At 41.5% G+C, this 72,089-nt stretch overlaps 1 protein-coding gene across 1 annotated transcript; it reads right to left on the bottom strand.

The window, feature by feature from the left end:
• Positions 1 to 25,238: 25,238 nt before the first annotated feature.
• FBXO28 (F-box protein 28) lies at positions 25,239 to 51,786 on the bottom strand. The gene is made up of 5 exons (XM_080922886.1): positions 51,511 to 51,786; positions 40,441 to 40,550; positions 35,650 to 35,788; positions 29,892 to 30,087; positions 25,239 to 29,518 (listed from the first exon to the last, which is right to left on the bottom strand). The coding sequence occupies exons 1-5, from the start codon at positions 51,775 to 51,777 to the stop codon at positions 29,124 to 29,126; spliced, it is 1,107 nt and encodes a 368-aa protein (XP_080779012.1). The 5' UTR covers positions 51,778 to 51,786; the 3' UTR covers positions 25,239 to 29,123.
• Between the last annotated feature and the right edge of the window lie 20,303 nt (positions 51,787 to 72,089).

Raw genomic sequence — 72,089 nt, 5'->3', positions numbered from 1 at the left:
AAAGTCAAGATTTATACTGCAAAACCTGGTGAACTTTTGCTCTTCTTGGGACAACCAGATCTTGAGATACAGTATTTAGCATTTGAATACATAGCAGCAACAGACCAACCCCAACAGTTTTTAGCCAAGAACTCCAGTCTCCCTGGAAGGAGAGGCTGCCAGTGAATCTGACCCCTTTATGTGTGATCCATATTGCAGTGGCTAAATTCCAGGGAGGTAGAGCCAAGCAATCAAGTGCTCTGCCCATGTTCCCACTCCTGATTTAGTGGAGGCTCCACACCAGTAGTGGTGGACTAGAAACACTTAGATTCATCTTCCCACTCTGCTGACTTGGAGGAATCAAGTCCCACAATGAAAAAGGTAGATGAGCAGGCTAGAACAGGTAGCTCAGCCTTTCACAGTTTATAAAGTAGGATTGTCCTTCAGGAATGAAGTAAGAGCAAGGTGTCAGAGTTTTACCCATGTAAAGAGGAGGACCATACACCTAGAGGGGGCTCTGAAGCACAGCCTAAGAAACATTAATTTTCAGCTAGTAAGTAGGGAAATTCTAATATTCTAAGTCTATATGCAAAATAATTATACATTTCAATGGTTTTTCCCTAAGATATTGTGACAAAAGCTTCAAAGATAGTAATAGAACCAAGGAAAAGGGTCACTTGGGCTAAACATCTGTGATTACATATGGTCATTTGGAGCCTTTGTTGGAAATTGTTTACCTCTTGGCTACTCTCAAGCACATAGTGTATTTTCCTGGGTAGTTCTGTTTTGCTTTCCTTAAGCATGACCTCAGCTAGTTCTGAGGCTGAGGCAGGTTTATTTTTTATTTCTTTACTCTGTTTTTATACCATTTTAATTACATGCAAGTAATAAGGTCAGTTCTAGGTTAAGGGAACAAGGAAGGCAATCAACAAAGTCCCACAATCCCTGTTTCTAAGAGCTCATCAATATCTGAGCCTTCTCCCCTGTCCTAGCCCAAAGTCATATTGTTGCCTGAAGCCTACATCTTTGTTCTAGCCTAAAATCAGATTCCTGCCTGAACTTACTTCCTTGTCCTGGCCCAATGTCAAGTTCTTGCCAAGTGACCCCAAAAAGCTGGCCACAGTATAGGGCAATAGAGTCTTATCCTGTCTTGGGAATTATAAAGATACGAGTTTGGAGGCCCATCAGAAACAGTGAGCATTTCACCTCTAGATGTGGTACAGACCAGAGCTGAGCCTTCAGAAAGATTAAAGTTAACTGGGAGTTTTACAGGTTGAGAAGTCTCGGACTACACTAGCATTCTACCTTAGGAAATTATCTAAATCAGTTTAAATAATAAAACTTTAAAGTTCTAAATCTGAGCCAGCAGTGGCCTTTGTGTAGTGAGCCCAGACTTCCATTGGAAAGCGAAGTTGCAGGCTTCCCTTCTCTGACTTTGATCTTTTTCGAGTGTACCTGCAAACAGGCTTTTGGCATCTCTTTTGGCACGGAAAATTTGGAACCCATAGAAGGTATGGCACCCAGGCAAAAATTAGGATCAAATCTAGCCACTGAAGCTACCCCTCAATCCTTGGATTTGACTAAACAGGCCTGGAAAGTAGGGGTGGGGTGGGGCTTAATTTTTGGCTTTTACAAACTGTAGATCTTAAGATCTCAGGGTCAGGGGGACAAAGAGTGAAAGAAAAGGGTGTCTGACAGAAAGGGGTGGTTCTGCCAGGCCCTCTGGTCCCAGAGAAAAGGCTTGGAACTACTGGCTAGGGCCAGGGGCTCCAGATGTCAGCTCAGGTGTTGGGTATCTGTTTCTGCAAGGGCTTAAAGGAGGGGTGGAAAGGTAGAGAGGAGAGTCTGACCTTGGGCAGGGGCATGTTTATTGGCAGACATGACAAAGGACTATGATCTCACCAAGCCTTATGTCTCACTTCATCATGAGTGCAAAAGAGGAAATCCCACAGAAAGAAGGCTGAGACTGTTATAGAGGCTGAAATGACCACCACACATGTATATTATGTTCCTACCTGTACTTTATAGGAAGTTCCCTCACCTAGTGGCAAGGGAAGCTGGGAGCTGTAGTCTTTGAGAAGGAAAGTCTCAGTAACAGCCCGAGAAGCTGGGGAAGAAGTCAGTATTGATAGTTGCTTTGCTACAACCTCTAGTTCAGCTGTGTCCAGTCTTTTTTTTGTGCAGCATGGTGTCACTGTGTGGTTCTGGCTGTTCTGGAACTCACAGATGTGCACCTGCCTCTGCTTCCCAGGATTAAAGGCACACACCACTACTCTCTTTTGAAATCTCAACATAACATCATCATCTACAGAGTTTATGTTCCAAAGTTGTGCAATCATGTTACAAAATATCTTAAGTAAAATTATTATTTGTATTGATTTGCATTCATAGTTATCCTGAGATGTGTATGGCCACAGGTTGGACCCATCTGAAAATGACCATTAGAAAAGTGAAGACATTCAAGAAACCAGGGAAAGAGGAGGGTAGACCCTGTGACTGATGAAAAAAAAAAGAAAAAAAAAAAAAAAAAAACTATAAGTGAGGGGCCCTCATATTGGACTCCAGAAAGCATTTTTCTCATCAACCAGTTCAAAAAGTTTGAGGAAACCACAAAAGAAGGAACATACTGATGACACCGAGTCAGAGCGTATTCATAAAAAGACAGAAACTGTCAAAGACCCAGAGGGGATTTCCAGATCGTGCGTAGATGGGAAGACAGCCACCCATACATACATACATAAGTCAAGGAGAGAGATCTGGAGCATTCACCCCTCACAGCCTCTCAACCCCATCAACCCCGCTAACCCCTCAATTCCTCAGCTCCAACTTGGAGACAGTACACATTGTACAGGCCCCAGACCTTAGCCTCCAAAGTGGGAGCAAACCTCAGCACATAGACAATACTACCTGCCAAAAGTGGAAACAAAGACCTGATTCATCACCGTCTATACTACTGAGAAAGTCTCTAAGGAACTAACCTTGCTTTTTGGCTTCTGTAGTTGTTTTTATGAATAACTGTTCTTGCTAAATGAAGTATGTAAAGACTTCATAATTTGTGTGCTTAAATACCCTGAGAAAGGCTTGGGGCTAAATGGGATCCTGAATACCCAGTGTAGTCTAGCGCACTTAACCAAGATTTTCTATTGGTTTAAACCCACATCTGAGTGCTCGTCTCTGGTGGACATTCCACAGTGATATCTGATATTTAAACAGTGCAAGCTGTAGGTATGCCCTAGAAAAGCTAGCACACACACCCATCTGTCACCTCTTTCTAATACTTCCAAATGGTTTTATGAGCCTTGATTTAGCAGTAAACATGGCTTCTCAGCTGAGATAAATGTATAGTCAACCCATGAGTCTTTAAGAGAAGTCACAGTGGATAGGAAATGCTTCTCAGGATGGGTTTGTGCAGGAGATCTGTAGCCCATTTGTGAGCATCCTTTCTCACCGATGTCCAGCTGGAAAACAAGAGTTAGGTATCTTTAATAGAGAAGAAAGTATTTGTGTGGGAAATTACTGAGAGCAGAGTGTAGAAAAAGACCATTGTATTTTCCACATTCTTTCCTTCCTGTCAGTCCTGCAAGAATGGGACACGCATGTGCCTTTGCTTGCTTCAGTGGGTTAATCTTCTAAAAAGGTTCTAGAAGTACAATTTTACCTCCTACTCTAGTAGACAAGGTAGAGACTGTAGCCCAATACCTCTTCCAGCTGCTGTGCACACAAACCTCTCATGCATTTTTAGCATATGCTTGAAGCTGGACTTCTGTGGACCCTACCTTTCTCCTTTGCACACAGGGTAGGAGAGAAGGGTAAATCAGAGTTGCCGTGGAATGCATGTCACAAGTGTGTAAGTCCACATATATTGTATGATTGGATAGATCTTTGCAATTTCTTCCTTGTTTGCTTTTCGTCAGAGGCTTTCTCTGTCTGTGTGGGTGGTATCGAAAAATGCCATGAATGAAGTGGTGTGTCGGCAGTCAGCATTTATTTCTCATGGTTTTGGAGGCAGGAAGAGTAGATGGCAGCCAGAGCCTGGTGAAGTCTGCTTTCCATGACGTCTGGAGTCTATTTTGCCCTTTGTTTTTGTGTGGGCTTGAATTTTGCTGTTGCTTATGTTTTTTTGTTTTTTGTTTTTGTTTTTGTTTTGAGAAGGGCTATTACCATGCAGCATAGGTTGGTCTTCCTCTGCCTCAGCTTCCCAAGTGCAGGGATTGCAGGCATGTGGCACCATGCTGGGTCTGGGGACTCTTTCATAAGGTCATTAATGCCTTAAAGGAGAATGGGATAGCAGCAGTCCTCACATCCAGTGGTAACTTCCTTCCTTTCCCTGTTGTACCATTTTAAGTCAAAGAACTTTTACTTTGGCCTGTACAAACAAACAAACAAGGAAGAAATTGTAGTGATTCAAGTATAAAAATTGGCTGGATCTGGAGACAGAAAAATAAGAGAAAATAATTGGAACTAATCAGGAGCTGTGGGTTTTTGTTTTTTGTTTTAATAAGTACAGATTTTCTGTTCAGGATGATAAAATTGTATTGAAAATAAATAGTGGTTGGTGCACGAGGTTGTGAATCTCCTTAATAGCACCAAATAGTCTTTCCTTTTATTTTATTTTAGTTTTTCTGTTTTATTTTGAGGCAGGATCTATGTAAGCCTGGTTGTGCTGGAAATCATTATGTGCTTCAGACTGGCCTTGAACTTGCAGAGTTGCCTTCTGCCTGACTCTTCTTCCTGGGTGCTGAGATGAAAGGTGTGCATTAACACACCGAAATATAGTCTTAAAGATGATTAAAATGCTGGAGAGATGGCTCAGTGGTTAAGAGCACTGACTGCTCTTCTAGATGTTCTAAGTTCAAATCCCAGACACAACCATCTGTAATGAGATCTGATGTCCTCTTCTGGTATGTCTGAAGACAGCTACAGTGGACTTTATAATAAATAAATAAATAAATAAATAAATAAATAAATAAATAAATAAATTTAAAAATAATTAAAATGACAAAATAGGCAGTACCCCAAAATGAGCAAAAGATGTGTAGATAGTTGCTCCCTAAAGCAGATCTGCAGATGGCTCATCAGCATGTGCAAGGCTGTCTTCACTGTTTTAGTTAGAGTTTCTACTGCTATGATGAAACACCATGACCTACTGCAATTTGGCTTACATATCTCCTTTGCTGTCACTGAAGAAGGTCAGGGCAGAAACTTAAACAGGACAGGAACCTAGAGGCAGGAGCTGATGCAGAAGTCATGGAGGGGTGCTGCTTACTGGCTTGTTCCACATGGTCTGCTAAACCTGCTTTCTTATAGAACCCAGGACCACCCAGGAATGGCACCACCTAAAATGAGGTGAGCCCTCCTGATCAATTGTTAATTAATAAAACTACCTAGTTTTGTCTCATGGAAGCATTTTCTCAATTGAGGCTCCCTTCTTTCCTAAATCTCTAGCTTGTGTCAAGTTGACATAAAATTTGCTAGCATATCAGCTGTCTGAGAAATGCCAATTTCAAATACAGTGAAATATGTCACATAGCTATAGTGGGCTTAAAAACACAAGTCCAAAGGTGGGCAGTGGTGGCACACACACCTTTAATCCTAGCACTTGGTAGGCAGAGGCAGATGCAGGTAGATCTCTTTGAGTTCAAGGCCAGCCTGGTTTACAGAGTGACAACCAAGGCTACACAAGAAACCTTGTCTCAAAAACAAAACCAAACAAATAAAACAATCACCAACTCCACAAGTTCAAGATCCTGTGGTGGGTATCACTGTCAGAAACTTTCTGCCTGTGGTAAGGATTTCTAATGATGCACTACTTTCACAGTACCTGTGCCTCTGTGGCAACACTTGATTGGTTCCATAACATATAAGGGAGGTCAGAAAAACCACTGTGCCATATTCCCTGCAGGAGAGCCATGTGTGTGTCAGCAGGTGGCAGAGTTAACATTCTGCTACAGTAACCTGGACTATGAAATATTCTCATCAAGAATGCATGTCCATGTTAGAATCCAAATTATATTGGATAAAGGAGCTGTCCTGGTTAGTTTTGTTTTGTTTGTTAATCAACTTAACGTGGGTCAGGGTCATCTGGTAAGAGGGTATTGTTAATCCCCTTGAAAGACTACTGGCCCAAATCATCATGGCCAAATTAATCAAAGCAAGCTTTTTAATTAGCGAATATGTGTTGTCTTTCCCTAAGACAGAGTTCCAGAGGTCAGAGTTGGACATGAGGAAGACAAGGTTTATACAGCTCAGGGTAGGAGGTTCTAAGTCTGGGATTTGGTAGGGAAAATAGGCAGGTGTATCAGTCAGGGTTCTCTGGAGTCACAGAACTTATGGGTAGTCTCTATGTAGTAAGGGAATTTGTCAGTGACTTACAGTCTGTAATTCAACTCACTAACAATGGTCAGCAGCAACTGTGAATGGAAGTCCAAGGATCTGGCAGTTGCTCAGTCCCACAAGGCAAACAGGAATCTTCCTTTTCCAATGTCCTTATGTAGGTGTGTGTTGCAGTAAATATTATAAGGATGGCCCTTTATTGGGCCCCCTCAGTCTCACTTCTCAGACGCCGCTCTACTGTGGAGCCGAGCACACACATTCGGTCCCCACACCACTTGGCACTCCAGTCCACATCTAAGAACTCGGGCACGGTTCACTCCACTGCCCCTGTTGTTTCCATCCTGGGTGGATACAACTGCCCCCGGTGTGTTTCATTTCTTCATTACACTGCACAAACGTGACTCCAAAGCCTGGCAGATTATCAAACAGGTTTATATATTAAATTCTAAATCTACAAACCCTCTAGACAATAAACTTACATCCAAATGAATAAAGATGCAAACTGCCCTTCTATATGAGATAAAATGACCTACAGACACCCTTAAAATATTCGTATCTACCTATCACCAATTACAGCCACCTGGATCTAAATCCTTCTTTTCGAGCTCCATCTTCATTTCTCTCTCCTCCCCTCTCCACTTCTGCTCCTTGACCTTTCCCTGCTTATCTCTCTCATGTCCAATCATGTATCACCTTAACATAAATCTATGGTCATGTTCCAGATTAGAGGAGTGTACCACCACGTCTGGATCTGGGTTTTCTTTGTCCCAGATGGATGACCTTGAACTCAGAGATCTCCTTTCCTTAGTGTCCTGGGGTTCATGGCCACTATACCTCAAGATCTCCAAGCCAAGATCCAAGTCAGAAACTTGTATCTGCTAACTTCAAGATCAGGATCACAGGTCAGTCTTTCAATTCTGGATTGTGGTTCATTCCAGATATAGTCAAGTTGACAACCACTACAATTCACCTCTTGTCAACTTGACACAAATAATATCTCCTGCCCACATAAAACAATAACAAGGTCATGAATATGCCTAACATGATGTAACTATTCCCTGTAAAATCACAAACACACTTGTAAACCACAATGGGAGCAATGTCCCTTGGGAACACTCTTTTAGTGTCTCAACTTAAATACCAATCTATGTTAAAGAAATTAAAGAAATACAAATGTGTTCTTAACAAAATAAAACAGAAGCATTCATATTAGTTTACAATTCTCATTTCTGCATCTGGTTACTCGGCCTTAGCTGGTATTTATAATTACTTTCCTCTACTACCCATTCTGTATTTCCTCTACCCTCTGTAAGCACTTCAGCAGGCCTTGGCTCTTTTCCTGGACAATTGACCTATACCTTCATTCCTGATAGTTCTATGTCCTTTGTCATCCTGCTTGAATTAGGCAGTTGTAGTTTCACATTGACTTTAATCACAGGACTTGGTAGTACTAAGAAACACCCTAAGGGATCTCCTGCACTCAAACATAATCCTTCTTACCGCCATTGTGGAGAGGCAATCCAATTTTCCCATGGTAATCTGAATCTATCATCCCTCCTAACACTGTTATTCCTTTCTTAGCCTGTTGGTTCAAGGGCATTAGAAGCCCCAGATGACCAGGGGGAAGTCTGAGCTTCCAGTTCAATGGAATGTTTGTTGTGGCTCCTGGTAGGAGCACTTCCCCCTCTGGAACCAAAACTTCTAGGCCAGCAGAACCTAGAGTTGAGGGGACAGGAAGCAAAAATTTTCCTAGAGGGTCACTAGGAGTAATAGTGAGTGGAACTATTTCCTTTTACACCCCTTGATTCCTGGACTCATGGATCCTGGCTATGGGAGAAACTGTACTATATATCAGACACTGATTCAAAGCACATACTGCCTTCTGAAGAACTTTGCCCCAGCCCTCCATGCTGCTGCCACCTAATTGGCATTGTAATTGTGTCTTCAAAAGGCCATTCCACCTTTCTATCAGACCAGCTGTTTCAGGATGATGGGGAATATGGATTCCATGATTGTGGGCCTACTGTTGCACTTCTCTGGCTGTGAAATGAGTTCCTTGGTTAAAAGGAATACTGTGTGGAATACCATGATGATGTATAAGGTATTATGTAAGTCCATAGATGGTGGTTTTAGCAGAAGCATTATGTGCAGGAAAGGCAAATACATAACCAGAAGAAAAGTTGTCCTTTCCATGAAGGAAGTAGTCCAATGTAGTCAACCTGCCACCAGGTTACTGACTGGTCACATTGAGGGATGGTGTCATATCTGGGGCTCAGTGTTAGTCTTTGCTGTTGACAGACCTGGCATTCAGCAGTAGCTGTAGCCAGGTCAGCCTTGGTGAGTGGAAGTTTGTGTTGTCGAGCCCAAGCATAACCTCCATCTCAGCCACCATGACCACTTTGTTCATGTGCCCACTGAGCAATGACAGGGATGGCTGGGGAAAGAGACTGACTGTCAATAGAACAGGTCATTTTATCCACTTGATATGGAACTCCTCCTCAGCTGAAGTCACCTTTTGGTGAGCATTTACATGGGACACAAATATCTTCACATCCTTTTTCCATTTGAAGAAATCTATCCACACACTTCTTCCCCAGATGTCTTTCTCACTAATTTTCCAATTGTGATCTTTCCAAGTCCCTGGCCATCTAGCCAATCCATTGGCTACAGCCCATGAGTCAGTGAACAATCATACATCTGGCCATTTCTTCTTCCAAAAAAATTGTAATACCATATGTACTGCCCGAAGTTGTGCCTACTGTGAAGATTTTCCTTCAGCTGTATCTTTCAGGATTATCCCAGAAAGGGGTTGTGATGCTGCAGCCGTCTACTTCTGGATAGTGCCTTCATAACATGCAGGACTATCAGTAAACCAGGTCCTGGTCTTCTCTTCTTCAGTCAGCTGGCAGCAGATGGCATTGTAACAGGAGTAGAAGCCATAGGCATATGACAAACTTCTTCATGTAACTTACTTGTGCCTTCAGGACCTGCCCAGGCTGGATCATGTATGTACAACTTCCATTTGATAGTAGACTGCTGCTGTGCATGTCCTACTTTATGACTTGGAGGATCTGATAGCACCCAGCTCAAGATGGGCAGTCCAGGTCACATGGTAACTTGGTGCCCTATTGTCAAAGGTTCAGTTTCCACTAAGGTCCCATAGCAGGCCAAGAGCTATTTTTCAAAGGGAGAATAGTTGACTGCAGATAATGGAGCTTTGCTCCAAAACCACAAAGGTCTTTCCTGTGATTCACCTACAGGGACCTGCCAGAGGTTTCAAAAAGCATCTCTATCTGCCACCAAGACCTCACTTGGGTCTGCTGGATCATTCATATGGTCCAAGGGGTAGAGCAGCCTGCACAGTAGCCTGGACTTGTTGAAGAGCCTTCTCCTGTTCCAGGCCGCACACAAATCTAGCAGTTTTCTGAGTCATGTGATAAGTGGGCTTGAGTAACACACCCAAGTGAGGAGTGTGCTGTCTCCAGAATCTAAATAGAACCACTAAATAGACACTAACCTGTGCTTCTTTTTTGGTTGTGGGAGAGGCTAGGTGCAATAACTTATCTTTCATCTTAGAAGGAATATCTCTGTATGCTCCACCCATGCTTGACTCCTAAGAATTTCAGTGATGTAGATAGTCCTTGCATTTTGATTGGATTTATGTCCCATCTTCTGATATGAATATGTGTTACCAGTGAGTCCAAAGTGGTTGCTACTTCCTGATCACTTGGTCCAATCAGCATAATGTCATCAATATAGTGCAACAATGTGATATTTTGTGGGAGAGACAAACAATCAAGATTCCTTCTAACTAAGTTATGACACAGGGCAGGAGAGTTAATATAGCCTTGAGGCAAAACTGTTAAGGTATACTGCTGGCCTTGCCAACTGAAAGCAAATTGCTTGTGGTGGTCCTTATAGACAGGTACTGAGAAGGCATTTGCTAGATCAATAACTGCATACCAGGTACCACTAGATGTGTTAATTTGCTCAAGTAAGGAAACTACATCTGGTACAGCAGCTGCAATGGGAGTTACTACCTGATTTAGTTTTCGATAGTCAACTGTCATTCTCCATGATCCATCTGTTTTCTGTACTGGCCAGATAGGAGAGTTAAAGGGAGATGTGGTGGGAACCACCATCCCTGCATCTTTCAAGCCCTTGAGAGTGGCAGTAATTTCTGCAATTCCTCCAAGAATATGATACTGTTTTTGATTCACTATTTTCTTTGGCAGAGGCAACTCTAAAGGCTTCCATTTAGCTTTTCCAACCATAATAGCCCTCACGCCACAGATCAGGGAACCAAAGTGAGAATTCTGCCAATTTCTAAGTGTAACTATCCCAATCATACATTCTGTAACTGGGAAAATGACCACAGGATGTGTTTGGGAACCTACTGGACCTATTGGGAGTCTGACATCACTCAAAACTCCATTAATTACCTGTCCTCCATAAGCCCCTACTTTAACTGGAGGCCACATTGTTTCTTGGGATCTCCTGGGGTCAACATCAATTCAGAACCAGTATCCAATATGCCCTGGAATTTCTGATTATTTCCTTTTCCCCAGTGCACAGTTACCCTTGTAAAAGACCATAGGTCTCTCTGGGGAAGAACTGGAGAAAGACTAATAGCAAAATTTTTAGGTGCCTTATCAAGGTCCTTCCTCAGGGAAACCTGGCCACCCCTTCATTCAAGGAGCTCTGGGTCTGCAAACTGACTCCAGTCAGGAAATTGAAGCTCCTTTGTAGTTAGCGCATTTCCTCATGGACTATACTTTCTACCTCCCCTCTAGGGGCCTGTTTTGCTTTGAGTCTGGTTTGGGGTCTAGAAGAAACTATTGGTGGGGATTGAGAAACATCAATATTGTCTTGTCTGGAGTTTTCTTCAGTGAAAGTCACTGCTGGTTTATCATACTCTGAGGAATTTCCTCATGTGAAAAAGGCATTCTTTCAAGGAGTGGGGCAGAGGGTACTACTTCCTCAGGTCAGGTAAATCCTTGAGAATCTGAAGACTCAAAATTCTCAGTTTCAACAGGGTCTTCCCACACATCCCCATCCCAAGTTATAGGATCCCATTCTTTGCCAATTAATGCCCTTATTTTAAGTGCTGACACCCTCTGAGACTGAGATGTGAATTTTCACTGTAATTCAGCCAACCTTATAATGAGGGCTTCAGTTTGTTTTTCTGCAACTCCAGCCCTATGGCTGCTGGAGAGAAGATTCTCTTCAAGGACACACTTAGCAACCTTTAGATTGTTTATTTGCATCTGGAGCCGTTCAATTTTTACCATACAGCTCATCCTTTTCCTTCATCAATTTTTCAATAGATAATAAGAGCAATATGCCAGCAAAATCATTTCCCATTTTTTCCCAAACACATAGAAAGTTTTGCACACCAAATCACCTAGTTTATCAAGATAATCAAAAGCATTAGCTTCTTTAAGTTTGAAATATAGTTTCAACTGCAGGTCTTTAATATTCTCTGAGCTCCCAGGAGAAAGAGTATCTGGAGAGGTTTTAGTAGTTGAAGGTGCTGGTGAATTATTAAACCAACTCCAGATTTTGAAAAGATTTATCCTTGTACGTCTGCTTCTTTAGAACCACTCCAAGTACCAACTTCTGTATTAGTAGGGTTCTCTAGAGTCACAGAACTTATGGGTAGTCTTTATATAGTGAGGGAATTTGTTGGTGACTTACAGTCTGTAGTCCAACTCCCCAACAATGGTCAGCATCAGCTGTGAATGGAAGTTTAAGGACCTAGCAATTGCTCAGTCCTACAAGGCAAGCAGGTGAGAAGAGAACCTTCCTTCTTCCAATGTCCTTATGTAGGTCTCCAGCAGAAGGTGTGTCCCATATTAAAAGTGTGTACCACCATGCCTGGATCTGGGACTTGCTTTGTCCCAGATGGATGACCTTGAACTCAGATCTCCTTTCCTTAGTGTCCTGGGATTCATGGCCACTATGCCTCAAGATCTCCAAGCCAAGATCCAAATCAGAAACTTGTATCTCCCAGCCTCAAGATCAGGATCACAGGTGAGCCTTTCAATTCTGGATTGTGGTCCATTCCAGATGTAGTCAAGTTCATGACCAGAAATAGCCACTACAGCAGGGTTACAGGGTTACAGGGTTACAGGCTCTAGGGGTACAGAGTACAGAGTATAGAAAATAAGCATAGTTTATATAACATAAGGTTAGTCATAAAGAGCTCCTAAAACAGAGACAGGGTCGCAAGGTGGGCAGCACAAAGCTAGTAATAACACCAGACAGTCATTAACAAGGTGGTCATGAGTAGTCAACTGTTTTAAATGAAGGTTGGATTTCAAGATGATTATTATACATTTTGAAACCAAGGCATGGTTGCTGTTTTCTGGAACAGGCAGTGCAGAACCATAGTAGTTCTGGTTACAGGTGGGGCATAGCCCAATTCTTGAGAAATAGTTTTCATCATAAACAGGAATGAGCTTAGTTGGTCTTGCCTAGAACAGAGCTTTTAAGTCTAAGATGGAGACTGGCTAGTTCATCAGACATCTCAACTGAGAAAATGCCTTCATCTGATCAGCCTGTAGGCAAGAGTCTCTGAGGCATTATCTTGAATAGTGGTTGTGCTAGCTACATTTCGATGTCAAATTGATACAGACTGGGGTCATTTGGGAAGAGGGACTTAAAATGTACCCAACAGATTGGCCTGTGGTGTATTCTCTTGACTGATGATGGGTGTCAGAGTGCCCAGCTCACTGTGTGTGGTGCTATCCACAGAGTAGGTGGTCCTAGATAGCATAAGAAAGTAGACTGAGCAATCCATGGGGAACTAGCCAGGAAGCAGCATGCCTCCCAGGCCCCTGCATCAGCTAGAAATTCTAAGACAGTGACTGATGTGGGAGGGTCCTGCAGGTGGACTTGGGTTGGGTATGAAAGAGACTGAGTCTGACATGGAAAATAAACCAGTAGCAGTGTTCTACATGGCCTCTGCTTCAGCTTTTCCCTCCAGGTTCTTGCTTTGAGTTCCTGTCTTAGCTTCTCTCCATAATGAACTATGGCCTGAAAGCCAATAAACCTTTTCCTCCTGTACTGGCTGATTTTGTGTCAACTTGACACAAGCTGGAGTTATCACAAGAGAACTCCATTGAGGAAATGCCTCCATGAGATCCAGCTGTAAGGCATTTTCTCAACTAGTGATCAAGGGGGGAGGGTCCAGCCCATTGTGGGTGGTGCCATCCCTGGGCTGGTAGTTCTGGGTCCTATAAGAAAGTAAGTTGAAGCAAGCCAGTAAGTAAGATCTCTCCATGGCCTCTTCATCAGCTCCTGCTTCCTGACCTGCCTGAGTTTCAGTCCTGACTTCCTTTGGTGATGAACATCAGTGTGGAAGTGTAAGCTGAGTAAACCCTTTCCTCTCCAACTTGCTTCTTGGTCATGATGTTTGTGCAGGAATAGAAACCCTGACTATGAAACCTTCAAAGTTGTTTCTGGTCTTTGTGTTAATCCCAGTAACAGAAAGAAATCTAAGTCAAACAGGAACCTTACTCCAAGGAGTACATGATCTCCACCTCCACACACGAAGATGCTGAAGGGCAAGTGCAATTCATGGGGCTCACAGAGAAGTTGAGCAGTTATCAGAGGCTGAAGTAGGTCTGGGAATCAGTGAGAATGTGGAGGGAATTATGAGAAGTTTTATAGAAGCACAACAAAGAAAGTCACAAATAAAGATACATTTTGAGTATGTTGGTTGGGTACATTGAGTAGGCAAATGGCAACAGAGTGGGGAACGTCTGCCGGAGGCCATTGCTACCTGATGACTTTCTTAGCTTTTGGGTGGGTGGAAGCTGGGGACTGGTTCATACATCTCGAAGGAACCTAGCAGTTACAGGGTGTTAGATCATAGTCGGAGTAGGCAGTAAATTGCTCTTCGGGCCTAACGATAGCCCAAAATAAATTGTAATTAGGCTCCTGCTTGTAATTAGAACTTGAAATGTTTAACCTCTTCACAATCATTGAAATTCTAATCTGTTAATCAGCCTTTATAGCAGGTTCAATAGTGGGTACGGTTTTGATTTGGAAACTTTTGTTCACAGTACATAAAGAATGCTCTCATTTTATAGCTGACTAATCTCTTGTCATAAGGACAGACCGCAGTTTATTAAACCAGCTCACCATTGATGGACAGTGTGATCTTTTAAAAAAACAGTTTCTTTATTTTCAGTATTTGTTTAAAACAGTTTCTTTATTCTCAACACCTGTTTAAAACAGTTTCTTTATTCTCAATATTTGTTTTTAGATTTATTTACTTTTTTAACCTTATGTTTATTCATGTTTTGCCTGCAAGCATGTCTGTGCTCCATATGCATGACTGGTACCCTCAGAGGCTGGATGAGGATATCAGATCACCTGAGACGGCAGTAGCAGTTGGTTACGAGACATCATAGGGGGATGCTGGGAATTTAACCTGGGCCCTCTGCAAAAGCAATACATTCTCTTGACCACTGAACCATCTCTTCAGCCCCTGATGGTAGACATTTTAATGGAAATTTATTTTTAAGACATTGAAGGGGATGGAAGACTTCCTTGTTTGGTTGGCTAACAGCTCTGAATAAATGTTTCTTCTGGCCTATAGTTATTTGTTGTTCAAAACTATCCCAGGCTGGCCTTGAACTCACTGTTGTGCAGAGGATGACTTTGAGCATTTCAGGCATCCCCTAAAGGGATGGTGGGAATCAAATCCAGAGCCTCAGGCAAGCCAGGCAACTTAACCAACTGAACTGTAGCTCCAGTCTTCTATGTCTTCCCTCCACTCTCCCCATTTTTTCTGTTGCTACAGTAACACAAAATAGTTCTTGGAGTCACTGTGCTGGCTGGCTTTGTGTCAAATTTGTCACTGGTATAGGAGGGAGCCTCAGCTGAAAAAATGCCTTGGTAAGGTCAGGCAAGACTCTAGGGCTTTTTCTTATTTAGTGATTGACGGGGGAGGGTTCAGCCCATTGTGCTGGCTCATCCCTGGGCTGGTGGTCCTGAGTCTATCATAAAGCAGGCTGAGCCAGTCATGAGAAACACTTCCTTCCATGCACCACCTCCTGCCTCTTGGTTGCTGCCCTGTTTCTGTCCTGACTTCCTTCAGTGATGAACAGGGATGTGGAAGCCTGAGCCACTTCCCCAGTTTGCATTTGGTCAAGTTGTTTCATCACAGCAACCCTAACTCAGACAGTCGAAAAGGTACCCTTCGCTATTGCTCTCAGCCAGTGTTCACCCGGAAATCTTGTTGGAATGATCTCCACCCAGAATGTGGTCTGAGATTCGAGGTTGTGGAGATGTTCCTCGGTAACTGAAGGTTGCTGGTGCGTAACCATGACTTGCTTTTGATCTGCATGCTTTCTTCTTTTTTGATTTTGTTTTTTTTTCAAAGAAGGAAACATCCACATGACTCACCAGGCTGCTTTGTGCAAGCTGAGAGCAGTTGTCATTGTCCCTGATGAGAACAACTTGTAAGAACATAAAAAAAAAAAAAAAAAGCAAAGTCAGTAAACCAGTTTATTAAACTACTGAGTTAGTCACCTCTGGTGATGACTTTATTCTTAGTCCCTGACTCAAAACTGGGGGGAGTAATTTGTTTAGTAACCTTGAATGTCAAATGTCTGTCAGGCATTAATGTCAGGAGTCTCTGTGTAATCAACACAGAGGCTCCAAACCTTCACCACAGTTTCTTTTTTTCTCTCTCTCTCTCCTTTTTCTTTTTCTTGAAGATGTCTCCAGATCTTAGAGTACGTGGTGACTCCTCCCATGTTCTAAATGTCTTTCCATCCTTCAAAGCCATTGCTACAGGGCAGTTCCCTGATTATCTTGTTCCTCATGGGAGAGAACAAACAGCTGTGAGTCAGGAGGAGTGGAAAAAGTTCACCCGAGCTGTACTCACAAGTTGACTGAGAAATCACCCCAGAACAGTCCCAAAGCATATGCCAGGTGCCTGGGCTGCCGGGTTTGAGAAATTTTAAAATGACTTTTGCTTATTCTTTGACAATTTTATACACAAATACATAGTGTATCCTGGTCACACTGTTGTCTTTTAGATGTTTATTTATTTGTTTTTATGAGTATGGGTGTTTTGTTTGAATGTATACGTATATATCATGTGTTTCCATGCCTAGTACCCACAGAGTCCAGAAGATCCCATGAGACTAGAGTTAGAGATGGTAACAAGCTGCCCTGTGGATCCTGGGAATTGGACTCTGGCTCCCTAGAAGAACAGCCAGTGCTTGTAACAACCAAGCCATCTCTGGCCCCTTGAATTCTTTTTCACAAATCAAAGTGTCCTCAAGGGCAGCAACATTCTCAGGTGTACACGTTCCTGTGCACATCACCGATACCCCAGGAATGAAAAGGGGTATAGAAGGAATCTGAATCATTTCCCACATCCTTTGTGGTTCTAGGATTCTGAGAGATAACAAAACTAAGATGGAATGAAAGCAAATTTCTCAGGAGTCTAAGAAAATCTTTAAGAGTAGTTAAGTGTGTGTGTGTGTGTGTTTGTTTGTGTGTGTGTGTGTGTGTGTGTGTGTAAATACACTTAGGTAAAGACTAGAGTCAACTCACGTAGCATTTGGAGACTACTATCAAATACCTGCCCCTGCTCCTGGAATTGAAATGGGCTTGTATTACTATGCAACCTTCATTCTGCTCTATCATCCATCCATCCATCCATCCATCCATCCATCTATCTATCTATCTATCTATCTATCTATCTATCTATCTATCCATCTTCATGTCCCATGTTCTGAGTGGTATAACTGCCTGATAGTCACCCCTTTATTGTCCTCTGGCAAAATCAAGGTAAGCTTCACTTTCCAGGTAATTTTTAGATAGAGGACAGATGTGATCCTAGTGCCTAGGGTCATGGAACCTAGTCCTTTGAGGAGCAAGTGCTACTCTGTTCCCCAGACCCAATTCTCAGGGTTACCCTTAGAGCTGCAACAGATCATTCTCCCCATGGCTTTCCTTTCCTTCAACCTCCAACACCAACAAGCATTCCATGTGAACATGCCAGTGGAGCAAGTCAATAAGACACAAAACACACAGTCAACACACTCTCCAAATATCTGGAGAAAAAAACAGAAGTCAAGGAACAATGGGCAGCGCTGAATGAGAAGTCTAATAATCTACTAGTTTTTCAGTCCCACGAGGCTAGGTATTTCAGCTGGTCTTCTGCACAAGCTGGAATCCTGAAGAAGTAGGCTCCAGCAGATGTGCTGGCAAGTAAATGCAAGCAGGTAGAGAAGTAGGAAGTCTTTCCTCTTCCATTGTCCTTATTCAGGCCTCCAGGAGAAATCATGGCCCAGGTTAATGGTGTGTACCAACACACTTGGACCTAAGCTGTTCTTTACTTGGAACTTGCTCTGTCCCAACCTGGCTTTGAACTCAGAAATCTGCTTTCCTTTGTCTGCTGGAATTAAAGGTATGTTCCATTTTGCCTGGGCCTAATCTTTTCATGGCCATTAAGCCTCAAGAACCACATCAAATCCTGTGTCTTCCAGTCTCAAGATCCAGATCACAGGCATGCCCTCAATTTGTGGATTGTAGTTAATTCCAGATATATTCAAGTTGACAACCAGGAATAGCTAAGAACCTGGGCCTGTAATCACCCCAAATCTAGATGTCTAGACATCAGCGTAAGAACACAGTAACAGTCAAGACAATAGGTCTTTACTAGAGTTCAGATATCCCACCACAGCAGGCCTTTAATATTCCAACAAAGCTGAAACAAAAGAAAAAGACCATAAAATGAACTATGAGAAGTTGATAGAGGTCCTTAAAGAGGAAATGGATAAGCCCTTTTAAAAAATTCAGGAAAACACAAACAATTGGAGGAAATAAGTAAATCCCTCAAAGCCAAGAAAAACAAAAACAGTTGATGGAAATGAATAAAACCATTCAATACTCAAAAATGGGAATAGAAGTAATGTGAAAATACAATCTGTGAGAATCCCAGGAATGAAAAATTCAGGAATGCAAACAAGGAATTATAAAGGCAAGCTTCACTAATAGAATACAAGAGATGGAAAAGAGACCCTCAGGTACTGAAGATATGACAGAAGACATGGAAATATTGGTCAAAGAAAATATTAAATCTAAAAAAAACTCCTGACACAAAACATCCAGAAAATCTGGGACACGTGTGAAAAGGCCAAACTTAAAAAATAGAAATAGAAGAAGAAAAAGAATAATCCCATTTCAGTGGCTCAGAAATATTTTCAATAATATCATACAAGACAATTTTTCTAACAAAAGAAGGAGATATTTATAGGTACAAGAAACACCTAACACCAAATAGGTTAGGTGAGAAAATAAAGTCCTCTCACCACACTCAAAACACTAAGCATACAGAATAAAGAAAGAATATTAAAGGCTGCAAGGAAAAAAAAACCCCAAGTCACACACAAATTCAGACCTATTAGGATTATACTTTATTTCCCAGACTCTAAGAGATCACAGATTACTTCATTACTATATCCAGCAAAACTTTCAATCACCATAGATGGAGGAAATAAGATGTTCTATGATGAAGTCAAATTTAAACAATATCTATTTACAAATCTAGCACCTCCCTACAGAAGGTGCTAGAAGTTAAATTCCAAACCAAGGAAGTTAACTACACCCATGAAAACACAGAAAATAAATGATCTCATATCCGCAAAACCCAAAGAAGGGAAGGGAAGGAATATGCATGCTTGTATGTGCAAGCTCCTAAGTGCCACCAGCACTACCAAAAAAAAAAAAAAAAAAAAAAAAAAAAACAACCCAGAATGATATCTCCCAATACCAATGGTCTCAATTCCCCAATAAAAAGACACAGAATAACAGAATTTATATGAAAACAGATTCCATCCTTCTGCTGCATATAAGATACGCACCTCAACATCAAGGATAGACATTACCTTAGGGTAAAAGGTTGGAAAAAGATATTCCAAGTAAATGGATCTAAGAGGCAAGCTGGCATAGTCATTTTAATACTTAACACAACAAACTTTAAGCCAAAATTAATCAAAAGAGATGGAGAAGGATGTTACATACTCATCAAGGAAAAATCCACCAAGATGACATTTCAATTCTTTTTTTTAAAGATGTTATATATATAATATATATAACTTATTATATATATATATGTACAGTGTAGATGTCTTCAGACACACCAAAAGAGGGCATTGGATTCCATTGCAGATGGTTGTGAGCCACCATGTGGTGGCTTGGATTTGAACTAAGGACATCTGGAAGAGCAGTCAGTGCTCTTAACTGCTGAGCCACCTCTCCAGTCCCAAGATTTTAATTATTAGTCATTATGACAATTCATTAAAAAGTGGGCATTATTCTACCTCAAGATCCAGCTATATTACTCTTAGGCATATACCCTAGGGATGACAACAAGAACACTTGCTCAACTATGTTCATTGTGGTTTTATTCATCATAGCCAGAAACTAGAAACAACCTAGGTGTTCCTCAACCAAAGAATGATATATGCATGACCATCTCATTAGATGCTGAGAAAGCATTTGACAAAACTGAACACTCCTTCGTGTTAAAAGTTTTGGAAAGTCAGGAAGTCAAGGCTCATACATAGTAAAAGCAATCTACAGCAAACTGGTAGCCAACATTAAACTAAATGGTGATAAACTTGAAGCAATCCCACTAAAATCAGGGACTAGACAAGGATGCCCACTCTCCCTCTACCTATTCAACATAGTACTGAGAGTTCTAGGCAAAGCAATCAGACAGCAAAAGGAAGTCAAAGGGATATAAATTGAAAAGGAAAAAGTAAAAATATCACTATTTGCAGATGATATGATAGTATACTTAAGTGACTCAAAAAATTCCACCAGAGAACTACAGCTGATAAACAACTTAAGCAAAGTGGCTGGATTAACTCAAACAAATCAATAGCCTTCCTCTATTCAAAGGATAAACAAGCTGAGAAAGAAATTAGGGAATCAACACCCTTCACCAATAATATAAATTAATTAAAATAAAATAAAATTTATATTACAAATAATATAAAATACCTTGGTATGACCCTAACCAAGCAAGTGAAGGATCTGTATGACAAGAAGTTCAAGTCTCTGAAGAAGGAAATTGAGGAAGATCTCAGAAGGTGGAAAGATCTCTCATGTTCATGGATTAGAAGGATCAATATAGTAAAAATGGCCATCTTGCCAAAAGCAATCTACAGATTCAATGCAATCCCCATCAAAATTCCAACTCAATTCTTTATAGAGTTGGAAAGAGTAATTTTCAAATTCAGTTGGAATAACAAAAGACCCAGGATACTGAAAACTATTGCCAACAATGAAAGAACTTTCAGGGGAACCACTATCCCTGACCTCAAGCTGTATTACAGATCAATCATGATAAAAACCACATGATATTGGTATAGAGACAGGCAGATAGATCAATAGAATAGAACTGAAGATCCAGAAATGAACCCACACACCTATGGTCACTTCATCTTTGACAAAGAAGATAAAAACATTTAACGGGAAAAAGGACAGCCTCTTCAACAAATGGTGCTGGTTCAACTGGCAGTCAGCATGCAGAAGAATGCAAATTGACCCATTCTTATCTCCTTGTACAAAGCTTAAGTCCAAGTGGATCAAATATCTACACATAAAACCAGGTACACTGAAACTAATAGAAGAGAAAGTGGGGAAGAACTTAGAACACATAGGCACAGGGGGAAACTTCTCAAACAGAACTCCAGTGGCATTTCCTCTAAGACCAAGAATCGAGAAATGGGTCCTCATAAAATTGCAAAGCTTCTATAAGGCAAAGGACACTGTCAAAAGAACAAAACAACAACCAACAAATTGGGAAAAGATCTTTACCAAATCCTACATCTGATAGAGGGCTAATATCCAATGTATACAAAGAACTCAAGAAATTAGACTCCAGAGACTCAAACAATCCTATTAAAAAATGGAGCACAGAGTCAAACAAAGAATTCTCAACTGAGGAATACTGCATGGCTGAGAAGCACCTGAAAACATCCTCAGTCATCAGAGAAATGAAAATCAAAACAACCCTGAGATTCCACCTCAAACCAGTCAGAATGGCTAAGATCAAAAACTCAGGTGACAGCAGATGTTGGCAAGGATGTGGAGAAAGAGAAACACTCCACCACTGTGGGATTGCAAACTGATACAACTACTCTGGAAATCAGTCTGACAGTTCCTCAGAAAATTGGACATCATACTTACTACCTGAGGAACCAGCTATACCACTCCTGGGCATATACCCAAAAGACGCTCCAACATATAATAAGAACACATGCGCCACCATGTTCATAGCAGTCTTATTTATAATATCCAGAAGCTGGAAAGAACCCAGATGTTCTTCAATAGAGGAATGAATGCAGAAATTGTGGTACATTTACAGAATGGAGTACTACTCAGCTATTAAAAACAATGAGTTCATGAAATTCCTAAGTAATATCATATATGATAGTAGAAGCTATTATCCTGAGTAAGGTAACCCAGTCACAAAAGAACACTCATGGTATCTCTGAGAAGTGGATACTAGCACAAAAAGCTTGGAATACCCATGAAACAATTCACAGACCTTATGAAGCTCAAAAAGAAGGAAGGCCAGAATGTGGACGCCTCAGTTCTTCTTGGAAGGAAAAGAAAAACACTCATGGGAGGAAATAAAAGGACAAATAGAGGAGCAGGTATTGAAGAAAAAATCATCTAGAGACCACCTCACCTAGGGATCCACCCCATATGCAGCCACTAAACCTACACACTATTGCTGGTGCCAAGAAGTGCTTACTGGCAGGAACCTGATATGGATGCCTTCTCAGAGGCTCTGCCAGAGCCATACTGATACAGATGAGGATGCTTGCAGCTAACTGAACATGGGAACCTCAATGGTGGAGCTAGAGAAAAAGTTCTAAAGGAGCTGGAAGGGTTTGCAACCCTATTGGAAGAATAACATTATCAACCAACCAAACTTTCCACAGCTCCCAGGGACTAAAACACCAACCAATGAGACACATGTAGAGATCCATAGCTCCAGTTACATATGTAGCAGAGGATAGCATTCTATGTTATCAATGGGAAGTGAGACCTTTGGTCCAGTGAAGGCTTGTTTTCCCAGTGTAGGGGAATGCCAAGGCACTGAAGTGGGAAAGAGTGGTTGGGAGAGAGAGCACCTTCATGGAGGCAAAGGGAGGGGGAGGGGAAGGGGGATGGAAGTGGGGGGAAGAGGGATAACATTTGAAATGTAAATACAGAGAATATCCAATTTAAAAAAGGGGGGGGAGTAAATGTGGTATATTTATACAATGGAGTATTACTCACCTATTAAAAAATGACATGAAATTTGCTGGCAAATTATGCAACTAGAAAAAAATTATTCTGAGGTAACCCGGAAGACAAATATGGTATATATTCACTCATAATTGGATATTAGCTGTTAAGTAAATGATAACCAAGCTACAATCTACAGACCTGGAGAGGTTAGGTAAAGAGGAGGGTTCTGGAGGGGAAGCATTGATCTCCCCAGGAAGAAGAAATAAATTATACCCATGAACTGGGGGCAGGTGGGGACAGGTCCAGGAGGGGGAAGGGAGGGGATGGAGGGAGAAAGTATAGGGGGGTTAGTTGGAATTGAGGGCCTTTGGGGTGTGGGAACCTAGTGCAATGAATAAGTTCCTGGAATCTATGAGGGTGACTCTAGCCAGGTCTCCTAACAATGGAGAATACAGAGTCTGAACTGGCCATCTCTTAGAGCCTGACAAAGCTTTAAGTGACAGGTTGGGGTTGCATTTGTTGAGGTTGTTGGTCAAGGGGGTGTGTGTTTCCAGTGGAGATCCTTAAATATCCCAGGCTAATGCTGGGACAGTGTTGGTTGCTCTTCTCAAACCAACAGCAGGCCTCCACTGCTGAAGGCAAACTCTGCAGTTTATTGAAGTGTAGAGAGGTCTACTTCATCCCTATCTACTATTCTCTTTGGTACAGGAAGGTACTCTTCAGGCTATGGAAGGAGAAACCTGGACACCAACTCAGCCCCCAAAACTTCCACTTACAATCTGCCCTGCCCACAAGGTGTGCTGGAGCAAGGATGGTGCTGTTGGAACTAGTGTCTAACCTAACTGAGGCACACTGCCCAAGAGGGGACCCAGACTCCAGTACCTGGATGACCAGAAACTGGAGACTGGGTAGCCTATAGACCTAGGATAGAACCAAACATGACTGGCAAAACCAAATCCAAAACAAAAAGCAAAACCAGCCAACCCCCTACCCTCCCCAGAAGCAAAACAGAACAAAAAGCAAAACAATGAAATGACTTTTAGTGATATTCTGCTATACGTACGTATCAGTATCTTGTCTGGTGTCATCAGGGAGGCTTCCTCCAGCAGCAGATGGGAGCAGGTGGATTGTTGTGAGCCCAGGGTTAGCCTGGGTTTCTAGGTAATGTGAGCTACAGAGATGCTCAAAATAAACAAATGTGGCCAAAATAAAACACTTGAGATTCTTCCATCTTACCCACCAGAATGGTATCAAGAGAAAATGACAAATGTTAGCAATAATGTGGGGAGAAAGAAACATAACTGTTGGTGGGGAAGTAATTAGCCAAGCCCCCGTGGAAGCCAGCAGGGAGTGTCTAGAGAAATGGCTCCATGATTAAGAGCACTGTGTGTGGTTGGAAAGGACCTGAGTTGGATTTTCAGCTCTCAAATGGAGGTGCACAACTTTTGCCTTTCATTTCAGAGGAACTGCTGCCCTCTTCTGGCTGCCATGGGCACAGACATACATGCAGGCAAAATACCTATACATAAAAAAAAAAAAAAAACCTCAAAATATTTAAATTGAAAATACAACTACTATACAGTCTAGCAACACTACATTTAGGCACATACCTGAGTCGGATCACTATAGACACACCCACGTTTATCTCACTTCCACAACAGCCAATAAATGGAATGAGCCCGGTGTCTTTCAATGGGCAAATAAAAAAACAGTACATACACATGAAGGAGCTCTACTCAACAATAAAGGATGCAAGTATGTCCTTTGCAGGACAATGCACAGAACTGGTAACCATGCTAAATGAAATAAGCCAACCTCACAATCAGGAAAACAAAGGAGAGAATTAAAAAGGGATGCTAAGCACGTGGAAGGGAAGAAGTAAAGGTGGAGGAGAAGATTAATATTGATTACATCAATGTGTCTTATAAGTATGGAAACATCAATATGAAACCTCTGGATAATTTATACTAAAAGTGATCTGTGTGGTTGTAGTTCATCAAAAAGACTATTTGTGTTGGAAGCAGAAAGAATTATGAAGTCTCGGGTAGAGCCTAAGAACTGACACATATACAGCAACATATACAATTGTGACCTGTTAGTAGTCTTGGACCTAGAAGTCAGCATGTCTTTTACTTTACACACCTTGGGGAAACTACTGTCTAAACACTGTTACAAGCTGCCTCCAAGCCTAGCTCTCTCCCAAGCGCTGGGGATTGTACCCAGAATTTAGTAAATACATGCTAATAAGCAAGCCTCTTCAATGGCAGGAGCCTCTTCCCCAACAATCCCGCAACCAGTGGGTTTACATGGCTTGCTTTTGAGTATCTAGAGCAACCACCCCACTGGCATCTTCATGCTTCTTGCCTTTTTAGAAATGGAGTATATCCCTGCCTGAAGTACAAAGCTCCAGGCAGGTGGGTCCAGTTCAAATCCCACCAAGGTCTCTTCCTGGCCTAACACTGTGGGCATGTGGCTTACCTGGGTTCAATACCCCCCTTCAGGTCAACCCTGCTTTTTGTAGTGACTCTGGATAGTAGCTACAGAGATGGTGACTGTGGCGGCTCCAAACCCTGGTGCATGAAATAAAGAAACGAGTAGGTCTGGTGACAACACGTTTATTTCCGTGCCCTGTTGTGTGACTGGGAGGTGCTTTTTTTCACCTTCCAATAATTAATTAGGTCAAAACAATGAAAACTCCAGAAGGTAAACTAGTGGTTTATTGTTGCTCATGAGCATAAGTAAACAGACATATGGTACTACATAAAGGAGTTTTAAACATGTCCTACCTTTTGGCAGCATGAACCACTAGACTTTGGCAATAGCCTGATCAGATTCCTAGGCTTCTAAAGCTTGTGGCTATCTTCAGACACAATGGGAAGAAGGTGAATTTAATGCTTGAGCTTTAAAAGTTCAACAGTGATTCTTAGGAAATTGGGAAAGGCCGACATCACTCAAGGCTGCCTTAGTTTCCATCTGTGTGACTGGTGCTCAGAGTGAGCAGCCGGTGGCCACACTGCACCAGCAGCAGTTACTGGCTTTTATTTGTAGACTTAGCATTTTGTTGAGGATAACTTCCCACAGACGGGGCTCTACATTTAAGAAGTTTAAACGGAACCTTTTCTGCCCTATAGGACCTCATGAAGATCCCAAGCCAAAGCATTCAACGGTAAATTCAGCTTCCTGTTAGACTCCGCCATTTTCCAGCAGCTTTGTCATTTTGTGTGCTCCTTTATGGGCCTTCTATTCCCACCTTCAAATCTTAGTGTCTGCTTTCTGAGGGTTCAGTACACGTAACGAAAAGTATTCACCACTAGAAGAAAGAATCTATGACTGTGTGGGTCACCAAGGATGAGATTTACATTACATCAGGATTCTGTGCTGTTAGAAACATACGGGACAGGAGTTCTCAGATCCTAGAAAGTAGTATGGCTAAGGAAGCAGAGAACTCAAGGATGCCAGCTCCAGGAGACCGACTCAGCACAGTGACAGGAACGGAGCGGGCACCACACAGCATTTCTTTGGAGGTTAAAGTGCAGGCTATGAAATGGCATATAAAATAGTGCATGAAGTAGTGCAATCCCAAGGTGCCATAGTTTTTGTTCATGACTCATAGCCTATTTTTTAATGTCCATTTTCTCTAAAAAACCCAGCTGTTGTGACACCTTTTAGCTTATTTATTTAGGCATTAAACTCTGTTTTACCCACTCTTAGGGCTACATAGAATATTTTTACCATTTTAACACATAGAATATAAGCGCATACATCTTGAAACTACTGAATTAAGGCAAGCCCCTGTGAGTTCAGTATTCCAAAAACTATCTTTTACCAACAAATGTTGACACAAACCAGTGGCTTTAAATACGGGGCACCCAAACAGTCTTCACAACAGGATTACTGTTAATTGCCCAGATTACCTCCCGGCTCTCTATACATCAGAAGGGAAGTTGTTAGTTTCTGTAACTCAAGATGGGTAGGAAACATGTGAGCATGTGGGGGAGGGGAGCAGGGCTGTCAGACAGGGCCTGTCCTCACCTCCCACTCATGTCTTTTCATGTGCGGATGCTTGCATATAGTGTGTACTATGAGTAAACTTATGCACGGGAGTGGCCCAAAGAGAAGAATCTCTTCTGGGTGGGAATACTTTATAAAACCACTTACAGCACGTTAAGATTCTGGCAGGAAATGCAAGCGGTCTCTCCGAGGAGGCTAGCTAAGTTTTCCCATGGCAAGCCAGTTTTAGCTATTAAAATAGTTCATGATTTGGAGACTAAGTACCACTATGCTCTCCCAAAGTGAGTATTACAGCTCCTCAATAGCTGTCTTAATAAATGGTGAAGACAACCTCTTAATGTGTCAGCTACTCTGAGTAAAGCTTAAGACAAGCAAGCCGTAGAGTTTTGTTCTCAAAGTTCCTGACACTCATGAACAAGGGCAGCTCCATCTGATGGGCTGGAGATGACAGGCTCATGCTGTGGACCTCTTCCTGCTTCCTGTGTAAGTGCCCATGAAAGCCATTTACTCAGACTAATGGAAGACTAGAGGTTACACTTAGGCTAGTTAGATGTAGTTTGAGAAATGTATGATAATTACTGAAGAAATGATTTGAGGCTTATTTTCTTTGATGCATAAGGATTATACTTGGAAACCTGTAAGCTGATGCTTCAAAGTCTTCCTCTACCAGAACAGCAGCCTGGCAAAGTCAAGCTCTGAGTGCTCAGTGGGCCTTCAAGGCTATGGTGATATGGCTACATCCTAGGATTGCAAAGTGAGGCCTGCTGGGAAAGAGCTCTAGACAGGGACCTTTACGGATGACCTTGGCTGACAAATCTTTTTAGGAAACTCTTTATTTTAAAATTACCTTCCCAACAAACCATGAAACACTCGGATACCATGTTACGGTTTCTCATTGAAGACACTACATTGTAGAGGGACTTTCAAAGTCAGACAGAGACTTGAGCAAAACCCCAGGGCAGGGTCATGAAGGGGCAATACTAAGAATGGATAGGAGAGTGTCACTTGGTAAAAGTAATGTCATGGCGGACGGATGACAACCTTGTGCTTTTCTCCCACTGTGGGATTTACCAAAACCTTACTTTTACACGGGTGTCAACTTTCACCTGGAAAGGGATAGTTTTTACTATCTCACACCTACATTTCTATAAATAAACAAAGTCCAAAGCAACAGATGTTTAAAAGAACAAAACTACATAATTTAGTACATAATTAGAATAAAAATAGGACAGTGATAGTTGAATGTTTCAAAATATACAACCGGGAGAAAAAACCATTTTATACAATTTGGAGGGTGTTAAAGTGACCACTCAGAAGGTTGAACAGTGCAAGACACGCTTTTCCAGTTACAAGCTCAAGACAGGAGTGCAAACAAGACTAAAGCTTCTGCTCAGAGTTATGAGAGCTTGAAAGTGTGTTGAAAAGCTTCACTTGGGTCATGCCCCAGAAATGAAATGTTTTCTCATGGTATAATTCTCTTCCTTCAATAAACTTTCCCTCAATTGGGTCCCTATTAAGTAAGTCATGGTTGACTCAGGAGCACAGAGATGAGTCAGATCATGACTAGTTCTCAGAGGTGTGATGTCTGCCTACAGATAGAGCCTTGGATTTGAGGTTCTGTCTTAGCCAGTGTACCTGAACCCAGAAGTGATACATCAATGGACTTTAACAGTCTCCTGTGCCTGTAAAACTGGAGGACAAATGGACTGACAGCTCTCCCCCGACAGGCAAGCTGCTGAGGAGGAGGATGCCGAGTGCTTAAATCAATGAAGGCGCAGCTCTAACATGTGAAGTATAGAGGTTCAAGATGAACACCAGTGCAAGAGCTGTATGAAGTGTGCTGACTAGGCAATGCATGCATCCATCCATGCAAACGGAGGACATGGCCCCAAAGAAACCGAAAGCACGGATCTAACGCCTGGAACACCCCTTGCCAGTAGTTTATAAAAAGAGTCACTACTGTAGAGCCCTCTCTACAGCCAATACTCAGCCCTCTCCGTTTACCTACCCATCACTTCAATACCGAAGTACTAACCACTTCCCAGACATTCCAGACAAAGGTCACTTATAACAAACAAAAAGTCAACTTAAAAAAAAAAAAAAAACCAAGATAGTGTCCATTTAAAAAGTAGATTTTTTTCTTTCAAGTGAACAGGACATTTTATGAATTAAACTTAACTTTTAGTCTGTCAAGAATGGGTTTGTTTAAAATTTGCATGTAATGTGCATATATGCAGAAACAAATAAACTTAACACATCACCTGCACAGGAACAAGGTTAGCCCCCAAACATGATAGGATGGGTATGGTTAGTACAAATCTATTGCAAGGTAAGAAGGTTCTGTGCATCAGCTCCACCAGAGAAGCGCGAAGGATGCCAACCACAAGAGCCAAGTGTAAGTTGCGTCTGATCGCCTGGAAGCCTAAGGGACACCATGTTGCTCCAATATCCTGACAGGAGTAACTGCTTAAACTCTCAGCCATGGACGTCTTCTTTTGGAGCTAGAGCCATATTCCAATTTACTTTCTATTCCGAAGTCGTTTGGATTTTCTAAGAGAGTCTATGGCTTCTGTTGCCTTCCTTCGTTTCCGAGGAGACTCCTCACTCTGCCCAGACCCTGAGGATGTTCCTACTGCACTTTCCATGACTTCTCGGAGCTTCCGTTCCAGCTCTGCCAACCGTGCGTTTTGTTCACCTATGATCTGGGTCTGCTCTAGCAGTTTCTGGTCTTGGTCTTGAAGCTGTTTCTGCTGTTCTTGCACTTTGGTGCGAAGCTCAGAAATCTCACGCCTGAGGACAGTCACACCAGCACCGTTGGTTTTGACCTGCTGCTGCAGTTTGGTAACCTCCTGTCTGGACGGGTTTTGCTTGGAGAAGAGCTGCATTGTTGTCAGGGCTGCAGACGGGCCGGGAACTGTGGAGAAAGAATTTCAAAGGGCAATCATTCCTGCTTCCTACCGGAAACAGTTCAGCTTACTTTTTAGGTTCTTGGGTTTATTACAATAGAAAATTTACTTTAAGTTAGCAGTCGTGGTCACATGTAAAAAGTGAGTCTGAAATGGATCTAGAGAGTGTAATTTAACCAAAGCCCAAGAAACAGGGAACTGGGGACATAGCCTCACAGCAAGACACGTACAAAGCAGCCTCAGCAGATGTATCCAGAGGAGAGCTGATGATCACTCTACGTTTGAGGCCAACACAGGCTACACAGGGAGTTTGAGGCCAGCCTGGGCTACAGGTACACACTGGAACCCTGTCTGAAAAAGCAAAAACAAACAAACCCATACCTGGAGGAGAGCCCATGAGTCTTCCAGACACATCTGATCCTGGCAATTTCCTCTTTAGGATTGGAACAATCTTCTCATCAAAGTACTCCATTGCCATGGAAGAGATGTCGCGCAACTCCTGCAGCACTTCATGAGCTCGCTGAGGGGCTCTGGTAGAATTGACATACCTCAGTACACGGTAAATTTCATCAATCACCTACAATATGAATTCTCATTAGTACTTTTTGAAATAAAAAAAGAGAGATTAGCTACATAGTAAGGTTTCTATCTTATGGTTGCTGTGGAGACTATAGGGCATTTTAACTCCTAATCTCATCATGGAGAATCCATGGCACGGGCTTTTGGACTTAACAATACCTTATGCTTAGACTTAGTAAGTAAAGATGCGCCAGGGTACTGTGCTAAAGCTAGAGTTAAAACAAGAAGAACCACATGAAGTGCTAAAGAAACCAGAGAATTAAATACACATTCAGTTCTGCCTGGAGAGGTAGGGTAAAGGATCACCTAAGCCTGCACTCCGAACCCAATTCTGTCCCCAAGTCCCACAAACTCAGTCTGATCCTGTTCTCTTGGGCACTGCCATCACATACTTCATCCTTCAAACTTTGTTTCTCTAAGAGCTGACACAGCATGGAATGAGTTTCAGACCACACTTTCTCAATACGACCAGAGGGCAGCAGAATGTGCTTTTCTAGTTTAGTAACAACTGCAATGGGGAAGCTGAAGGCCATTCATGGAGAAGAAACATGTGCTTACTGCTTGGGTTCCTAATTCCCTCCTCTCCAATTTGAACAGTAACGGCCTTAGCCAAGTGTGCTCTCAGCTTTACTCCCTGTGAGGGTACTATTCACACTTCAATGGCTTCAACGCAGACCCAGAAACAGTGATTCACATCTTTGAAGACCACAGTCCAGATAATGTTTATTGCAATAGGACTTCATCTCATGAGACCTGGGGCTCTAAGCCAAACCATTCTGCCATCAGTCTCAAACCTCCCTGAATCATACATAGTCCTCTCTTTCAACTCTGGGTCAGTCTTGTAATCTGCCTTCTCTTCTTGACAAGAACAAACATATAATATTTACTACTTAAAAGGAAATACAAAATTTAGCATAATAGTGTAATAGCATCTGGACAAATCCTAGCCTGTTTTCTAGATTAAGTTCAAGGTGATGATCTTTTGTATAAAGTGGTCAGTGTTGTGGGCAAGGACTGAAAGAAACTGAATAAAGTGAAGTAGAATATTAGGCAGACTTAACGGTAAGTGAGACATACAGTGGTGAATTCAATCAGCAGCTAGAGCTAGGTCTTGAGTACAGGAGACAAGCTGCAGATATGGGTGGGTTCTAGCAGGGAACACACAAAAGGGTCTGAGCCCACAAAAGGAGAACATAAGGACCTGGGAGTCAAGGGTGCAACCAAGGACCCAACAGCTAGCACTGTGCTTCTCTACCATTACTATTCCACATAGGGCTCACGTTAGAAGAAAATTAACTTTTTCAGTAGGTTATCCAAGTGTCATGCTAGAAAGGCAGTACATAGTAAAATGGAGTTCCTTTTCTTAGACTAATTATGTAAGCATAGTTTAAAATAAACACAAATATCTCTACAGTGTAAAAACCAGTGAACAGGGATGATAAGATTCTTATTTTTTGCTAGGCATAGGGCGCATACCATTAGCCTCAGCTCTCAAGAGGCATTTGCAGGTGAATCTCTGAGGTGGAGGCCAGTCTGGCCTCTGCATTCAAGTTTCAGGTTAGTGAGGGCTATGTAGTAAGATTCTGTCTCAATAACAAGATTCTTATTCTTATGAGGTTTGGGAAAAGAAAAACAAACAAGCATCCCCCTCCCAAGGTTAAACAGTAACACAAAGGAAAGAGAGGGCAAGAGGAGGAAGGAACACAGAGAAACATTAGAGAAGGGCCAGGAAGCTTTGAGAACAAGTGAGGAGACAGGACTGAAGTCTGAGAGGGAAACACGATGGCCATCCTTACAAGGTCAGTTGGCTCGTCCAGGTGTTCAAAGTCTACATATGGAGTACTTCATACGACATCTACAGAAAATGCTAGGTGTAACTAGGATCCAACACACGTCTGCAACAGTTACACACATGGACCCTGCATATTTCCAACACATTCAAATAGTATATATAGAAAAAGGAATCCAAGGCAGGAGTCCACCATTGTAAAAGACTGTTCATGTTGACTAATGTTTCACATACTTGGCTGGCCTGAAACTAGGTTGACCTTTAACACATAGAAATCTCGCCTTTGCCTCCCACCTGCTGTGATTTAAATGTGTGAGTCCCACTCTTGGTCTTAAATAAAAAACAAAACAAAAAACAAAACAAAAAAACCAACCAAAACAAAAACAAACAAAAAAGCTTTCAGAAACTTAGTTCATTTTTGAGCACATCTGATCACCTCTCATAAACTGCTTTGGAGTCTGGTGGGCACATCTGTGACTGTAGTGCTCCAAGGCTAAAGCAAAGGAACCATGAGTAGAGTCAACCTGGAGATCTACATCAGAACAGACACCAAACATTAACTAAAACAACAAAACAAAACAAAAATTTCCCTTGAAATGTAGCAGAAAGACAGTAGACCGCAAGCAAGTTATCTTAACAGTCTGTATGACTTCTGAGTAACACGCCCCATACCAAATCCTACCTAGGCCTTCAGCTAAGTTATCAGAAATACCTGTGTTTAAAACATGAATTACCATCCCATGTTCAAACTGTACACTGACCGCTCGTGCCTTCAGGCATCTGTGAGCTTGTCTGCTTATCTGATAGAAGGTGGGCGAGCCACCATCAGAATCCTTGTTCCCATCTTCCTGTTGTCCACCTCTGTCTTTTCACTCGGAATTCCTTTAGAACAACTTCACCCTTCCAGCTCTTTTAATTTTAAAAATGTCACCCACAGTCAAAATGGTTCGGAATATCCCTTATAAAACATGTGTTTGAATAACTTTTCTTATTTCACATTTTTAATCCTGGCATAAGTTCCTTAGTGGTGAAGCCCCAATATGTGGCAACCTAGTTTAAATTACACTGTTCTTCTCTTATTTAAGCAACATAATAAAGTGCTGACTGGACAGCTCACCCTTAGTGAAATGGATATATTCTAATAATGTAAAGAAATGTAATCTTGAGGGCAGGAAATCATATATTAAGCCAAGATTACATGTTAAGGAGAGAATGTGTTACAATGTTTATTAATGCTTCCATCTAGCATGACTTCCAAGGCCCTCTTGTGAAAGGCTTGGTCCTCAAGTGTTACAAATAGGTGAAGCCTGGTAGAAGGGACTCAGTCATTCATTAGGGGTGTATCCTCAAAGGGGCTACTGTGACCCCCCTCTTCCAAGATGGTCTCCACTTTCCTTCCTGCACACAATGGCTCCACTGGCCATGCTCCACAGTTCTGTCCTACACAGCAGAGCCAAGCATCTACAGACAGAAAACTGAGATAGATATATGGGTTAGAATGCATTCTTTCTCTTTAAGTTTATTTATCCCCAGGACTGGGTGCAGTAGAGAATGCAAAGTTCTGAGTTTAGCATCTGGACATTAAACGCTATATTCTGTCATTCTGAAGAGAGAATGCAGCTATGTTTAAGGATAAAAAAATCCCTAAAAAGAGAATGGTTATGAAACAACCTAAATACTACTAAGCTTGTTAAGTTAGTTTTCTTTGATTGCTTTTTGTTTATTTTGGTTTTTTGAGGCAGTTTTTCTGACTAGCCATGGCTGTCCTTGAACTCAGAGATCTGCCTGTCTTTCCATCTCAACTGATGGATTAAGAGTGTAAATAATCATGCCTGGCTTAAATTAGCTATTTTAGTAAAAAAAAAAATAGAAAAAGTAACAGTAACATATTTAAAAAAAAAACAATTATCGAGTATTCATGCTGTTATATTTATAGATATAAGCTATTAAAGAAGGTCATTTTATGAAACAAACAAAAATCCAAGTATGATAAAACATGTATCTGAATAAAATAAATTTTTTTTGTTTCTTTCCAGTCAAGTACTTAAAAACCCCTTGTGCAGCAATGGGCCTGTAGTGAAGAGGGCTGGAAGCAAGCAGTGAGTAGGTGAGAGACCATACTCTGGAGTCAGCTCTGCACCAACCAATCCCTTAGGACTCAGGTTTCTCACCCATGAGTCAGAACAGTAAATTTATCCCATCTTCCATTCGTGGCTGTGGGAATGCAAGGAAGGAAAAGCATATAAGGGCTGGAGAGATGGCTCAGTGGTTAAGAGCCCTGACTGCTCTTCCAGAGGTCCTGAGTTCAAATTCCAGCAACCACATGGTAGCTAACAACCATCTGTAATGAGGTCTGATGCCCTCTTCTGGTGTGTCTAAAGACAGCTACAGTGTACTCATATATAAATCTTAAAAAAAAAAAAAAAAAAGAATATGAAAGTGCTATGACAATGAACGTGAGCTTTCTAAACGCACAGCACAGCAACGGCAAGAAAGGGGACAGGAGAAAACTCATATTCCAAGGAGAAGGTCATAGAAAGTTCCTCTCTGGTGAGCTCTACTGTGGCCAAATAAAGGCCAAGTCAAGGGGCTGCCTAGCAATGCTGAGGACCCACAGTATCTGTAAACCTGAAGATGTGTTCACTAGTGCCTGCTGGTTTGGGACTGTGATTCCAACAAGTCGTTTCCAAAAGGAGTGAAACTCAACTGGACTTCACTGCAGTTGCTCAGGCTGACACATCTGTTTCAGCCACGTGAACCCACACCAAACTGGCAACTGTAAAGGCCAGATCTACAAGACTCATCTTTGCAGGCCTCTAGTCCAGCCACAAACCTCTGTTACAGCTGGCAACGTGTTCTCTCATGGGAGAAAACTGTGTCTTAGATGCTTCTATTACTAAGAATGAGACTTACAGTGACAACTGTCTACTAGAGAGGACAAAACATATAGGCTCAAAGGACTTCTCAGCTGCACAGAGAGTTAAGAACTATAAACAAATAGGATCCAGTATATTAATCTGAACCTGAAGCTGTTAGGTAGTCATGCTTTTATAGTATCTTATAAAAGCATCTGTGGGTCATATAAGGTAGATTCGAAATAAAATTATAAGTTACCAAGATAGATGTTATTGCAAACTGAGAATGCAAACACTATCAACATATGACACTGTTTCTGTAAACTGTTTATGAAAATAATCTCATTAGGTATTAAGAAGTTCTAAGAACTGAAAGGACGCTTTTCCATTTCCACTTTAAATCCATTTCCACTGCTTCTACACTTAATTCATCAATGAGGACACTTCCAGAAGTTTCGGGTCATGTAGTATGGTGGGGGGAGGGGAAATCACTTAGTAACTAAATGTCATACTTAGTGTAATAAAGAGGCCTAATCCCTAGCTATGGTGTATTGCCAAAAAACAAATACTTCTGGTCAAATTTGAAAATGTCTAAGTTCACCATTACAAAAAACACTTCTCAAACAAAATCAAAACCAGCATATCCTCCACCAGACTGGAACAATCTTGAAGGCAGCATAGTCTCTGTCTTGTTCAATGCAGCAATTCTGGTATTTTGACTGTTAAGGTCCAAATGTTTTCTTAACTATGAACCTTTACCAAGCCTTTCACTTCTTTTTTGCATTCTATAATTAGAATTTTAAATGTTGGGGTCACATGAACGGTACATATTAGAAACTCCTTCAGGTTAAGTAATTCTGACATCACAAACACTGCTTTGGGCAGCGTTGCTTTCTGGGTGTGCAGCAATGGTTACCTTTCCTGGGATGAAGCAACAGAGGTTAGAATCCACATACTTCATGAAGGTCATATTTAGCAGTGACAGCCTTGTTTCCACAGCAGCAAGGATATCTGCATGACGAGCTAAAGAATGGTTTCTTCTTTCTGACTCTCTCCTACAATAACAAAAAAGCCAGTGGCAGCTATTAAAGCAGCAGATAGAATAAAATGTTAGCTATCAAGAGCATCTGAAACAGATGAACTTCAACATGCTAATTTAGACATCTGGAACTGGCTCATAACAATAATGCTCAGGTATCTTTAACAAGAACCACTGCTTAACAAGACATTGTTTTAAAAAAATCACTTTGAAGACACAGTGACAGCTGGCAGTGTAGCTCATTGGTAGATCACTTGGCCAGTGTCTGTGAGGCCCTGGGTTTGAACACACTCGTGCATACACACGCGTGCACAAACACACACACACACACTCACACACACACACAGAGAGAGAGAGAGAGAGAGAAACATTAGATTTCTTTTGTTGGCTATATTAAGTCCAATAATTATTAGAATCAGAGAGAAAAAAGTTAAGTGACGGAATTGAATGCATACACATGTATAAGACTGGTTTTCTTAGAAGACTTGGTTCGACTCCTTCGATGTATTTCTTAACAGTTTATTCAGTAGTGACTCATGTAGAATTCAGTATCTTTTTCACACTGTAGCAATGTCACACCCTCTTTGGTATGTAGTTACTCAGAGCAGACTGTGTATTTAGAAGGGCAGAGCCATCCCCATTCTCTAAGCTTGGCACAGCCTGGACCCCATGAGGTGCACCTGTCTGCCTACTCCTTACATTCTTCTGTCTATAGTGTGGCTACTCTGAGCACTGGAGTGAGTGAGCCGTGCGGGGCAGCCCTTTGTACCTGGCTTTTCACACTCGCTGCAGGTGACAGGTCACTGCTACTCTAGCACAGACCTTTTTGCTGCTGAGTAACATTCCCTTCTACACAGACACCATTCCTTTACACATCTGGGTTGTTTCTACATTTGACTATGAATAAAGATCCCAAGAACAACTGTGTGCAGCATGTTTAGGCTGTGCTGAAAACCACATCAGGTGTACATGCTAGTCAAGTGTTCCACTGAGGTAGAAACAGTTCTTGCTTTTCAAGTTTTTGTATGAATACACATTTTACTTTCTTTTGAATACACACTTGAGGTAAACTGCTTTAACATGGTGTCTGTTTAACTTTTAATTTACCTATCTCCTTTGTTCATTTTGTCTTTTACAAAAGCATTTATTTCATTTTCTGTATATGAATGTTTTGTATGTATGCATTTATATGCACCATGTGGGTGCCTGATACTCACAGAGGTCAGAAGAAGTGCTGTGTCTCCTTCTGAACTAGAGTTTCAGAAGGCTGTGAGCTATCATGTGGCTGCTAGAAACTGAACCTGGGTTCTCTGCAAGGGCAACAAGTGCTCTAAGCTGCGGAGCCACCTTTCCAGGCTCCAGTCTATCTTCTTGAGACAGGACGCAGCACACGCTCCAGCTGGCTTCAGACTTGCTTTGTAGCACAGGCAGGCCTCAAGTGTCGATTCTCCTGCCTCAGTTTCTTAAGTACTGAAATTAGAGGTGTGTACCATGCTACCTAGCTGCCCAAGCCATGCTTGTAATATCACGTTCCCTATGGGTTCTCAAACAAGTACAGTCAGCTACAGTCTTCTCTACATAGAGTTTGGTACTGGCCAGCTTTATATGCACACGTTTTTTGTTCTAGCTATTTAAAAAAAAAAAACATTTAGTGTGTGTCTGTGTGTGCGCGCATATGAAGATCATAGGACAACCTGTGGAAATCAGTTCTTTGCATTCATTATGTGAGATTTAGGGACAGAACTCAGGTCATCAGTGCCCTTACCTGTGAGCAACCTTGGTAGCCCCAAAGTCTCTCTATCGTTCTATTTATCTATCTCTTCTTCTTACTGCTATTTGAGGCAGGGTCTCTCTGTGTATCTTGGATGTTCCAGAGCTTACTATGTAGACCAGGTTGGCTTTGACCTCATGAGAGCTTCTCCTGCCTCTGCCTTCCCCAATGCTGAGACTGAAATCATATATGACCATGCCTGGCCAATTTTTAAAAAACACCAGTCTTTCCCCAACTGAACTGTCTGGTCACCCTTACTAAAAACTGAAAAACAAATAAATATAGAAGGGTTTATTCTCCAGACTCTACTTTACCCCACTGATCTATCATTATATCTTGGACCCTACTGTTTTGACCACTGCACCTTAGTACTGTATTTTAAAATCCAGAAGCATTATTGTCTTCCAACACTAGTACTCAAAATTGTGTTAGTTATTTTGGGTCTCTTATATTTCTACAATAATTTTAAGTTTAGCTGTCCAAATTCTAAAATATATGGATATATAGAGATGAGACTTGCTCAGGACTGTAAAGTATTACAGACAGACCTGAGGAGCACTGTCACATTAACAATATAAAATCTTCCAGTTCACAAACATACATGCCTATTTGTTTGTTTACTTACTCTTCCCTATTTTTTAAAAAAAATTTTGTTTGAGACTATTTTCTTTTTCTCTAAAGTATTTGTTTATGTTATGTGCACTGGTGCTCTGCCTGCACATGTCTATGAGGACAGCAGATCCCCTGGAACTGGAATTAGAGATAGCTGTGAGCTGTCTGGGGGAGCTAAACATTGAAATTGAGCCCGGATCCTTTGGAAGAGCAGTCAATGTTCTTAATTACTGAGCCATCTCTCCAGCCCCCTTATTCTTTCTTTTTTAGAGACAGGGTTTCATGCAGCCCAGGCTGGCCTCAAATTTGCCTAGTTAAGGCTAGCCCTGAATTCCTGATCCTTTTGCTTCTACCACATATTAACACCAAGTTATAAATGTGAACTTTTTTTTTTTTAAAGACAGAATCCTGACTATCCTTGAACTCACTAACTACATAGGCCAGGCTGGCCTCAAACTCACAGAGATTCATCTGCCTCTACCTCCCAAGTGCTGGGATTAAAAGTGTACACCACCGCCACCACCATTGCCTATGATTCTTGTTTTCTTTTTTCTTTTGTAAAGATCTATGTTTGTGGGTGTTTTGTTTACATGTGTGTCTGAGGTCAGGGGAATGGTGGAATTCCTACAGCTGAGGTTACAGACAATGATGAGCTGCTTTGGGATACTAGAAATCCAATTCAGGTTGGACAAGTTAAGAACAAGTGCTCTTAACTGCTGAGCCATCTATCTCTCCAACTTTTTTTTTTTTTTTTTAATTTGAGACAGGGTTTCTCTGTGTGGCCCTGGCTGCCCTGGAACTTGCTCTGTAGACCAGACTGGTCTCAAATTCAAGAATTTACCTGGCTCAGCCGCCTCAGTATGTGGGTCACTACTGCCCAAGATTATTCATTTCTAGCTGATCTTTGTGCATTATAACCTATTAACCTTGCTGAACTTACTGCCTGTAACAATACATTATCAGTGTGTTCCTCACTGCCTGTAACAATGCATTATCAGTGTGTTCCTCACTGCCTGTAACAATGCATTATCAGTGTATTCCTCACTGCCTGTAACAATGCATTATCAGTGTGTTCCTCACTTCCTGTAACAATGCATTATCAGTGTGCTCCTCACTTCCTGTAACAATGCATTATCAGTGTGCTCCTCACTTCCTGTAACAATGCATTATCAGTGTATTCCTCACTGCCTGTAACAATACATTATCAGTGTGCTCCTCACTGCCTGTAACAATGCATTATCAGTGTATTCCTCACTGCCTGTAACAATGCATTATCAGTGTATTCCTCACTTCCTGTAACAATGCATTATCAGTGTGTTCCTCACTGCCTGTAACAATACATTATCAGTGTGTTCCTCACTGCCTGTAACAATACATTATCAGTGTGCTCCTCACTTCCTGTAACAATGCATTATCAGTGTGCTCCTCACTGCCTGTAACAATGCATTATCAGTGTGCTCCTCACTGCCTGTAACAATGCATTATCAGTGTATTCCTCACTGCCTGTAACAATACATTATCAGTGTGCTCCTCACTGCCTGTAACAATGCATTATCAGTGTATTCCTCACTGCCTGTAACAATACATTATCAGTGTGTTCCTCACTGCCTGTAACAATACATTATCAGTGTGTTCCTCACTGCCTGTAACAATACATTATCAGTGTGCTCCTCACTGTCTGTAACAATACATTATCAGTGTGTTCCTCACTGCCTGTAATAATACATTATCAGTGTGCTCCACACTGTCTGTAACAATACATTATCAGTGTGCTCCTCACTGCCTGTAACAATACATTATCAGTGTGCTCCTCACTTCCTGTAACAATACATTATCAGTGTGCTCCTCACTTCCTGTAACAATGCATTATCAGTGTACTCCTCACTTCCTGTAACAATGCATTATCAGTGTGCTCCTCACTTCCTGTAACAATTATTATCAGTGTACTCCTCACTGCCTGTAACAATGCGTTATCAGTGTACTCTTTGTATCCAAGAACAAGTCAGGCTGGCACTAAGGGACACTTAGGTCCTCTCAGTTTTTTCCTCTTGCCTTGGCTACAACAACTAATAAAATGTTGAACAAAATGGCAATAAGAACAGATGACAAGAGATAGCATTTATGGTGATGAAATGTCCTTTGCTATAAAAAGTTGAAACTTATATATGAAAAATCTGTGCTTAAAAAACAAACAAGCAAACAAACAACAACAGCAAAAACCAAAGCTCACCGAGCAAGCCCACCCTGCGCAGTGTGGATCAAGGCCGATGCTACCTAGAACATACCTCGGTAGTTGTGCTTTAACTTGCTTCTGACATAGGTTATGGTACCTCTCCACTTTCAGAAACCCCTGATTCAACATTCTCTGACAGACCAAGTCCATTCTTTTACAAACCTATAAGCAGAGAGGAGACAGAATTTAAAAGATAAATAAAACCAATAACCAAATCATCAATGATGAACTTGGGTGGGAAGGTCTCTGTGCTGGTACTGTTACTAGAGCTGTCTAAGCCGTACAAATACTGTGGTGTCTCACTAAGAAACATTAATGTTTGGGACAAGCAGTACCACTTACTTAGGTGTAAAGTGAATATCCTGTCTACAGGATGGAAGATCAGTAAAATGATGTACCTGAAAGTTTTAAGTTTGAAACATTCCATTTTATCAAAAATGAATAAACCCCAGGTAAATTCAAGCTTTAACCTCAAAAATCTAAGCAGGATGAGAATTTTTATTTCTTCAAGTGATTTGGCTTATGATGTCCAAGGCTTCCACACTAACACAGTTATGTTCTCCAAACCATTTTAGTGTACTTTGGAAAGGCTACCGCTAGAAGCAGTGTGGCACTGGAAAGCCAGAGAGCCTACTCTGCATGATGGGTGGTATATGTAGACGACGCCTACCATGGCCATGTGGATTAGCAGAGGCTGTCTCATGCTTCTCTGTATCAGTGCACTATACCATCTATGCACAAAGACTTGCTGTGTACTTGTTAAGATGAAATCCCTGTGATGTACACAGATATACATGCAGACCAAACACCCATACACATAAAAACAAAACCAAAGCCACAACAATTAGTTACCTGCAATCTTACAGAGCCCATTTTGGGAATTTATGTGGGCTTTCTAGAACACACTTTAGACATTCAGTATCCTAGTTTGCAATAAACATATCAGTACAACATGAGTACTGAATATTTTTGTGAAATGTGAGGAAGAAAAAGTATATTTATGTATGAAATGGAAACAGAGGACTAAATTCTCATCTTTCATGGCAGAAAGTCAAGAGTACATGTGAAATAGAGTAGTCAAAAATTTCAAAGTGCTACATCTGGAATAGGAACTGAGTTCAACAGAAGCAAAGATAATTATTAAAAATCCTCTACTATAAAGTTGTAGGATATTTCTTGTCTCTGTAGACTTTGCAACATTGCCAAGTTCTGAGATTGAATAATTTTTTTTGAACAACCACATATTCACACTCCCAAGGTCGGCTGATTACTACTGTAACAACCTGAAAGTATTGTTGAAATTATTTGTTACAAGTGTTGTTCCACTGGATTTAGCTAGTTCTAAAGGTTCCATGGTCTTTCCTTAATCATACAGAATTCAATAATGAGTGCTTTACTAATTTGAGTAGATAAGAATCACTAATGAGAACCTGAGAAGAACAAAAGTCAACCAAAGGAAAAGGCTCATGACCGAAGATTTGAATTAGACTCTGAAGGAACAAAATGCAAGACTGCACACAGCAATATAGGCTATGGTGTCTGCAAAGGGATAAACTTTAGAATGAGCAAAGGTGAGAAGAAATTTCCCAAGTCTTGAGCTTGGAAATCAGAAAATGAGAAATCATTCTAAAAAGACGACCCTCAATCTTTTAAAAGATGCTGAGACAGTTGTTGGCTGGTTATTCCTGTAGGTACTGCAATACCAAGGCTAAAAATGTTCTTCTGGAAACTCACTGGAGACAGCTGAAATCAATATGGATGAATGTCAGAGGAAACAGTAAAAAAAAAAAAAAAAAAAAAAAAAAGCTAATACTCATAAATGACACCTCCATTGACATCTATAGACCGACACTAAGAGAAAGGACAAAAACAGGAGAGCAAAAAAAAAAAAAAAAAAAAAAAAAAAAAAAAAAAAAAAAAAAAAAAACCCACGTCACAAAGACAAATTAGAACAGTGCCACAGAAGCCAACATCAAAACCACGTGGAGCATTAGTCAACAGCGTCTGACACAGTTTTATTAGTCTTTCTCCTTTCATGAATGCTCAATAAACACAGTGCAGACAAAAAAAAAAAAAAAAAAAAAAAAAGACACGTATCCTTTGTTTAGGATTCAAAACGGGACAAAGTCATCTTTAAAAAACTGAACAATACTGGATTTCCCCATGGCAAACAATTTGATGATCACTGCTGCCAATGTATGCTAACTTGCAACTCTAAATTACCTCACTTAGGGTAAGGAGGTAGACAGCACCAGAGATGCTGGGTTCAGTACAGCACAGCACACAGAACAGGACACAGAACACAGCACAGGACATAGAACACAGCACAGCACACAGAACATACAGCACACAGCACAGCACACAGAACACAGCACAGCACACAGAACACAGCACAGCACACAGAACACACAGCACAGCACACAGAACACAGCACAGCACACAGAACACAGCACACAGCATACAGCACAGGACACAGAACACAGAACACAGCATACAGCACACAGCACAGGACACAGCACACAGCACACAGCATACAGCACAGGACACAGAACACAGCACACAGCACAAACAATTCCCAAACTGCCTCATCTGAAGTGTAGTTTTAAATTTAGGGGTATGTTAATAATTTTCCAAGGCTCAGGGGGAAAATATTGTCTCTCTAGTTATTAACATCATAATGTTAATCCTAGAAAATTGGTAGTTTCCCTAAGACACAAATTAAAATACAGTGCATAATAAACATAGATGATGCCTATGTTAGAAACTATCACAGGAACTGCTTGAATGGTGGAAAGGAGAGGCTGAGAAGGGTTGGGTGGAGGGAAAGGCTCATCTCATCAATGGTCCTGAGCTCCATTTTGAGGTACAGAAGTCCTGGACTTCAAGATAGCTATGGACAAACATCATGTACGGTGCACTTACAAAATGCCATGGAAAGATTCTTCCACTATTAAAAAAAAAAACTACAAAAGGTTTGAGGTCCATGTTTATCCTAATTTGGACATTACACAACATGTTTGCCCAAATCAGCTCCAAGCATGACGGTACATGCCTGTAATCTCAGCATTTGGAAGGAAGAGCCAGTGTAGAATTCATGGCCAGCCTGGGCTACATGTCAAGTCCAGGCCAGCTTGGACTGCACAGTGAGACTCTGCCTCAATAAACAAATTAATAGTTTTCATATATGTACAAGATTTAAGCATCAACTTAAAAAAGAATTAAGACTAAAAACACAACACCAGTGATGTAGGTGACAGTTTTTGGTAGTGCTCAGGTTTTTTAAAGTCACAGTCAATGTAAAGTGCCAGGTGTAAAATCAAGTATACATAACTACATCTGCTAATCAGCAGCTTCTAAAGCTTAAGAATTATTTTATATGTACAGGTTTTTGCATGCATGTATGTCTGTGTACTATGTTTAGGCCTGATGCCTACAGAGGCCAGACTATCCACTGGAATTGAAGTTATGGATTGTGAGCTGCCACATGAGAGCTGGGTGTAGAGCCCAGGTCTCCTGGAAGAACATCAAGAGACCTTAACTGCTGTCTCTCTAGTCCCAGTTTTTCTAGTTTTATTGAGGAGGAAAAATTACCCCCCCCCCAAATAAAAACTCAAAGGAGTTAATGAGACTGACTATGTGGTGACTCTCTACACTCATGGGCTCTTTGATTCTTGCTGTCTTAGTATTAAAAATGAATATAGAACTTCCTAATATATTAGTTCCTTCAGGACATAAGATGTCATATTTATCCTTTTCAAAAGTCATGTTTAACTTAAATGGTAGTAAATTTTTCATGTACATTTGTTTAGAAACCTTTTTAGATTTGTCATCATGGCCTTTCTTGACAATGCAAGGCAACTGCACAATAAATTTGTGAAACTTGAAATTTTCCTTTAATATCTCTGAAGTCAAGCTTTAGTTAATTTTAAGGTGCACATTGTAACACTTGGCCACTTATTATACATGATACCTTTTCATTTGCAGCATTTTCTCCTCTGATGCCTTAGCTGCCTTGAGAAATGCTACCCTAGAAGCCTTTAATTTTGCTTAGGATGCTGTAAAGACTTTCAGATGTAACTCTGTCACAATAACATATACAGCACATCAAGATACACTCTGATTTTTCATAAATGTTCAATTGTGAAACACTAGCTTGGAAGTTAGTTGAGGTTTTATAGGACATTCTTTGTACTCTATAGTTTTTAAAAGGCCCTTGATGCTTTTCTCTAAGTAACTCAAAAGCTGTCATTACAGAGTCTGCAGAGTGGCACTTCCTTTTTCACTTGTTTTGACTGTTTGGGACAGAGTCCTGCTAAATAGCCCAGGCTGGATTTGAACTTGGAGCAATCCTCCTGACTCAGCTTTTCAGGTGCTAAGATTACAAACTGTGCTACTTTACCTGTCTTGAAACAGACTTTACAAGTTCTATGCTCTGAACTCTTCAAAAGATCAATAGAAGAATGAAAATGTGGAATATTCTGGAATTTAATGTGAACCCATTTTCCATTAGCCTGAGAAAAACAATTAGAAAGAGTCTCTCCTAAGCTCTGATAAAGTACCAGAAAGCCAAAAAGAAAGACTTTTTGATAGTTTTCTGTTATCTGCACTGTTCTCAGTAAAGGACATGAGCATCAATTAAAATGAGGAGTCTCTGATGAAACATTCAAAAATGGTCATTTTGTTTATACTACGATAACTTATTTTCAGAATTTGTCTTGAGGTGCTAGAGATGATGACTTAGTAGTTAAAAGTGCTTGCTGTTCTGGAAAACCCGAGTTTGGTTCCTACACCACACAGTGGGCTCAGAACTGCCTGGAACTCTAGCTCCAAGGAATCAATACCTTCTGACCGCCACAGCTTCTGCATAGATGTGGCTGATACAAACATGAACACATAAATAAAAGCAAAATAAATCTTAAAATAGTTTGTCCTGGAGCTAAGAGTGGCTGTAGTCACAGCATTTGGGAAGTACTGGCAGGAGGACCCTGAGTTCAAGGTTAGCCTTTGCTAGTCTGAAGTCAACCTGAACTCTGCCAGACCTGTCAACCACTGGCTTCCACACTCACAAGCACACACATGAATGCACTGGTGTATATATGCACCCACACAGACATGTCTATGCATAACACCTTCATACATATACACAAAGAAGAATGTTAAAGTCTTAGAAAACATTAACTTCATGCTAGGTCCAATTAAAAACCTAAAAAAAAAAAAAATCTCATTTGTTTCAGACAAATTATAAACATCACTTTTTCAGTAGTTAGTGTTAAGTTTCGCAGAAAACGCCTTCGTTTCACAATGACAAGACTGTCGACTGTTTACTTACAGCAATGGAATGTTTTAAGAACTGTTTTGTTCAATACACTGGAAGCTTCCACTTATCACAGACTCTGGAAGGCCCAGATACAGGGTGACTAAGGTGGATTAAACACTGACAGTGTCTCTCTGTAGGCACATGCACCTACACTGGTAAACACACAAGCACACAAACCATGCAAAGTACCATCTCATAGAAGAAATCAGAGGTACCTGCACACCTTGTACTGTCATTTAGATCTGGAATGCCTTAAAGACTTGGTCTCCAGCTTGGCATTGTTAAGAATTGCCCAAAAAGAAAAAGGAGGCTCTTTTTCTCCTTCCCCACCACAGAGTAAACACCACTGCACCAGCGGCCTCAAAGCAGTAGGTTTCTGCATAGTAAAGAACAAGAACCCCAAGACTCTCTCACCACAAGCCATTCTCCTTAGTCAATTTCGTCCTGGTTTCTTCCACTGACAGAAACCTGAATAACGCCCCAACAAACTGAATGATAAGGGTTCTCACGCAGTGAACATGGTACTCTATTAAGATTATAGCCTGTGCATGGAGACCCAATCATTTTAGAAGCAAAAGACAACATTTAATTGAGGTTTCTCCCAAGCCCCTGGTTCTAGCATTTTATACTTAAGATTAGGTAAACCATCTGAAGCCTGTCTGAGCACACAGGATCCTGTTTTTCCCTGTGAGGTGACGGCACCTCACTAAAGCTTCTCTGATTCTCCCCTGGACTCCGTGCAGTGTTTCTAATTCCCTCTGTGTCATTACTGCACTTGTCATATTACAAGAGCCTGTAGGAAGGTTCAGAAGATCCAAGGTTCAAGGTTACCCTTGACTACACAGTAAATCTGAAGCTAGCCTGAGCTACATGAGACCCTACTTAAAACAATGACAAAAACAACAACAACGACAAAACAAAACAAAAACTTTGCTTGAATCACTCATTTTAAATAATGATGATAGAGAGCTGGGGAGACAGCCCAGGGCACAAGCTACCAGCATCTACTTTAAAATCCATGCTTACAAACAACCCTAATTAAACCCAGTGGGTCATAAAGAAAAGACAGCCAACCTTGAGAGAGGATTTGCTGGTTGAGGTTCCTGTGTCCCTCTAGGCTACAGCTCCTTGGATAGCAGGGTTATTTGAAGCTTTGGGCAGCTCCTATCAGTGCCAAGGCGAGCCCAGGGAGTTTGAGAGACATTCAAGATCTAAATGGCAGCACGGGATACAACACATCTGGCTTCTATGAACTGATTAAAAACGTTTAATCCTTCTTTTCATGTTTTATGTGCATGCTGAGAAATAAGGTAATTTTCTACAATCTCTCTTTTTCTTTTTTGGTTGTTGTTTATCTTTTGGGTTTCTCTGTATGCTCTTGGCTATCTTGGAACTTTGTAGGCTTTCCAACTCAAACTGCCAGCCTCTGCCTCCCAAGTGCTGGGATTAAAGGCTTGTACCACCATACCAGGACACTTTATTTTTTTTTAAAGTACTGTCTCTTTAACCCAGAGCTTGCCAATACTAGCTAGAATGGACAGCTAGCTTGTTTCTGGGATCTCTTGTTTTAGAGGCTAGAATTACAAGTAGACTGCCACACCCACCTGGCCTGCTTGTGGATTTTGGGAGCTGAACTCTCATTCTTCTGATGGTTAAACAAAAGTTCTAACTTCTAAGTCCCCTCTTCACCCCCCTGTTCTAATATTCATAGACATTTCTCCTCACCAAAGGCTGTCAATTCCGGAGAACATCAAAAAGTTTCTTATACTTCACTATCTATGGAATAAAGTTCAAGTGCAGGTGGAAATCACCTAGTAGCACATTTAAGACTCTGTCCTTCCCAACGTAAGCTCATCCCAATCCTCCCTATTTCTTCAGTACTCTGCAGGTTTTTCTGCAGGTAGTGTTCTATGTGTACTACCTGAAAGAAAACCATGGTCCTAAAGAGGTTTCCTGTTTAACTTCAACAGGCTTATTTATGCTCTGTGGTTTATTATTCTGGTGCTCCGTAGATGTGTTGGGAAGGATATGTCTATTATGTCTCCATAACAACACGGCGACAGGATTGCTGACTGAACTCCTTTACTTTGTGAGTTATCAGGAAGAATCAGTAGAAGGGAGGAACTGTCCTCAGAAGGTTATAATTCCTCACCTTTATTTAAGTACCCACTAATTAGATTGAGAGTCCATAGAAAAGTGGGAGTCCCACCATACCTTGAGGAATACCACCCTGTGTGTATGGTGGGGCTCCTGGAGTTTCCAAGACCTTTCAGGGTCAACTATTCTCATAATGGGGAAGAGGAGACCCACAGACAGACAGACAGACAGACTCACTCACAGGTATCCAGTTGATGTTTCTGGAACAATACAGTAATATTGTGATGCATTGTTATTTTTGACAGATAACGGATGTGTGCTTTGTGTTCTTGTGGCTTATAGGATTTTCTAAGGTAAACTCTTGGGATCATGACTTTTAAAGAATATAAAGGTTCAGTAGAATCATAAAAGGAACTGATAGGATACAGTGAGAAACAAGGCAGAGAAGATGCCTAATTCAAAACAAAAGAAAAAGGCCTCTTCATTGTCCTTCATATTTTCTACTACCAACCTAGTCTGTAACTTTCGGGTTTCTAATGTTTGAAAGAAAATCATGAAAGGAACTATAAACAGCAGATTCAACTCTCTAGAGTGATCTAGACAATTATTTCAGGACAAAGCATGGTTTTATATACTTGGTTGCTAACTGGAAATTTCTATTCTAGATAATAAGCAAGAATTCTTGATACAGTTATATTTATGCTCTGAAATACTAACAATTTCACTCTATTTTCATGAGCTCCACTTGACTTTCAGGGGAACCAATGACAGCATCTCTATCTTGAAAATTCTCCCAACAGAACACTGGGTTCATGAGCCAAAGGAACAGGTTCAAAGTTAACTTTGTTCTGTTCCCTAAGGGTAGAACATCTCCATTGTTACCCTCAGCTACTTGCTTCAAAGTATGTAAGGTACTTATTAAGGGGTCTGTCTGCTTGACACACCAAAGCTTCACCTGCACTAATCTGACTATTTTACTGGAAAAGCAACCAACTCAAAGTACAAACCTTGCCACTTGAAAAGCTGTATTCAGCCAAATACATTCTAATATCTTATAGAAATTAAATATTTAAAGCTATTTCTGTGGAAACAGGATTTCTAGCCTGCATATGTTTAGGGAACAAAATTTAGTGGTAGAAAAATAGCCAATAAAGTATTCAAGACAGACCTTGAGAAATCAGTAAACTGGAAAATCAAATTTCAATTATTTATTGTTATAGGAGGCAAAGACTATCATCAATTAGCCTGAACAAAGACTTGAAGCATGATTGAAGCAACTTCAGGTTAGAGATCTTTTACAAAAATATCAACTATTAAGTACTTGGATTATGTGCCTACCCTTTAAGTTAGGTACTAGGAACAGGAAAATATGATCTCTTTCAGGATGAGGCAAGAAAGAAAGCTGTAAAGGAATAAAAAAGCAAAATGTCTTATCTCAACAATACATAAACTAGCTCAGGGGTCACAAGCAGCTGAATGAAAACCAGTTGTGCTCTTAACACTGCTCCCTTCCGAGCCTACGGCTCACTCAAGGAAACACAACAAAAGGAACTTAGGGGATGGATATACACAGCAGATGCCAGCATACACTTAAGTCTCTTGATTTTTTGGCAAATGATTTAGGTAAAAATAACCACTTCAATTTAAAGGATCTGTACAAAGAGCCTAACGAGGCAAGGTCTCTTTTCTATCAATTTCACAAAAAGATCATAATTAAATCAATGCTGACACCTAGTGACAAGAAAGTACATCTATATTTTATTTCACCTGAATTGTATTTTCTGAAACCAATCAGTCTAAAACCTTAGTTTCCACAGAGACCCAGTAACATCAGGTAAAAGAAAGGACCAGGCTCTTGTTTCTAAAACCAAACATAGGTTTAACCTGTCTGGGAGTGGAAAAGGGAGTGAGTGCCACAGGGCCTCCGGGAGAAAAATGCTTTAGATTACAAATCTGTAACACTGAAGGCCAGGGGAAAGGCTTAAGATATATAATATGCAGCGATATATTTCACATGAAAGAGATGCCAATTAGTAAAGAATTGTGGGACCCATTTTACCTCAGGTCTCCAGGCATAGTCTGTTTTCTCCTCTTTAAACTTTTTTTTTAAGGAAAGAAAAATTAGAGTTAAAGCTGACAGAGCATTTGTCTAGCAGATGCAAGGCTCAACTCCAGAATGGTGGCAAAAATGGCAACACACAAACCCAAACAACAATGAATGAAAAGAAGAAGAAAAACGACTAACAAGCCAATAAAACCCAGCTTTTCTCAACACTTAAACAACAACAAAAAAACCTGTGCGCATCCCAAGCTTTCCAAAGCCATTGTCTGGCTGACTGGCTCCTTCAATCAAATGTTATGCCCAATTGCCAAACACATGCACATACAGCATACATTTTGGTCAAGCACCATTCTTTATAAAATATAAAGGAAATATTTATGATTCTAAATGAAATTCCAGGATGATGGTTTGAAAAATCTAGGACACTGTATTCTGAAATACCTACTCTCAACAGAAGAAATTTTCCATTCTAAAGAGTAGGGGAAACACACACAAAACCTGCCTCGCGTTTGAATGAATGGCTGCAAGCTGTTTTAAAAGATATTTCATTTTAAACGTCTTCACAGTCAATTTAGAGTTGGAAGCATAGGTCTAAAATATGGCATATTGATTAATAAGAAACCGCTACACACAGCACATTCAGAAAGATGTCTTTGTCCTTTTATAAACAATCCCGAGCACATTTAGTGACTACACAGAACTGGCTCACAATCACTTCAAAATGTCCACCTCTTCCAATTTCCTAACCACTTAAGGAAAAATTCCCTGGAAGGAAGTGAGATATCTTCCCGAAGCAAGGAATTCATCAAATCTTCAGTGACGCCTCCGGGGATGTAGTAAAATTCCAAAGGCAATTTCTTTTCTTTTTAAATCTTGGCTAGGACAACGTGTTATTTTGGGGGTATAAGTAAACCATTCCGACTGCGGGAGGGTGGGCTTGAAGCACATCAAAAGAAAAAAAAAAAAAAAAGATTGCAAGACCAGGAGGAGGAGGGTAATAGCTTAATAGCTTGTCAAGGGGCAAGTTGCTCCGCTACAGGCAGAAGTGTCAGGGAGGCAAAGACGGACAGGTCAGTTCCCAGGGCTCTACCTTAGTGCTCAACTAAGGCTCTGGGGGTTAAACCCACAACAGAAGTGCAATTTTTAGACCCTCAACTGGGGCTCAAGGGGGAGGGGAAAAGACCAAACCTACTTCATCCTTTTCAACCAGGAAGCTTGGGTGGGAGGAACAATACACTATTCTTGCAACACAACCCAAGCCTAGCTGGAATCATCTGCCTACTTGGGAGTGAAGTCAAAAAAGCCCGGTAGGGGCTAGAGCGGTAAGTTAAGGCAGGAGCCTGCCCCCTCGGGAATCCCTGTCTGTCCAGCCCAGCGGAGGGCACCAAGTCCAACTCCGTTACTTCTCGCAGACCGGAGCGTCCCAGGCTGGGGACAAGGAGACCCTCAAGGCACGGAGCCTCGCCCGCCGGGCAGTCAGGACGCCAGTGCAGCAGCACCCCGCAGACAGTCGCCAGGGACACTTCCCGGCGGCCGGGGAACACTTCGTGTCCTGAGCCGGCGGAGGCTCCCTCCCGAGGAACGCGCCACCCTCGCCGGCCCTCCCCAGATCTCGGCCCGGGGGACGCAGAGGCGGGGGTCCTCACCAGGCGGAGCTGGCTGATTTCGTCGTAGGATAGAAAGCTGAGTATGTTCTCGATGGCTACGATGGGCAGCGCCACCAGTGTGTTGTTTTGAGGCAGGTGGTCCGGTGCCAGCGCGGGCGCGGCGGGTGCCTGGGATCCGGGCTGCGGGGCCTGAGACGGGGGCGCCGGGGTCTGTCGTTGAGCGGAGCCGGCGGCCGAACAGGAGCCGCCGTCGCCGTGGCCGCCGCCTCCTTCCTCAGCCATCCGCTCCTCAGACGCCGCCGCCATCTTGGGAGTTTGATTCCTTCCTCCACTGTAAGGGGGATCAGGACACTTCCTGTGCGTCACTTCCTCCTCCTGCCTCCTCGGGGCGGGGGTGGGGAGGAGAGCTTGAGGAGAGGGAGGAGCTGGTGGGATGACAGAAGGAAAGAGCCAGGAGCTTTGGGTACTTCCAATGGAAAGGAGGGAAGATAGTGCACGCTTCAAGAAAGGTGGTCGCTGTAGCTCTTTAAAATCGAAGACTGCCTTGTTAGTGGAAACGAGCAAGGATTCCGTAAATCCCCAAGAAAGGCGGTCGACATAGCCTCTTTCATCTAATCAAATAAATGGACAATGGAGCAGTTTCCTTAAAAGCAATTCTCCAAAGGGCGATTAAAAAAAGCCATGTTACCTTCATAAGTTTGGACGAAAATTTGTATCTAGATCAGCATTTCCAGAGAGTCATAGTGATAATTTCAGCATATAAAAAGGAATAGAATGCTGCTATTTAAAAAACTACAAGACAACAGATAAATCCTGAGAGCACATTAATGAAATAAAAACACAGATTCCATATTATATGACTACTTTTCTATGAGATGTCCCATGTAGGCAAATCCGTAGAGTCGGGGGCCAGAGAGAGGGGCCAGAGAGAGAGGTTACAGCACTTGGTGTGCTCTTTCAGAGGACCAGAGTTTGGTTTCCAACACCCACACTGGCCAGTTTACAACCGCTCAACTGAAACAGAGTGGATTAGTGGTTGCTGGTCGCTAAAACAAGGGAAGTGTGGAAAAAGACAGACAATTAATGGGTGCATCATTTCTCCTTGTGAGAGATGAGAAAGTAAAAATCCGGGCCAGCAAGATGACTTCGAGGGTAAGGCACTTGCTGCTAAACCTGACTACTTGAGTTTGATCTCCACAACCCACATGACAAAAGGAGAAACCTGACACATACACAGACAAATAAACGTAATTTAAAATTGAGATTAGGGGCTGGAATATGGCTCAGTGGTTAAGGAGCACTTGTTTTTGTAGAGGAATTGTGGTCCATTCCCAGCACCCAAATGGCAGCAAAACAGGCATACACATGAAATAAATCATAGGTTTTAATGGAATGAAGAAGTGGTGAAGGGAGTACGCAACCTTGTGAAAATATTAAAAGCACTGAGTTGTATGCTTTAAAGACTTATTTTAGTTTTAAATTTATGTATATATGTGCGTATGCAAATGTAGATGTGGGTATTCTGAGATGTCAGAAGAGCATGTTGGATTCCCCTGGAACTGGAGCTATAGACAGTGTCAGTATGGGTACTAGAAACCAAACTCAGGCCTTCTGGGAGAACAGCGAGTGCTCGTAACCTCTAAGCCATCTCTCCAGCACCTGAACGGTGTGCTTTAAAAATACCGACTTTCATTATATGTGAATCCATTTAGAGGCGAACCACCGAAAAGATGCTACAACTAGAGGGCAAGCATGTGGTACGGTGTAGCACATAGTCTCTAAATAACCCATTTCTCATGTGACGTTAATCACAAAATAGGAAAGGTGTGATACAGAAATTCAGGGAACAGGCTTATAATCAAATGATTAGGAATACCACCACAAGCTGTGAGAGGAACCGTTATCAGGGGCCTCTCACTAGGATGCCCAGTGGGTGACCCAGCGTAACGTAGTATTCATGCATAAAAATACACAATCTGCATCTAAAGTAAACAAAGTCAGGTTGCACTTTGTGTGGTTTGAATAAAAATGTTTCCTATAAGTTCAGATACTTGGAACAGACACTCAGTTGGTGTCGCCCTTTGGGGACTCTTTGGGAGGTGGAGCCTAGCTGAGGGAGGTGAGCCACTAGTGAGCTGTGATTGTTTCTAGTCTCACCCAGCTTCCAGTTCGCTCTCTGGTTTGCACTACAGGTTGAAGATGTGATCTCTCAGCTCCTACTGCTGCACTTGCCACTCCATACCTCATCTCCTCACCATGATGGATTCTGGTTTCCTGTAAGTTGCTTTTGTTGTGGTATTTTATCACAGTGACAGGAAAGTGACTAACGTACAGTCTCGAATCTGTAACATTCTGTCTTCTCCTCCCGTGATTCCATTTCTTAGAGGTTTCATCCATGATGATCAAAGTTCCAGGGCATGAGCCGTCATGAACACACTCAGACCATACACAGAGAGGGCTGGTTAGTATTCAATATGTCATCTTACATCTGTCTCCAGATGTTTGCACATTTATAATGTGTTGATTTTTCTCTGTACTAACAGGCTGCGATTTTACTTTTGTGCTTACGGCGTTGCTACCTCTTTGGAGAACCAGTTTCAATTTAGTCTAAATGGAAATGATTTTCTACCTAGTTTTCTTAGAGCTGGAAGCTTTCTGGATGGGTCAAGTTGAAATAGAATTTCTATAAGAGGAATGTGTTAAGTACATTATGGGAGCTCTCATATAAAAGAAGCACATGGAGAATCCTGTAAAAGTGAACCATCACCCCCTCAGTTAGCTCTTACATTCTGTCCAGCCACTCATTACACACAGCTGCTTGCGTGAACAGAGCCTACAAACTTCAATCCTTTCCCCTCAACGCTCCGTATGTGGACTGCTGGTTAATAGTCAGATGTTTTGGTCTGAACCACAGGATACAAATTTGGGACTAATTTTAAGCAGTTCCTGTGACTCAGATCATTCAAATTTTTCTCTCTCTCTATGCATTAGATTTCTACCCTTATGTTTCCCATGCTTGTTTGAGGATATTATTGCTATTGTTTTGAAAGCACTTGGAATTGAACTCGTGGCCCTCTGTATGCTAGCCAAGCATTCCTCCCATCCAGTTATAGTCATACCCCCTAAAAATGTTCATAAAGAACGTTTCAAGGCAAATGGTAGTTTTGTTTTAATTTTTAAACTCAACCTTTATTATGGATATAGTTACCAACCAAAACAAACAGTTGCACTCTTAGGAGAAGTGGTGAATTCCAAGTGTACTTTCATGCCAGCTAGCTATCAAAGGTCCTTTACTAGGTAGCAATTTAAAGTAGGAGATGAACACACACTTCTCAAGAGTCACATGTGTCTAATTTCATGCTTGCGAAGATGTGAAAGGGAACGAGATCTTCCTTTATAGCTGATATAAGGATAAACCAAGGCAGGAACTGAGTGGCAGCTTTAGTTTACTTATGCACACAGTCACTTGTTCAGTGACAGGGATAGAATCCAGGGACTCACATATGATAAGCAAGCACTTCAGCACCAAGCTACCTCTCCCACCTTGTTTGTTTGTCTATCAACTACTTATTTATTTATTTGCTTTGTTTTGTGAGATAGGGATTTACGAGCCTCAAGCTTGCCTTCCCCCTGGATGCTAGGACACAAGACTTGCACCACCACGCACAGCTATGGATGAGGTCTTGTATTCTTTTGATTCAAAGCATTAAAATCAGTTAACTGTAGTGCGGATGCTGTGTTATTATTGTACCCACTACTTTCCCATCTTTCTGTCTTTCTGATCAGGGTGTGTATTGTGTGTATGTGTATGTGGGGGCTTGGCGTGGCTGGGTCTGGTGGAAATAGTAAGAGAGTTCACTTGTTTAATGACCCTTCCACAAGGAGAAATCTATAACCGTACCTTTTTTTTCTGCTACATGTTAACGGACTTGTAAAGTATTTAGAAGGAATAAATGAACTCTTATTCTAAATAATAAGAGGCTTTAAAGTTTTTGAGATTTGTATTTATCACCTGCATTTTAAAACAGATTTATTTGTTTAATTTTATGTGTGGGTGTTTTGATTATATATAATTGTGTACCATGTTCATCCAATGCCTGCCATGTGGGTGTTAGGAATTGTATTTGGGATCTCTGGAAGAGCAGCTAGTGCTCTTAACTGCTGAGTCATCTCTCCAGCCCTACCTATATTTTAAAAGATTCATCTTTTGGGAATGAGAGACAGCTCACTTTGCAAATTGAGTTTGCCAAGCCAGCACAAGAGCTTGATTTTAGAGTCCCAAGACCCACATCGTAAGCTAGGCACTGCAACACTCGAGCAGTGGGAGGCAGAGATGGGAGCTTGCTGGCTTACTGTCTAGCTCCAGGTTCAGTGAGAGACACTGTCTAAAAAGAAAAAAAGAAAGAAAGAAAAGAAAAAGAAAAGAAAAGAAAAGGTAGAAAGCAATTGAGAAAGACAGCCAACATTGACCTCTGACCAACTCACACATTTACATGTGTGCATGCGTACACAAAACCCCTCCCTAGCCTTCTCAGTAGATTTGACATTTCCTATCTTTGCTAATATCTAAAATTGTATTATTGGATGCTAGAAGGATGAAGCACTAGGAAGATGCCAGGGAAGAAGTAATGTTTCCTGCACCTGGGATGCAGTAGCATCTCTATACGAAGCAGATGAATTGATCTTGTTGACTTGGCTAGCTAGACTGATGTCTCCTTCTTTCTCTACAAGAACCCTTTCTGAAGTTATATATGCAGGAAGTGACTCGGCTAGCAGTTTCCCTGCCTTTAAAATGGTGTGCAAACACAAATCACAGAGAATATGCAAACACAAGAGGCTATTTCGAGAGAGCAGAGAAAGCTTCACAAGGAGGTTATATATTCCCTTGGCCTCCGGGGATGGAGGCATTATCTTTTTGTCACTGTGACAAAATTCCTGAAATAATCAGCTTATAAAGAGGAAAAGCTTATTTTCACTCACTGTCTCTGAGGTCTCTGCATGCTTGGCCCAGTGGCCTTGGGCTTGTGGTGGTGCATATGAAATCAGGGTAAATTATAAAGAATAGAAAGTTATTTCTTACTTCTAAGAGCATTTTCATGGGCAAAAGTAATAGATTATAAATTGATAGTTGGATCTCAGTATCTTAATTTAACCCCAGACCAACTATTCACACATTGTACCTGTGTCCTCTTGTTAAGGATCAGCATCGCTCAAAACTGGCCAGAAATAAGCACCAGAAGCATCTGAAGCATTCATTTAAAATTCAGGTCCCCAGGTCTGGCTCAAGATCCACCAAATCAGAAACAAGGGTCTTCCATGTTTCCCCTGAGTTTCTTCATCCCACACAAGTCCACACCTGTTCCATCAGCAGATTACCGAGTCCAACTTTCTGGTTTTGTGTTTGCCTCCCACCATCAGTGAAAGCTGCTGTTTTTAGGTTGTATAATTCAAGTTCACAGTAGCACAGAGCTCAAATTTGCTGAGCAGTTAGCTAAGACTATTTCTTCTTTTTGCCATTCCCTTTTTGTTCTCAGGCTGTGACACCTAAATACACCTGACCTTTTTAAATTAAATAAATGTTTAATGTTCCCTTGTATGGATTTGTGATTCTTCTCAAAACCATGTCTCCTTTGTGTCTGAATGCTCAAGTATGTGGCAGGAAGCACTGGTCAGCAGATACTCACAAATACCTATGGTTCGGGCATGGGGAGATGGCTCAGTAGATAAATTCACTTGCTATACAATCCTGATGACCTGACTTAGAACCCCAAACCCATGTGAGGAAAACCAAAGTGAGATGCAGTGGTGCATGTCTGAATCCCAGCACTCCCACCATAGAAAAGAGGCAGAAAAAGAAGAGTCAGCTGGAAGTTCCTTTGTACAATATAACATCAGAAACAAGAGAGACACTGCCTCAAAACCAGGTCAGAGAGAACCAACCCCTGAAAATGTGATCCCCACTTGCATGCTATAGTATGAAAATACACCTGTATACACACATACTCCCACACAGACACATGAATATACACACATACACACATGCACACACACCCACATGTGGACACATGCATACACACCATGCACACAGAAACATAAATCTACACGCACATAGACACACACAGGTGCACATGAGCACACACACAAACAGGCATATTCATATGCATGCTCACGTACATACACACCTTTAAATATCTATGGATCTGTTGATAGATTCTTAGATTATTAGTCATTGGTCTAGAAAGGAGACGGAGTGCCTGCTGTCTAACAGCGAGAGGCTAGGCACAGTGTCCTGCCATTTTCAAGGCTTGAGCAATGGTAAAGTTGCTGTCAGCAGTATGAACCACAAGCAATCGATAACCTTAAGGACATTACTCTACAGTCCAAGTCGTAACCAACACAGGTTCAGGATCACAGTGTTTCTGATTTAAGATTAACCAAAAAGTGCTGTCTACTGAAACTTTGGCAAAAATGATGGTACCAGAGATGACATATCTCATTAACTGCTTTTTCTTTTTCCCAAATGTGACATCATTGTTTGGGATGCTAAGCCACAAATAATGGTTTAACAATGGGATGACTCTACAGTTTTAAGTGAAAAATAATCCCCACAGTAGCCAGTGTCTGTAATGTCTTCTATTCACTCTTCTGTACCACAGATGGGGTTTATTTTTGACTTGAGTATTGAAATAGGGGCTGGAGAGATGGCTCTGCAATTAAGAGCACTGGTTACTCTTCCAGAGGACCCAGGTTCAATTCCCAGTACCCACAGACATATAAGCAGGCAAAATACTAATGCATGCAAAATGAAAGTAAATGAAATTTAAAAAAATATGTACAAGAGGACTACATTAGAGAACAGGTCAAGCCAAGTGAGTTCACCATATAACAGGAGAGAAAAGGCCAAGAGCTGATAAAAGTGGGAGGCAGAGCCAGAGGCATGGAATAAAAGAAGCAATGAGGGGAAGAACTTAGAGTTAAGAGGTATCTGAAATATTTCAGTTTTAAAAATTCAATAAATCACCTTCATTTACTGTGTGTATGTGTACGCATTCATGCACATATATGCAGGCACACACTATGCCATATGTGCAGAAGTCAGAGACATTTTGCAAGAGTCAGTTCTCTCCTCCTACCATGTACATACTGTGATTTGAACTCAGGTTGCCAGCCCTGGTGTCAAGCCCCTTTACTCACTGAGCCATTTTGCAGGCCCTGAAATATTTCTTGATTTGGCTGATGCTGCCTGAACTAATAGTTATGGTTTGGATGTGAATGTGTCTTAGAAACAGAGGCCATGAGAGCCTTTTAAAGAACTAGATGCCTCCTTTCCTGACCAGGTTCTAAGATTCTTACAGCATTGTTTGCTCTGAAAGAGAAAGAAATCATTACCCTTCAAAGGATATTTTTTTTATGCACAGCACTGCTACAAAATGCTAGGTGCAGGGAGGTGGCTTGAATTCTGAGTGGCATTCAATGGCAGTGTATCAGTTATCCTTTATGCTGACCAAAGACATATCAAAGGCCGGGGATAAAGGCCACTGCTGTAGCACAGTGGAAAAGCTATTAGGATGGAGCATTGGGCAATCCAATATGGTAATGAGGATTCACAAGCTTAACCATGTTATTCTTATCACAGGGCATTTTACCTAGTGGTTGACAGCACTGTTTATCAGAATGGTAGTTTAAGAAGTTGCCACCAATAATGCTCAGCCATAAATAGTACAAATCACCTTCCCTACCAAAAAAAGAAAAGTGTAAAGATCTTCAAATGGTGACATGGTTAAGAGCCAGAGGTCCAGGAGGAACAAAGCCAACCAATGTGTATGGACATGGCAGAACCACTACACCCACGAGCTCACAGCAGTTGTGGCTGCCTGTACAAGGCTGGCACTAGATTAAGCCAGCCAGCATCCAAAATGTGTCTCATGAACCTCATCCCTATCTGAAGAACTATTAGTAGTTGATAGCTTTTGGAGGAGGGGGAGTGTGATGGTTTATATATGCTCAGCCCAGGGAGTGGCACAATTAGAAGTGTGTCCCTGTTGGAATAGGTGTGTCACTGTGGACATGGTCTATAAGACCCTCACCCAAGCTGCATAGAAGTCATTCTTCCACAAGCAGCTTTCAGATGAAGATGTAGAACTCTCAGCTCCTCCTGCACTATGCCTGCCTGGATGCTGCCATGTTTCCAACTTGATCATGGACTGAACCTCTGAACCTGTAAGCTACCCCCAATTAAACGTTGTCCTTTATAAGAGTTGCCTTGGTCATGGTGTCTGTTCACAGCAGTAAAACCCTAACTATGAGAGAGGGTCACTTTTCTTTAAGGGTGTGGTCTCTAGTACATCACCACACTCCAGTGGATGGTGCTAAACCACAGGTATATGGGCCATACAAGTTGGACTCAGTGGGGTATAAAAAGATGGAGGATGTAGAGTTAGGAAGGAGTTAGTGATAGATCTGAAAGGATTTCGAGGCAGGAGAAGAGGTGAGTATAAAAGTACATTTTATGCAAGTGTGGAATTCTCAAATAACAGCAACAAAATAATAATAAATCACTGCAAAGAGCCGGAGGTGAGGGGCTGATGAGAAAAAGCACTAAATTCGGGCATGCAGCAACCAGGGCAGGAAGGGCTCTAATTTTACTGGCTGGACCAGCAAGATAAAAGAAACAGGAAGGTCTTGTACACTACTTGGCGAAAGACACCAAGAAATTTGTCACCCTTATCATCAGTTTGTTCATTCCCCAAGAAGGGAGGAAATGCTTCCTTCAAGATCCTAACCACTGAACTCCTGACCTGTTGTGTACTGTTCTTTCTCTTGACTCTCTTGCTGTTTGCCACACAGCCCCTCCCTGTTTCCATGAGGCCCAGAGCTTTGTGCGCACTAATCTACATCCACAGTCTTTGGCTGTCCATTTGACAGGCAAGCAAATTCAGCTTAGTCACACTTGAGGTGAGTTGCTGGGCAGGTTTTGGTCACTTGGCCACACAAGCTGGTCTTGGGTTGAGGATGAGGAGGAAGTGAGGCAGATGGGCTCTCCTCCTTCACAGGAAAATAAGTTCTGTGTTCATATACTTCTATGGCCCTCTTTTACCAACACAATTTTTCTAACAGCATTTAAGGAAACTAGTAGGGTTTTTGGTTTTTTTTCCCCTCTGCCTTCAGATGCTTTAAATACTGTTTTGGTCTACTCTGCATCTGTAATTCAACCGAGTGACCCAAGACAGGCTCAGATTTCTCTCCTGTTACTGTGCATTACTTGAGAACATTGCTACCTTGTGAGCTCCTGGAAGAACCGGGTTGTGGTTCTTTAATAAGAGGGAATGCAGTAGAATGAGAAACGTATACTTAGTGGGGAAAATCAATTGGTGGGCTGAAGATTATATTGACTCTTTCAAGTCCCAGTGACGTCATCTGGTGCCCTAAATTAGTGGTTACCAAGTCGTCAGTGTTTATTAGAGACAAGGCTTCCTGGGTTCCTCCCTTGGAGATTAAGGTTCAGAAGATCTGACTGGTCTGGGCGATGGGAACCTGTATTGAACTAGAAGTCTTCAGTCTCAGCAGGTTTGGAAAACTCTATCTTTTTAGGAACACCATGGCCTCAGGAGCTGAGTAAGCGCTTTCATTTGATGCACACTTTTTTTTTCTTTTCTTAAGAAGATGTATTGACTCAAACACTAAAGGAAACATTTTAAACCTAGCCTACTTATATTCTACTACTCGACTGTATCAGCTTCACTTTCCCGTAATTCCCGTATATATATATATATATATATATATATATATATATATATATATATATATATATATATATATAGAGAGAGAGAGAGAGAGAGAGAGAGAGAGAGAGAGAGAGAGAGAGAAAGGGGGGAGACAAAAAAAGATACAAATAGAGATTCTCATGGTGATGCTTTCTTTTTTTTCTCTCTTTTTTTAAAAAGGAGGTTGGCCTTAAGCTTGCTGTGTAGCCTTAAGTTTACTGTGTAGCCTTGAGCTTGCTGTATAGCCTTGAGCTTGCTGTATAGCCTTGAGCTTGCTGTATAGCAGAGGCTGACTCTGTGTTTCTGAAGTGCACCCCACCATGCCAAGTTGATGGGATGCTGGGAACAGAACCCAAGCATCTGTGAATGCTGAGCAAGTACTCTACCAACTGAGCCACATCCCTAGCTTCTGTGTCCTTTACATTAAACATCAGGGAGACTTTTCCTTTGATGTCACATAAAGTTGGTGGCCTAGCCTACTCAGGTTGCTATAATAAAAGTATTATAAACTGGGCCATTCACTGCATCTGGAGTATATTTCTTACAGTCCTAGGGGCTGAGGAGTAGAAGATCAAGTCTCCAGCAGACTCAGTGTCTGGAGACAGCCCACTCCCCTTCATGAATAGTACCTTTTCATTGTGTCCTCCAAATTGAAAGGGAAAACTAACTTCCTTGGGCATCTTTTGGTTGTGGGTGTTTTGTGTCTCATTTTATCTTCTGAGACAACATCTGCCTATCAAGTCTTGGCTAGTCTGGAACTTGCTATGTAAGCCAGGCTGGTATCCAACTCACAGAGATCTGCTTTCTTCTGCCTTCCAAGTAATGGGATTAAAGATGTACGCCACTATTTTTGGCTCTCATGGGCCCCTCTGAGAAGGCACTGATCCTATTCATGAGGGACCCACACTTATGAATAATGAGTCATTAATAACTAGGATCATGTTAATAACTCACCTTCTTTTGCATGTGCATATATGTTCATATGTGTACACACATGCATACACGTATGTGAAGTTCAGAAGTTTGATGTTCATTGTCTTTCTCAATGTCTGTGAACTTTTTAAAATATATTATTAGTATTGTTGTTGTTAACTTTTGCATTGTTTTTGATACAGAGTCTCTCTACATATCCTTGGCTGTACTGGAACTCACTATGTAGAGCAGGATGGCCTTGAGCTCACATAGAACCTCCTGCCTCTGCATCCTAAGCATTGAGATTTAAGGTGGCCCTTACTTTTTAATTTTTAAAATTACATTTATTTATATATCTGTTCATGCATGTGTGAGTGTGTATGCAGTTACATGTGCACACATGCACACACATTTGTTGCCATACATAGATATGGTATTCAAAGGACAATTTGCAAGGGTTGGTTCTCATCCAGGTGGTGGTGGTAAATACCTTTAATCCCAGCACTCAGGAGGCACACAGCCAGGTTCAAGGCCAACCTGGTCTACTGAGTGAGTTTCAGCACAGCCAGGGCTACCCAGAAAAACCCTGTCTCTGAAAAGCAAACAACAAGCAAGAGAAAAAGAGTAGGTTTGCAGGCTTGGCAGCATGCTACCCACTTTATTGCCAGAGTCAGGGACTCTCAGTAAACCCGGAGCTGGCTGATTCAGCTACACTGACTTGCCACCAGGCCCTAGGTCATGCTCCTACTTTCTTATGATCTTCAGAGTCAATCTCTCTCTGCATTTCCGTTTTTCCAACATAAACAGTATCGTACCATTATAATGTGAGTTCACCCCTCTGCAACCCTTGTGAATCACTCAGCTATTCTAATGATCACATGCTAACCAAAGACAGTGACCCACTTAGAGGTTGTTCTGAAAAGACATGGAGTAGCATTCCCTCATCCCACCTCCTTAAGTGCTCACCTTTGATGGATACCAAAGCAACTGCTCATGTCTTTGTTTTACATCCCTTGGCTTCCCAATATTATTTTTAATAGCTCCTCCATAACTATATAACAGCTTTATTTCTAAAAGGTCACTGGGCTCCAGGAATTAATGACCATTTAAATAGTGACTTCAAATAGCTTCGTGGTTGCAGGGCTGTCCCAGGCTGGCCTGTTGAAGTTGGCAATGGAAGATTTAAATTTCACAGCAGAGATTTAAAGATAATTATGTTGCAGACACTAAAAGAGAAGTGTTGGAATCTAGTGTGCCTTAATAGAGACTAGTGAGATCACAGCACACACACACACACACACACACACACACACACTGTGCATGCACAGACACATACATACATTTACATACAGCACACAGCCATATGCACACAAACACAGAGAGGAAGTTTAATTTTTCCTTCTCCCTCTTCTGTGTGGTATGTATCTGCTCATGTATGTGTGTGGGGGGAGGTCAGAGGTCAAAGTCAGGTCTCTTCCTCAGTTGCTTTCCACAAGGTCCTTCCTTGAGCCTGTAGCCCAATTTAGCTGGTGGGTGAGCACCAGAGAGCCACCTGCCTGCTCCTCCCCAGCACTGGGGTTACTGATGCTCACAACACCCTTGGCCCTCATACACATCCCGCCTCAGCATGCACAGCAGGAAAGGCACATCACTCACTGAGCCACCTCCTTGGCCTCTCTTGGCCCCTCATCTTTGCTCTTTGTAAGAACCCTGCTCTGATGGCAGTGTCAAACTTTGTCTTTCAACTCTAGTCTCAAAGTTTCTTAACCCATGCACAAACTATCAAGCAGCAGGTGGCAAGAGGAGGACGATTTTTTTTTTTCAAATTGAGAAATAAAAAGAAAAGAAGAAAAGATACTCTGGTTACTGGAAGATCTGTGCAGGAGTGGAGTAAGCAGCCAGAAGCCAATAGATCATTTCAAGCCTCCTATATAGGCGTTTGTACTGGTGACTTTGTTACAAGGTCCCTTTTGACAAAAGGGAGTTGATACAATGTCTTGTAATATAGAGTTTACAGGAAACTTTCCTCTGATTTCATCCAGGAATGCATCTTTTTTCCCTCTGAAACTAAGTGCTTTAATCTTTGAAAGTACTGTGGGTCCTATAAAATTGATCACATACTTTTCCTTTGTCCTGGAATTGTTAATACTCATAGTCAGAGTCCAGCTTTATGGCTGCCCTGTGAATAAGACATTGCAGCTTTCATTTTGTTCCTGGTTTCATTGTGTTCTTCAAACTTTATATTCTTCTCATTCTGATGTACCCACTTATTTTTATCATTATGGGTTATTGTAGAATTCTGGCGCTTTACCTGGTCTTTGTAAACAATTACATAGAAATAAAGAATTTAAATGAAGAGCTACACATTTTAATAGGAATTTTGGGGCCTGTTTAATGAGTAGGTAATTTACTATAATTTTACACTTTAATGGAATAGTTTATTGTAGTGTTTTTAATGCCCCCACTCTGAATTCTGTCTAATGATAAGTTTAAATCTTTCCTAATGTCAGGATAACATAGTGAGACCTTATCTAAACAAAACAAAACAAAAAACCAAATTAAAACAACCACAACCACAAAACCAAAACCAATCAAATCTTACATAATTTCCTGATGGAGCTATGGTATTTAATCTGTGCCTCAGTTTCCTTGTTTGTAGTAACAAAAATAACAATAATTAAAAAAAATCAAGTTAAATTGAATAAAAAGCATTAAACATATAGGACTGTGGCTGGCATACAGTTTAACATATACATTTAACATATACATTGTTATATGTTAGGAATCACTGCTAAGTGTTTCCAACTTTTCTTGTAAGACAGGAAGTTCAGACCCTTGATGGTTTTGTGCTCAGTGGGACTGGCTCCTTTTTGGCACATAAGGACCATTTTCTAACATAGGTTCTTTGTGTTTAGGATGTCACTAGCTTTTGGTCATGACACAGCTAATACATTAGTTATGCATATTACTGTGTAACAAATTACCTCCGATTTTTTTTTTTTTGGATGGAAATATAACACTGGCTGATCTTGCAGAGGACCTGAGTTCAACTCCCAGCACCCACCTGTCTGTAAATCCAGTTCCAGGAGCTCCATTGCTCTTTTTTGGCTTCTCCAGGCATTGCCCACAAACAGGGCACAGATATACATGCAAGTAAAACACCTATAACACATAAAGATTTAAAATATAATTAAAAACAGAAATCCCATAGTTAGCATGAGCCAGAGACCTGGGGAGGGCTTCGTTGCACCTTCTGTTCCTGAATCTTACAAGGTCAGAGGGAGCCTCAGCTGAAGCTTAAGCTGTGGAAGGGCTGCTTCCAAACTAACTCAGTTCATAGGGTTGCTGAGTTACAGTTCTTGTGTTACCTGAGGCCTCCTTCAGTACCTTGCTCTCATTCATCAGAACCAGTATGAAGGGCATTCTGCTATCAAGACAACAGGCACAGGGTTTGGTAACTTAATGAACTGAAATAAAGTTTGGTCTTCTGGCTCTTAAAAGATGACTACTACCTCCTCAGGGTTTTGTGAATTTGGGAGAAAGGAGATGAGGTTAGTGCTTGAAGTCAGTTGCACACGTGACCAGCAGTCTAGCCAATCACTGTAATAGGAAGAGCAGATGGCATCTCTAGACTCTGAAGTTCAGGCACATTTCCTAGCTCATGATTATATTGATGTGCCATTAGGTTGATTCATTCCAACTCTACAGAAAAATCTCAGCACCTAGGAAACTGAGGCAGGTGACTTTTAAGCTCAAAGCCTATTTGAGTTCTGAAGTGAATTTGAAGCTAACTCTGTCAAAGAAAAAAAAAAGCAAAAAACAAAAAACAAACAAACAAAAACCAAATACACAGGAAAAAACAAAACCCCCAAACTCACACTAACTCTAAAGAATCATGACGTGTTCAGAGACTAACACAGTGACAGCCAAGAGAGGTCAGATTGTCAGAGGAGTTTATAACTTTACTGTTTGAGAGAGAAGAAGGACTAACTGTTTGGATTTTTGTACTCATCAAAATGTTTTGAGTTCATTTTATTTTCCTTTCCCCTGACTGTGGGAAGTAAACTGCCACATTAGGCAACTGAGGCAGGGGGAGGTGAAGTAATTTGCTTCAGGTCATAGGTCATAGGTCAAACCAAGACTTGAAGTCTATTGGACTCCACAGATGCCCACTGATGCCTAGTTCTCTGCTCATTTCATTTTATTTCCCCATAAGCCTGGCAGCTCCTGGGCACCAGCCTTGAGGATGCTGGTGCCACACAGCTGTTGCTCTCTAAACATCCCCAGCATGGATACAACCTTTAGGTCCATTTCTACCAGACAAGTTGGCAGATGGCTACTTATTAACCACCAAAGCTTATACATAATCATGGTTAGTAGGAATATCTTTTTTTAAATTAAGCAACTTTATTTTAAAAAATATAGATAAATGTATAGATTTGAAAGCATTTTGCATAAAACTATATGAATATGTTTTTGTTAGTACTTGATTTTTTTTTAAAGGCTTGATAGTATGGATTGAAAACCTACTAGTTATAATGAGCATAAAGTACATATAAAACAAAATGTAACATGGAAACAGTCAATATTTTCTTGGTGTGTAAAGATTAAACATAATGACTTTTAAATACCAAGGGTTGCCACAGGGCTGCATTCTTAGCTCTTGAATTATTAATGACTTAAGGTCTAGGTGTACCCCACTCTGAGAGGGTGCTATACACTTATTGTTTTTTCCTAAGAAGGATTGAGGCTTCCTTCTTCTTGAGCTTCATATGGCCTGTGAGTTGTTTCTGGGGTATTCAGATCTTTCTGGGGCTAGTATCCAATTATCAGTGACTGCATATTATGTCTGTTCTTTTGTGACTGGTTTCCTCACTCAGGATGATATTTTCTAGTTCCATCCATTTGCCTAGAAATTTTGTAAAGTCATTGTTTCTAATAGCTAAGTAGTACTCCAGGGAATATCTTTGAACAAGACCCAAAAATGGAAAACTTAAATCATGATTTCCATTAGAATCCAGAAAGTCAAGCTACAAGCTTCACAAATGCTAAAACCCATTTTTCCTTCCCATTTACATTTAAGTTGTTTCAGGACCTAAACTGTCGTTCAAGCTTGAGACTTGGAGAGGCAGTGAAGGTCTGCTGTCATCCAAGAACAGGACTTTTATCTGGTCCCCACTGCACTGGCCTAGGAAAAGTGGCTTTGTCCCCTTGGGCTCTCTTTCCTGTATACCAACCACACACACACACACACACACACACACACACACACACAAGATCTACCAGTGTAATGCTCTCCCTAGGGAGTCAAAGTGACAGATGTCAGCAATGTCCTTAATAATAAAGGAAATTTGTGATTAGCTTAGGCTGAGAAGCCATCAAATGAAAAATAATGTTTTTAGCCTTGTGAAGAACCAGTTATTGGCGGGTAGTTTATTGTAAGTGGCTTATTTTATGGCCACATTCTAAACTCTTGCAGGAAATGGTTCCTCTCACAATGCTTGACACACCCTCATGTCACAGTACTGGGTCTGACAATATCACCTTCATCTTTATAGCTTGAAAAGAAACCCACTTCCTCTAAGTGTTTACAGAGCACACAGTATACTTTCCTCTGCAAAATACTGGCCTTACTGTGCATATTTTGAATGCTATTCTTTTGACACTGAGAACTGCAAATGCCATTTAGGTATGTTCCTTTGTTGGTTATTTCTCTTCCTTCTTCCTCTCTCCTCCTCCTCCTCTTTCCATCTTCCTCTTCAGCCACCTCCTCCTTCCTTCCTTCCTCCTTCCCCTCCCCTTTCTTCTTTGTACAAATCCCATTTTTGGAGGCTAGAGAACATCACCCAGATAATTCAGTCTCTCCGTGAAAATGTTGTAGTAGCGTTCTACCTTAAGCGTTTTTTTTTGTTTTTTTGTTTTTTTTTTTTTTTTTTTTTTTTTGAAAAAGGCAAGTCTCAGACAAATAGAAAGTGAACTAATTATGACTCCCAGCTCACTCACAGGAACGTGCATTCTCAGGAACGCGCACCCACAGGAACGCGCACTCACAGGAACGCGCGCCCACAGGAACGCGCGCCCACAGGAACGCGCACCCACAGGAACCCACCATCCTTCTGTGGCTGAGTAAGAGCCGTGGAACCATAACTCACAAGAACCTCGGCTCTTCGTGTAGGCAGTTGCACTCCTTCAACATGACCAGGGACTCTCCAAATGTGGCAGAATTAAAATTCCTTGGGATTAGGGTTCGGGCTGCTGTTCGGCTCACACTTATTTTTCTGTTCCGTGCTGAACCGCGTCGCTGAGGTGCTGTGCGCCGCTTAAGGTAGATGAGGCAACAGGCCTGGATCTAGGGCAGGTGACACATGTACTGTCCAGAGGAAAGTTCAGTGGAGCGCTCATTTAGACGTCCTATCTTATGCCTATCTTCCTGTTTCTCTCTTGAAAAACCAGGGCATGCAGTGGATGGACAGAAGGGGCTTGGGGAGAGGAGGAGTTAGTGAGGCACTGCTGTGTCCCTAGTGTTCATGCCTGGTTGAAGTTGGACAGACCTTTACTGACTGAATAACCCTAAAGGCTACGTCTTGGCCACACGGAGAAGTCAATGTAGTCTGCTCTGTTCTCATTTGCTGTCTACGATCTTCTAGATAAGGCTAGACCACTCCTCTGGTGTGTACAGCTACTGGCCTCCTACCTCCATAACCCCCAAATTCCTCAAGTGTATCTGCTGTTGGGCCCTCCGGGTCCACAAACTTGGATATGCTTCCAGTTTCAACAACATGAACAGAATCCAGGGCATCGAGTTATTCTGAAGATGAAGTAAGCAAGTTTACAAGAAGCACTTGGAATCACGCCACAGAAGTTATATAAACAATGGATGCTATCAGTTTTACTTTGACTGATTGATCGTAGCAACGCAGCGTACCACCTTCCTTTATTTCTCCTTCCTTTTGTGGGAGGAGGAGATTTACGGGAGCTCAAACCTAGAATCCCATGTGTGCTAGACAAGCTTCTTTTTGTTCTTTTCACTTGTCTGTGTGTAGTCTGAGTGTGTAAGCATGTTCTTAAGTGCCTGGTGGTGGGTGTAAATGTACTTGTATGTTGTACATGCATATACATGTTGAGGCCCAAGTTTGATGAGCGACACCTTGATCATTTTTCCACTTTATTCTTGTGAGGCAGGGTTTCCCAGTCAAACTCAGAGCTTGTAGATATGACTAGCTCACTAGCATCTTGCTCTGGGGATCCTTTGCCAACCTTCTGAGGCTGTAATTACCAGTACAGAAAGGCTGCCACGTCCACATAGGTTCTGGGAACTCAAACTCCAATCCCTTTGCTTGTGTGGCAAATGCTTTCTTTACCCACTGAACAACCTCCCCTTTATTTATTTATTTTTTTAAAGGGACTTGTCTTTTGAAATGGTCTCACTAAGTCTCCTAAACTGGTCTCGAACCTGCAATTCTGCCTCTGCTTTCCCAGTAGCTATTATAGGTGTGTGTGCCACCACACCTGAAATTAAAAAAAAAAAAACAAAAAAACAAAAACAAAAACTCATGATTTTGCTACATTTTCCTCAGCAAACAGAACTGACATAGTAGCAGGCACTGGTGGGCATGTCAGCGGATCTATTCACTAGTCATAGACCATTTTCTTGCTGGGCAACAAGGGGCATAGTGTGTATGGCTGAGTGTTCAAAGAACACCATTATCTTTCTTCTGGCAATAGAGCCAGTCCTGTCCAGTAGGATTGTCCAATAAATCCTTTGGGCCATGATAACCCAAGGCTGGCCCATATGCTTGCTCCTTTGTTCAGGGACTGGGGTAGCCTCCAGCAAAGTAAACCTATTCTTCACAGGATTCTTCTGCCAGAGTCAGAAAGGAAGGCTATGTGGTTTTTCAATTCCCAAATCCTACGAATAAGAATGGTCTGGAAGCATAAGTAATGATGGAGAGAGAAAGACCTATGTGTAGAACAGAACGGATCGGAAATAGAGGGTAGCTGAGATTAGATCCTCTCCTGATACAGAGGAGTTGATGAGTTCTCATCCATGAGCTGCTGTGAGCTGGAAAGAAGGCACTGGGACTAGTTGACTCACAGCTAATAGTCTCAAACAGATGCCATTTGGGCTTTTATAGAGCTATTGTCAGATGGATGAGTTCTAGAAACTGGAGTCAAGCTCTAAATGCTTTGACAGGCGCTACCGAGCTCTAGGTAGGGGAAAACCTCTAGATCAAGAGGTCAGAGCTTGGATTATGGAGCCGCATTCCAGAAGATGCATAGGACTAGGCAGGTTATGGAGCAAGGGTGGAGAGGGAAGAAGGTCAAATCGAGGAAGGGCTTCATCTTTGCTTGATGAAGTGGTGGAGGGAGACAAGAGACCATTAATGGTTCTTATCTCTCTTTGATCACTCACCTTCACGTGGAGGTAATGAGAAGCTATTGACATACTCGGTCTGGAGATGGCAGGCCTGGCTTTCTATTTTAGAAGGGGCATTTTTTTTTTTCCTACTCAGCATGCATTGGAATGAGTAAGAGTCTAGAAGCAGGGGACATTTCCAGCTATGTAGGACATCAATGTCGCTGACCTCAGTTGAGACAGAACAAGATGGAGTTAGGGCAGAGTACGTACAATCAAGAAATATCTGGAAGGTGACTTGGTTGTCTGTGGTGATTGGCTCTGCCTCCTCCTTCCTGCTGCTCATGTGTCTTTGGGTTTTACTGCTGTGAACAGACACCATGACCAAGGCAACTCTTATAAGGACAACATTTAATTGGGGCTGGCTTACAAGTTCAGAAGTTCAGTCCATTATCATCAAGGCAGAAACATGGCAGCATTCAGACAGGCATGGTGCAGGAGGAGCTGAGAGTTCTACATCTTCATCTGAAGGTTGCTAGCAGTATACTGGCTTCCAGATAGCTGGGATTAGGGTCTGGAAGCCTACACCCACAGTGCCATGCCTACTTCAAAAAGGCCACACCTACTTAAATAAGGTGACACCTTCTAATAGTGCCACTTCCTGGGCTGAGCCTATACAAACCATCGCATCTACTTATGTATTTAAACAAGAGTCTTTACTCCAGGCTTCATTTCTGGCCCCTCTCTCAGACATGAAGTGTCTGGATGATTCATTTTCCTCTTCATTCACCTTTATAGCTCCTCCTCCAGCCATCTGTTTGTATTGATATTCTTAATCAGTTCTTTTTAGTTAAATGACTCTCTTGGTTTCTTCATTCACTTATCCATTCTTGCTTCAAATTAGGATTTTTTGTTTTTGTTTCTTTATGTTAGGCATAGTGACTGATGTCTATAGTTCCCTCACTCCCTGAGAGGCTGAGGCAGAAGAATAGCCCTAAGTTGAAGTCTAGAGTGGTCTTATGTCAGAGAACAATCAAACCAAAACTTAGTCTAAAATTTTTATTGTAGCTATGGCACAAGTAAAGAGTCTAATAATCTACACAGTTTGCTTCTATTCATTGCTCTCCATCCAGAGATGGTTTGCAAATCTTTCTTTCCTCCTTTGATGGTTATACTTCTCAGACCTCAGTACCACTAAGAATTTTCTCTCCTGCTAAACTGCTCCCAGCCCATGTCCCAATTTCTAAATACGATATTCGGCTACTCCACGGTATTTCTGTCTAGTCACATATCTACTGACTTCCTACCACACAAGGGAAACATTTCATTGGGTTTCACCACTGCTCTGTCATGACACCGCATGTACATTTCCCCCTGTTCTCATCCCAGCATGAAGCTACCATTCCTGTCCCATTGTGGTTGGGGCAAGATTTCCTGTTTTTATCAGAACTCTGGAAACAATCCTGCAGCTGAGCCACCTGGCGCACCCGGCTTGCTTACCCTGCCACGTCCAATGTTTTATTTTCTCCGAGATTAGTAACTACCATGATCTTCACCCCTTAATGTCTGCTAAAGTATAATGAATT

Source organism: Micromys minutus, assembly GCF_963924665.1.
Source record: "Micromys minutus genome assembly, chromosome: 1".
Lineage (NCBI taxonomy): Eukaryota > Metazoa > Chordata > Mammalia > Rodentia > Muridae > Micromys > Micromys minutus.
Note: the sequence above shows the minus strand (reverse complement) of the source record. Positions and strands in the feature narration are given on the sequence as shown.

What these genes read in the sequence shown, in the direction of transcription:
- FBXO28 (XM_080922886.1), bottom strand. Translation starts at nt 51,777, where the DNA reads ATGGCGGCGGCGTCTGAGGAGCGGATGGCTGAGGAAGGAGGCGGCGGC. An exon ending in GTTAAAGCACAACTACCGAG is followed by an intron (nt 35,789 to 40,440) that starts GTATGTTCTAGG and finishes TTGTTATTGTAG; the next exon opens with GAGAGAGTCAGAAAGAAGAA. An exon ending in GTTGCTTCATCCCAGGAAAG is followed by an intron (nt 30,088 to 35,649) that starts GTAACCATTGCT and finishes TTCATATTGTAG; the next exon opens with GTGATTGATGAAATTTACCG.